Source organism: Notamacropus eugenii, chromosome 4 (assembly GCF_028372415.1).
Source record: "Notamacropus eugenii isolate mMacEug1 chromosome 4, mMacEug1.pri_v2, whole genome shotgun sequence".
Classification (NCBI taxonomy): domain Eukaryota; kingdom Metazoa; phylum Chordata; class Mammalia; order Diprotodontia; family Macropodidae; genus Notamacropus; species Notamacropus eugenii.
The window spans coordinates 252,420,987-252,493,075 of NC_092875.1; the positions used below are offsets into that span (position 1 = coordinate 252,420,987).

The 72,089-nt window shown below is 37.6% G+C and overlaps 1 long non-coding RNA gene and 1 pseudogene across 1 annotated transcript; both read left to right on the forward strand.

Moving 5' to 3' along the window:
* The first annotated feature begins 19,668 nt into the window (after positions 1–19,668).
* Positions 19,669–30,319, forward strand: LOC140501164 (uncharacterized). The gene is made up of 3 exons (XR_011966081.1): positions 19,669–19,808; positions 24,306–24,367; positions 28,264–30,319. It is a non-coding gene; the product is annotated as an uncharacterized lncRNA (long non-coding RNA).
* Positions 30,320–38,071: 7,752 nt separating this feature from the next.
* Positions 38,072–39,931, forward strand: LOC140502470 (MTRF1L release factor glutamine methyltransferase pseudogene; annotated as a pseudogene).
* Positions 39,932–72,089: the final 32,158 nt, after the last annotated feature.

Here is a 72,089-nt window from a genome sequence, read left to right on the forward strand (position 1 = left end):
ATATTTTTCAGTAATCAGAAAGCATTATTTTGATAAGTGATATACAATGAATGATAATAGAGTAACATAAATTAATTGGCCACTTTTTTTTCATAATTTCTTAACTGTGCTCATACTGAGTGACTGATTAAATAAGTCCCTCTAGTGCTCACTGATGCTTCTTGGGAGGTGCCCTACTCAAATTCACAGGGCCCTGCAACACAAAACACGCCTCCAGACTGTGAGGAACACTTGTCATGGAGTGAAGCATAGCAAGAAAAGCAAGTGAAATATACTGAACTTTAGTCAACATCTTCAAGTTTAAATGAAAGACTCCCTCCCTCCAATCATCTGCAAGGCATTAGCACCTTAACCTTTCAGACTAGCTAATTCCTGCAAGAGAGTACTTTTCCTTTTTAGAATTCAAGGTAGTTAGAAAGAAATTTAAAGGCCTCCTCTTGATATTGACTTATCCTTGCAAACCTTTTAGAAGCATTTTTTTTCTTTTTTCAAGAAGCTGCTTGCAGATAGGCATTATTACATAATAAGCATTTTCTTTGGGAAAACTAGTAATAAACTAAAGCAACAGTAATGAATTAGAACTGGCTTCCTTGAGATATGCTCGGTAATTGTGCTCCAAAGTAGATTTATTGCTATTTACCTCATTGATGTAGTAAATAGGAGTCTTGCACTCAAATGGGGAAAGGAAAAAAAAAACTCATTTAATATCTGCCACTTGTAATTCAGAGGATATTGATTTTCAGTTTTAAAAGCATTTCGCCAAACCAGGAAGTTGTAATAATATTTAAATCAATGTCGTTCAGATGTCTTTGCAAGGCAAACAAAGCCCTGTCAATTGAACAACCAAACCGCTGTTCAAATTAATCAGTGGGAACTTGATAAATTCCACTGATGTAGAAAATTAGCACTTTGCATGTTTCCCAGATTTTGATTTCATTTGGACGTCTGGTCATGAATTATAACCATTCTTCTCTGGCTCAAGCTATTTCACTTGAAATCCATTACTTCTAGCAGAATTATGAGTCTTGTTAGGGAAATGCTAGCTATTTCCATTTCGAGCATCTGCACTGCAGTTCTATTATTAACATTGAGCTCATTAAAAAAGAGGGAAGAATTAGATTTGTGTCTTGGAGTTGGGCAGGGGGAGGGATTGGAGCCTCAGTGAAACAAATAAGCTCACAATGCTGCTTCCAATTGACACAGCTGTCATGTAAGCATTTGCCGCTGCTGTGTAGCTTAGGGATGCTGGGCTAGGAGACCTTGTAGCCATATGTAAACAATACAGCGCTGATGACAGGTTTACAGCACCGGAGACAACTATGTGCAGCTGTTCACTCCTCAATCCTATATGGGTTACAAATGTTCTGGCTGCATATTTACAGATGCCCTGGACTGAGTCCTTAAAGAGCTCAATGACAGCCAGTGGGTTGAGTTTTATGATCCTCTCTGCACCACTGTCTTGTGAGTCATGGAGTATAGCTATAGGTAGAAAACACTTATCTCTTGATGTTTTTCTTTCTCTATCTCAATCTCTGTCACTGTGTTATGGGTCTCTCTACTCATTCCCTCCCTCTGTTTTTCTCCCTCTTTCCATCTCTCCCTTCCTCTTTTCTCTTCCTTCTTCTTCCAATGATTTCCCACAAATAGCATTTAGGCAAAATATCTCTCTGCCACTGGAGGATTGAATGCAGATGCAATGCTTGATCACCTCCCTCTGCATGCAAGTGATCAGAAGGGCTTCTCTGATCACAAAATCTCAGAATAATGGTGGAACATTGCATTAGATCATTTACTCTGTTCCCAAGTTAATGTCATTCTTCCCTTTACAGGTTTTTTTCCCCCAGTATTTAGTCCAGGATGATTTCAAAAGAATAAAAAGAAAGACCAGTTATAGTATTAGCTGGGCTTATGTTGATAAAAACATTCACAAGCAAAGAATCCACAAATAGGGATTTTTGTACTAGGCTAATACAGGAAACATGCATACATGTATATATGTGTGCATGAGGATATGTAGATAGATAGACAGATTGATTGATTGACAGATTCATTGAGATTCAATGAAAGTTGGAGCTGGGAAACAATGCCAATGTGAGAAGTGGCCAGAATATCTTGACTTAAAGCCAGATATGTGACCTCAAACCTCTTCCTCAAAGTCCTGTCCTTTCAGGAATAATATTGGTATTGTGTGGCAGCAAATCACATGACATTACTGTTTCTGATGAATCTAAAATAAGAGAGGGCAATGGAGAGATGATAGTGTATGTGAGCAGGCTGGGACACAATACCAAAAAAAAAAAAAAATTACAAAGATTCACCAGAATAAAAGAGACCATCAAAGAAATGAAATGGTGAAAAAAAAGAAGATGGGTTGGTTATATAGCAAAAGAAAGGAATAACTAATAGAGAGGTCATGTGCTGTACTCGTCTTTTCATGATATTGAGAGAAACTAAAGAAGACACTTACCATAGTGGATAGATTCCCTGTGGTGACCTGTGGGAGGATATGGAAAAGACTTGCACAGATTGGTGAGAATTCTAACTATATCCTTAGATAGAAAAACTATATTAGTGACATTACAATTCCATTTGAGCATACCTATAAATATACCAGGTAAACAGGAGAACTAAGACAGTGCCAGAATTTGGTTAACTCAGATCTCCAAATCTGTGGTTAATCTGAAAAATCTCAATAAAAATCAAGGCAAAAATGGGTGTAGATATTACTGTCCTGATTAATTTGAATAGTTGTATCAGGTTTTTCATTGTGGAAAACAGACAAGAAAGGCAAAAATTTGTATTTTTTTCATCAGAAGCTGAACCAAACACACTGACTGCTTTAAAGTTTGTCTAGAGAACACATGAATAGGATTAATAGCTTTTACCAGAGCTCTTCACCCCCATCTTTCAACCTGACTCTTACAGAGGACACATTCCTCTGTAGCTGTTACTGCAGCTAAGTAGAACTGGCTTCATTCCAGAGGAATTCACTTCCACCAATCCAGTATCAACCAACAAGCATTTTTACATACCTTCCATATTCAGGTACTATAAATACAAAGATGAGAATTTTTAAGTGGCAGATTTGCCCTCAAAGAACTCACAATTGATTCCCCCAACATGAGAAATCATTAATACCTCACTAGTTGTACTCTTTCCCTGCTACTTCCAAAGGATAGGAGTTTCATGGTTATCCTCCCACTCTACAAGAAACTCCAACAGAAGCAAAAGAGGGAGATGTGTTACTTCTATCTTGGTTTTAAATTTTCAATGCATTTTCCTATAAAAAAATGGCAAAAATGCAAGTGATATACTTAGTCCTATTGGATCTGTAGTTAAGATTTGTTTAGGATTAAATAATCTTACTAGCTTGGGAAACCTAACCACAATTAAAACAGTGTTCCCCTGGGGAAGTGACTTCTAAATTCTGAGAGACTGACTTACAAATGAACTTTCACAACATAAGCTATTTATGAGTTAGGGTTTGCTTGTTGTAATGTGAGTTCTTTAAACTTGGGACTATTTTAGAAAGCATGACCCAGTGCCTCATAAATATTTTGGCTCCATGAAGATGTTTTAAAAATAAAGGCAGGGAGTAAGACCTTGATATCCATACCCTCTAGATTCAGAATGTGCGAATAATGTGTTGAGGTGACTTGTTCCTAAGTTCTGGTGAGTCCAGTGGGCTCTGTGGAACCTTCTTCAAGCCTATAAATCAGGCACAGGCAATCTACACAATAAATACTTCAAGTTGCTTGGGGTAAAATGAGATTTAGTCAAACCAGGTAGCTGCCAATCTCCAGGATTTAGGGCTTGGGGAGAAATTCTAAATGCTTTATAATTTTTCTTAGCTTGCTTCCTATCTTCTTTCTGAAGTCTCCTCTCAAATCAGCAACCTCTCTTTCTTATATACTAGTCAATAAGCATTTATTAAGTACCTACTGCGTGCTTCACACTGTATTAAGCACTGAGCATATAAAGAGAGGCAAAAGATATTGCCTGCCCTCAAGGAGCTCACAATATAATGGGTATGACAATAACACCAACAACAACAAAAAAAGACATATACAAACAAGCTATATGCCAGATAATTTACAGAGGAAAGACATTAAAATTAAGAGTTGTTGGGAAAGGCTTCCTGTAGAAGGTAGGATTTTTGCTGAGACTGAAAAGGAAGCCAGGAAAGCCAGGAGGAAGAAATGAAGAGGAGAGCATTCTAGATATGAGGGACAGTCAAAGAAATGGCCCCAAACTGAGAGGTAGAGTGTCTTGCTCATGGAATATCAAGGACACCAGTGTCATTGGTTGGAAGAGAAGACAATGGGGAGTGAGATATAAGAAGACTGGAAATGTGAGGGTTGGGCCTAGGTTATAAAGGGCTTTGAAGGCCAAACAGGATTTTTTTATTTGATCCTGTAGATGATACAGAACTTATTTAGTGGAGAGACAATGTGGTCAGATCAGTACTTGAAGAACATTATTATGGCTGCTGGATGGAGGATGGATTGAGGTGGGAAGACGTAAGGCAGGGGACTCACTAGCAGGATATTGCAATAGTTCAGGCATGAGGTGAAGAGAGCTTCCATGAGAATGGTGGCATGTCAAAGGAGAGAAGGAGGTGTATTCTCTATCCTTCACCCTTCATACTCCCATGCTCTGTCTGCCTAGAACAAGAAGGTTCACTATTCACTCCACTGAACATCTGCCCTTCCTTATCTGCTTCATGTTCCAGAATTACCTTTTCCTCACCTTCCTCAGTCAAAACTTGATTGCTTAGTAATTGATATCAACTATGTATTAAGAGGAAAGATTTCCATTCATTGAATTCTCAGTAAGCTATTTAAAAAAAAATGAATGTGCAGTTGCATTTTAGAAGAGCTTCTTAATAGAGCACAATCTCCTAAAGTTTGCAAAGTGTTTTAAGAATCTTACCTTATTTGACCCAATCCTCTGAGATTGTTTCAGTTATTCTATTTGACCCATGAGGAATATGAGCCTTACAGAGATTCAATAATTCACGCAACTTTATACATCTTATAAGTTGACTGAGGCAAGATTTGAACACGGGTTTTCTTGTCTTCCAGCCCAAGGTTCCTTCCACTATATCATACCTCAGAGATAGAATATGGAAACATTGGAAGAATTGAGGGCTAAAGAACAATGTACCACCAATGGCAGAGATGGGTTCATAGATCCAGAGCAGAAAAGTTGAGTTAAGCAAAATGGCCCCAGAATGATTAATGCAAAGGGCATTGTCACAGAGTTAGAGAGACAGACTGAGAGACAGAGATGGAGGCAGAGAGAGAGAGAGAGACAGAGAGATGGTGGCAGAGAGAGCGAGAGACAGAGACAGAGAGACAGAGACAGAGAGAGAGAGGGAGAGGGAGATGGAGAGAGAGAGATTGTGCTGATGTGGTAGTGACCACAGGAGAAAGGGGGAAGGTTCAGTAAGGCAGAAGACTCCAATGTAGGTCCTTGGGGAGGGCAGGAGGGTAGTCCAATGGATCGAAATAAGTCTTATGAATACCTAGAACATGCTTAGGTTTTATTTTTTCTCTTGTAGTATTATTCCAGTCCAAGGTCAAACTGTAAGTGTGGAAGAAAACTGTACAGACAGATGCCTATATGAATGCAGAAGAGCAACAAAGTGTAAGGAGCCAGTATGAAAATGAATGAATCTATATCTTGGGTTGCTGAGTTGAGAGAATTTCTTGGTTTCTGGAAAATAGCTCTAACCAAAGGAATGCCTCCCCAAAATGGCATACACCCTTCATGCCCCAGCTACCTCACCGCAAAGATTTCAATTAAACAGTAGAGAAAATGATCAAAAACAAATTTTAGAAAATCCAAAACAATATTCAAGACATAAATGATAATCAGGAAGCTTCACAAACATCTGGACAGACAGGTACATTCAAAAATAAAGAATAAACTTGAGCATCTGGAAAAATGAAGTGACATCTATAAAACTTCAAATTACATCAGGTTGTTAGTGAAAGGAGACATGATTAAGTATTCAGGTGGCAGGATGATAATGTTTCAGAGACATTTACTTTTGCAAGAGTTGTAGATAACATAGAAGAAATGAAAGAAGCTTAAATCTCTCCCACCTTGAGGGCTAAGTGGGAGGAGTATTCACCTTCAGCTCTGGAACTCTGTCAGTGTCAGAACCAATGAACAACTTCAGAGGATTTTAAATCCAAAAGCAAGAGCATCCAAATAATTTTAATTACCTTAATGTCTAGAAAAAGTCATAGGTAATAACATGTACTTCAGAGAAAATTCTTCCTTTGTCTTATATTATGCTTCTCAGGATACATAGTGTTCAGATTTCATATTTGATGGAGTCTTAATAATATTCATTTTGAAAAAAGAGTTATTTACTGTGTCTTATACTCTGAGTTTAATTTGAAGGTTTTCCTATCCTTGTTGATACTGGTAATTTTCAAGATGCTAGAAATAACGACTATGTTTATGGCACATCAGATTTTTTTATATTGTGCTCTCCCTCTAATGGGGTCACAGAGTATTTAAACACAAAAAAACTGGAAACACTTCACTATCCAAAAAACAGAACTAAACATACACCATTTTCAGGAATAAATCCTAATGAATGGATGATTCTCTGTTTTTGATCTTGATCCAGATAGGATTCAAAAGAATAAGCAGCCAAAATGGTTTGAGTCCTTCATAGCAGATTATGGTATGGGATTTTAAAAGGAAACAGACAAACAAACAAACGAAAACTTTCAGGCATATCAACCAGGAAGAAAATACCTCAACTTTTTAGAAAAGATGAGGCTCTAGCCTAGACTTAGAGCAAGAAAGGTAGAAATCCAATGCTGCTCAACTTGGTCACTGGGATAGTCATCACCTTCCCCTAATACACACAGGCACATGTGTGCATGCACACATACATGCACACACACACAAACACACACATATACTTTTATAGACTACATTTACTCTTTTCTGAAATATTTCTGCTCGTGAACATTATTTTATGAATTGCTATTTCTCCCTAATAATCAATAGTTGTAGTGATAACATGCAAAGGGCATTAGAGTTCCAAGACCTTCGATTTCCAGTGCCATGATAATAGTAACAAAATTCTGCATTTACATGGTGTTTTAGGATTTCTGAAGTGGTGTTTTTTTTTTTTTTGTCTTTCCACAGATAAGTCAAGTCATGTTTAAGAAAGGGCCACAAATATAGGAATAATTTTATGATCATGGAATAAGTCTAACTAGAAGTAAATAATTTCTGATTCCTTCATTACGAGTAACAGAAAATTAGGCACCCTCTTAATTGAATTGAGTTTTTAATTGGACAGATGGTGAGGGTTGTGAACTGGTAAACTGATTCACAGAAAAGAGACCAGCTTTGTTTTTTGTAAATTCTTTCATTTATATAGCCTAACGTCCCCATCCTCACCATATGACTATTCATTTTTGATGCCCACTTTGAGGCTCAAAACCCTTTGATTCAGGCCCTTCTTTTTTAATTTTGGTTTCTTTTTTTTCACATGAGCATGTGCTGATTGTCAGAAAGTCACATTTATCACCACAGGCATGGCAGTGACTTATTGGGTAGAAGGATCTTTATGATTTTAACAGGTGTATTACTTTACATTATCTCATTTGCTAGAACAGCCTGTAAGGAAGATCTATCAGACAAGGTATAAAAGAAGCTTGCTTATGTCTAAGCATAATTCCCAGATTCCATATTTGGGAGCCATGATATGAAAAAGGATATTCCTTTGACAACATTTCATTAAAAGAAGTTTATTTTCTTGACTTCAGGATTGTTCTGAAAAATCTGGCTCATAAGACTGCTAAACAGAAGAAGCGATGTAGAATAAAGAATGACTGTGGAAGAATGGATGACTGGGAGTGTGTTTTCTTCTCCAGCCTCAGTTTAAAGTATGAGAAGTTACTTCAGATCATGATTCAATGCCCTTATTTTACAGATGATGAAGCCCAGGACGGTTAAATGCCTTGTCCAATGTGACACTGGTGATAAACATACATTTCTGGTAGATTAGAGTTCAAGTATTGGATGATGGGGGTGGAAAAGGTTCTATAAACACCAAATTTCAAAGTAGAATAGAGGTTAAAAAACTTTCCATGACAGAACAGGAGAATGTGAACCTTTGAATAATAATATTGGGGATGTCACTGAAATTCCCTGTTTTCCAGAATTTTCTTCATTTGGTCATTCATTTTGTACCTACCACATGCAAAGCTCTATGAAGAGTACAGAAGAAATATTTTTTTTTTTTGTAGTCTGAGGCATAGAAATCTCTATGGGGAAATTCTAGTGAATTACTACTTCATTGCCTTAACTATCAGTCCCCATTAAAACTAGGCAAAATGACATGTTTCTTAATGTAATATATTATCTCTAATGTAATATCTTGATGAAAATACTTTTTCTTCACTTTAATTTTCAAGTATTGTATAAATTATTGAAGTTAGTGGCATATTTTAAATATATTTCAATGAGAACAGTATAAAGAAAATTGAAATCTATTTATAAGTATGTACATATTTCCATAGTAACAATAACCTTTAATCATTCCATCTATTGTATATTTTCTGTTTTGTCTCATGGACCGTAGCATCTATTTTCAGTTTTCTTTTCAGAAAACTAAGACTAGAATCTTAGAATTATAGTCCTATAAAGAATCATAAAGCAAAACCTCATTTTATATTAAATAGTCTGTAAAGCACTTCCACATATATTATTTCCTCTGATCCTCACAGCTATCATGTAGACCATGTTATTGATTATGAATCTGACTTGCCCATGGTCAAAAAACTCATGAGTGGAACAGTTGGTGCTTGATCCCTGGTCTTCTCATAAATCCAATTCTCTTCCTACTATACCATGCTGCCTGTCAATTACAGATAAATAATTTTGCTTAATTAAGCCTTATTGAGGTTAACAGGAACAGAAGTGCTTTATACTTAAATGTCAGTTCTCAAATGTTATGGTCAATACAAATTCACAAGCATAGAATTTATGAGTATGTACATTCAATTTGACTAAATTCTGGCAGGAAGATGAGGTTATTTTCAGAGATGCCCAAGGACATCCTTAAATGTCCTTAGGTGTTCTTAAAAATTTAATATTAGAATAGTAAGAAAAATCTCCCTTTCCCTAGTGCACGTGTATGATAGGGTCAAAATTGTCCTTGCAAGAAGTTGATCTGAGAAAGATTCAGTCACAGCAAGTTAACTGTACTCTAGACAGTACTCATTAGTTGTCTTGCAAATATAGCTACTAATCACAAGGTAGGGGTGGAGGTGGTACTGGAGTCTGAAGACAAGAATATACAGATCATAGTGCAATCCATCATTTGCTGCTTCATCTGTGACTTCTTCAGTGAGGACATTCCCTCCACTAGTGCAAATGGCCACCCCATCTGTTATTTATCATACTGTGTTATTCTAATCTATATTTCTATAAATCCTCCATAGAGGATCAAGCTAATGCCAGTAAAGGCCTTCCTTTGGATCTAAGAGTTGTTCATACTAAAATGTATATTTTGCTTTTGAGGGGATTTGTTTTTCTTTTTGATAGAAGCAATGTTGTGTCGTAGACAGAGGGTCAGCCAGGGAGACCTGAGTTCAAGTCCTTACTTAGTCATATTGGTTCTGTGACCTGGGAAAATCATAACCTTTCAGGGCAACTCTAAGGTGACAGGTTGCAGAGAAGGTGACAACCTGCATTGGTAGAAAGAGTTTCTCACTTAGGAGTTCCCTGTTCCAGTGGAATCATAAGTATAGTCTTCATCTCTTTTAATAAACATTATCCCTGTATTATGTACTCATAAGTTGGGAGGCAGTCTCAGTATACCCTTAGTACTGTGCATACATTCCCCCAGATTTCCCAAGTTGAGAGTATAATCTAAGAGAGGGACAGAATATCCCAGAAGCCATCTAAGCCTTCTGAGCCAGGGAAGAACCTCTTACATAAGGGTTATAAGAGTTTGTGCTCTAAACTAGTAGCTCCCATGGCTGCCATGTCTCTCGATTCAGTAAAACAAATGTCTGCTTCCTGTGGCACTTTCTGGGCCCTTGTGGTCTGCTGGTTTGGGCATCTGTTTTGCCTAAGCTGAACTCTTCTAAGCATGGTACTATGCAATGTCAATGCCTTCACTAACCACAGAAAATATCTAAAAGTCTCCATCTTGCCAAGTGCTGGCTGTGCATTGTATAATTCTGACTAAAGGTCTTGAGACTCTGCAAGATGACTCAAGGATATCAGCTCATAATTTTGAAGCAAGGGTAGGCTAGCCCTGTCACAGGTTAGGCAAATAAACAAACCAAAACTATTGTTTCTGTCCTAGAATTCTTCCTAATAATCAAGCATAGATGAGGTATAAGAAAAGAGTGAAGGAGGAATTATAATAGAACTTTAGAGCAAAAAGGGACCTTACAGATAACTATTTGATTTCCTCATTTCACAAATGAGGAAACTGAGACCCAGTGAAACTACTATTTTTCTCATAGTCATATGATTAATTATGTCATACCTGAGCTGAGAAATTAGGTCCCTGGAGTCCTTCCTATGTTCTCTTTTCCCTATAGAACACCACAAGGTAGAGAGTGCCGTCAAGAAGGTAATCCACCTGTCTTCTGCCCCCTGCATTCTGTCCAACACAGTTAGTGCTCTTTTGGGCATGACGGGCAGAATAGAATTGATTAATTTCCCAAAGAGGAAAAAATTAGCCATGAGTGAAGAAAGATTTATTAACACTGTTAGATTTGTTCCCCGTTTAGAGATTAAGAAAAGCTTGGTGAGAATTATCACATGGTCAGTTTCACTTCATAGGAGATGAAAAGTGTCTGTTCTATTCAGTCCCAACTAATGTGAGTAATGGTGCAAGAGATGTGTCATTTCCATGGAATTAATCAAGCACTCTTGGTCAGGTTTGGATGCCGCTTCTGGAGCTAGCCTAGCCTATAAGCTTTCACTAAATCCCTGTGTAAAGTGTCAGTACCTCTTTACTGAACTGTAGATTGTAAAAGACCCTGCCAAGTCTCTTGGATATCAAGACCACAAGCTTTTGATTTAAAATAAACGTATCTGACCTAGTTTATAGGGATGCTAAAGCATTCTGTTTAAGGAATCTCATTTTAGATATAATATGCCTAGTTGATAAACCTGGTTGCAGATGAATAGATAGATCTAATATTGGAAATATAAAATCATACGGGAAATTAAGTTTTTGGTAGCCTTCTCTTTTAATAGGATGTTAAAAAATAACAATGTTAAATTCAGCAATCTGATTTTTACTAATACTAGATTTCAGATTGATTACTGATATCATATAATGAGTTATTACTTTAAAGTACAGTTTCTAATACCATATGACATATCTGTTGTCGCTGTAGTGATGTCCTGATTTGGTGAGAATGTGTAGTATTTAGCTTGTCCCAGATACTCCACCCTGACTTCCTTCTGACATGCTGTTAAGGTTGCTACTGCTCTACCTTCTGCCTCCCATTTAGTTTTCTGGCTCCTGCCTGGGATAAGGTTCTCTTAATTACTGGGAATTTAAAATGTCTAATCCTCCCCAGACCCAGCATCCTCTGTTCCTGTCAGGTCACAATGGGCTTCTATCCCCTATTTGCTCAATCTTCTCCATCACCCTTTTCTACCTTTTTTCTTTAGGAAGGATAATCAGATCAGTATTATTATTCTACCATTTCTGGAAAGGTTGTGTCAATCAATTACCCAATGATGCCATTCACTACCCTGTGATTTTCCAGACTAAATTGTTCCTCCCTGGAAACATTTGTATATGTACTATCTTCTCCTATTAGAAAACAAGCTCCTAGATGTTAGGATGTCTTACTTTTAATATTTCTATCTGTAGCGCTTAGCACAGTTTTTCATTCATTCATATATTCATACATGCATTTCTCAATACACTGACCCTACACGGGTAAAGATGCCTTAGTTATAGCTTCAGAATCCCGCCCAAATTGGGTTTCCCAAGAGAGATTAATACACTTTTCCATTCAATTGCACAGAAACACTTAATAGATCTGTCATCTCTTTGGCATGGGAATGGTCTCCATAATAGAATATATCTGGAAAGGAAGGCTGTATCCAGATTGTTCCAGGCTTTAAATGCCAGGGAGGGGCTATTGTATTTTATCCTAAAGGCAATATATAGGCACTGAATATTTTTGAGCAGGTAAGATATGATCATATCTGTGCTGAAGATTATTTTGGCACCTGAGTAGAGGATGATTTGAAAAAAAAGAGAGGAGTAGGAAGGTTGTCCTTGTTCACATCTGTTATGTCTGTCCTCATACACAGTCATGACATAAGCTACAACATGCTTGTGCACCCAATTTGTATATCTGAAGCAGATATAAAATCTCAGCTTATGGCAGAAACTGTGCTATAAAAGGACTGGTATTTTTTCAAAAACAGAAATTTTATTCAACATAAACAAAATCCAGCAGATTTTAAGCCATAGATTTGCAGTGACTTCTTTGCAACACTTAAATGAAGATGATTTATTATAGGTATCATATATGCTCTTGATTTAAAAAAAACTCTGAAAGGCATCAGAAAAAGAAAAGTTAAATAAAATAGCAAATAAATAATCTGAGGAAAGAGTTACAGCTTTTTCCTGCACAATCCAGAGAGGAGAGTCATGTGTACTATGAGGTCAAAAGACAGTAAGAGCTAAAACCTCTGTTTTATTAAGATAGCTTCAAAGAAGATTCCATTTGTCTGAACTAAATATATTAATATGTACAACTACTCAGTTAAGAGATTAGCATACTGATGAGGTTTGTCTTTACAATCTCTGTCTCACTGAAAATGTCATAGGCAGATGGAAATAACCTTTTGGAAGCCCTTCCCATTGTCATTCATCTGCCCGTACAAAGAACAGCTTCATTTTATTCGGAAGCCATCTCATCTCTCAAAACTCCTGTCTGTGGGCATTTTTTCTCCTTTGTTTTTTCATTCCCCCACATCTCCCTGGTGATATCAGGCCACTTGCCCTCAGTGGGTCTTCATTTGCAGTTTTCCTTGCCTTCATTTGGGTGCTCAGAAGTCACAGAGATCAGCATACACATTTTTTTTAAGTATATGAGAAACTGGGCATGAGAGAAAGTAGGACGCTTTAAACAAAGTAAGGCCAGAATAATTAAATATTGGATAATTTAATATTTGCACATATTTAGTATCTGGAAGTATTTATGAAATTCTAGCTAAGTATACTAGAGGATGTGAAAAGAGTAATGCAATACCCAATGTTACGTATAATAACAGCTATCATGTATGTAGCATGTTGTGTATGGTTTGTAAAGGACTTAATATACATAATTTAATTTGGTCCTCGCAGAAATCCTGTGAGGCAGGTCTTATTATTATCCCATTTTATAGAAAAGGAAACTGAGGTTAAAAGACACTGAGCGACTTGCCCAAGGTCCCAAAACTAGTGAGTTTCTCCAAATATAATATTAATAATAACAGCTCCTATTCTGCAGTATTATAGAGGACAATCTGCTTTCCTTAATATAAGCCAGTGACCTAAGTGTAAAGGTACATTTGACTCCAACTTCAAAGTGAGAACAGAAAATTTAAAATTCTTTAGATCAATACAAAATCCATTTAAAATATATGTATTTGAAATTTTGACAGCAATCTAACAATATTATTTTAAACGAATTAGAGATCTACTAGATGCCCTCTATATAGGTCTATTGAATCCTAAATAGATTCCAAAATTCATTTTTTTTAAAGGGTAGGGATTTAAAACTCCATTTAAATTAAACATGCATATGAACTACGAACTGTAATTCTGCTCCTGACAATCTCAGTCAAAAATGACTACCCAGAGTGCTCTGAGTTCCACCTAGCTCCCCTATGATTTACAGGGTACTCATCTATATATGGGGACAGCTAGGTGGTGGAATATAGAGAGTGCCAGGTCTGGAGTCAGGAAGATCTGAGTTTAAGTCTGGCTTCAGTCACTTACTTACTATGTAACCCTGGACAAGTTACTTAATCTGTTTGCTTCCGTTTCCTCATCTGTAAAATGCACTATGAAAACCTCAAATGAGGTCACAAAGAGTCAGACATGACAAAAATGACTGAATAACTGCCACATATATGTGCTGTGCTGAGATCATAAACATGAAACCGAGGGCTGACATCAAGACATTTGCAATTTAGTAGTCTCTGCCTTCCAGGAACATTTAAGGAGGAGATACAAGACAGGCACAGAAACAACTCTTCTACACATTAAAAGTGAAATGTATGGCAGAAGTCCATAACAGTGCTAGGAGGAAGGGAGGAAAAGAAAGGGGGAATCACTGGAATTGCAGCTGGGGGTAGGTGGAGGTTGAATGAAGGAGGCAGCACAGCAAATCTGCACTGACAAGCAAATGTCACCTAGTATTATCATCTTTGAAATTTTGCCCAAATGAACTGCCTCCTTCATTCAGGAGAAAAATTTAAAGAAAATAATAACAGGTGACATTTGCATGTCAATTTCCATGCCAGACACACATTCAGAGGTTAGGGAAAGTTTTTCAATCAATTGTTTCATTTAATCTTGACAATGGCTTTGTGCGATAGGTGTTCATCATCACCATCATCATCATCATCACTGTTGTCGTAGTTCTTTCCTTTTTGTAGATGAGGAAATAGAAATGTAAGAGAGTAAGCACATTTAAAAATTTAACACATTTCCTAAACATCCCTGAGAACAGATAGCAGCTGCCAGGTCAACCATAAATAGACACACATACACACACACATGTACGTGGAGAGGCAATAATTACTAATGAAATTAGTTGCCAGGGACAAGTTTCCCAAGACCTGTTTTAATAAAAATATAAGTGTCATTTGTCAAGTTAGGACTATGTGAAAATAGTTAATAACTAAAACAACTTTTCCCCCAAATTAAGTTAAACAGGCTTCCCTGGTAATCTTGGCTTTGTGTCCAGAAGTCAATACAATAAACTATGACTTACCCTCTCTGAGTCTCATCTGTAAAATGGGAATAATAGCTTTCTGTCTTTCTCAGAAGCTATCACATCAAATGAGATAAAATATATAAAGTCTTCAGTATTAACACCTCCACCACCTTGCTTATCTCAAGGCCTTTGATCGAATCTAAAGGTGGGAATTTCAGGGATCCACCACTACCAAATAATATGGGAGATGATTTACCTGGATGGCATCTTGTAGGACCTCTTTAGGACACACCATGGAGGCAGGTCCAGCATTGCCTCTAGGTCATATACTACCAACAATATATCATCTTTCAAATCCAAGAAGCATGCCTGTGTGCACTCACCCATCTTATTTGCCTATAAGCAAGACAGAGATTCAATTTTTTCCAAGGTCACTAAGGATCTATTATAATATTATTTATTCCATGAGCCCAAGTAATAGGGTTAGGACCAAGACTTAGAATTTTAACAGTATAGGGAACTCATAAATGAGGAAACTCTCTTGATTAGGGAATGTTTGCCCCTTCTCTGCAAACTGATCTCAGAAGGTAAAAGACTTGCCCTAGAGGACAGGGCTGGTATGTCAGGGGCATGATTTGTGTCTTGACCTTAAATAAACTTGATGATTACTAAATCTTCAGTAGGTAATCAGGCTGCCTCGTCTTTGGGTAATAATTGCCTTCATCCTCACTGAAAGGAGAAGTGGGCTCAACACATTTCCTAAACGTCACTGAGAACAAACTGCCAGGTAAAAAATAAATAAGCACTTTATGCATATAGCATTTTTAGTATCCCTAAAAATTAATATGCTCTTTCCTGGAAGGGAATGAGAAACTAGAGCTCAAAGAAGCCACCAAGGAAATTCAGCAACAAATATCTCTGGGTCTCAAACAGCAGGGATTCTTCCTCTGGGAGCAGGGCCTAGGCAGCTTATTGTAAAACGGTGGAGGCTGACAGTCTGTCACCAGGGTCTGCTTTGCAATTTGCACCTTTGGGGTAAGGGTTGGGGGTGGAAGGGAGAGAATAATATTCCTGTACTGGCTCCCTTTTTTTATAAATAATTCTCATTCTGGTTTTACAGAAATTTAGATTTGAGTTTGCTGGTACTAAAAGTAGTGTAGCTCGATAATGAATCACTAAAAAGAAAGCTGCTCTAATTATATCCAAACTGTGCAAAACAATTTTACTTATGATTGTCCCTGATTAGGTGTGGGCTGCTGAGCTCCCTGCAGGGGATGGCAGATTACCACTGAATAGCAAGGTGCCCATTGACTGCCCACCAGGTTGGAAGTGGGCTTAAAATAAAATAAAACCTTGGGAGCTGTTTTTTTTTTTAGTGGTTATTGTTTTGTTATGTTTTAAAGTTTTATCTCAAAGCTGCTGTCGTCAACAAAATGAAATGGTCATTGTTTAATTAACCGTGTAAGTGAACTCACATCACACTCAAGTTTCCTTTTTTACCAAGGAGACTGAAGAAGTAAATGTAACAGGCACTTGGCAAATATTTGATTGAATGAATATATCAATGAATGAATGAATGTGATTCTTTTATCTCTTAATCTTGAACATTTGACTCATCAGAGAACTAGCTGTAGGAAACTAAACCTACATAGATCGTTGGTTCAACCCATGAGTGAAAACTAAGGACCTTGATAAATAAGGTCAATATTTTCACCTCAAACCCATTGGGATAAATCTAATTGCACTGATACCTGTTAGCTTAATTCAGTGACAGTCGCATTCCTGCCAACTGCAAGTGGTAGAAGAGTTTGAGAGGTCAAAGTGAGAAGACATTGGTACAGGCTGGCTGGAGTAACAGAAATCTGGCCTGCTATGCTATCTCCCTGCACTTTCTAGCATGGAAATCATCTCACCAATCTGAAAGGAAGAAAATAATCTTGTGGATTCTTTCTCTAAATTCTTGTTCAACTGCAAATTTCAATTCAGGGGATTATAGATTTAGAGAGGCAAGAGACCCTAGAAGCCATGTGGTTTTCCAATTCTCATTTTACTGATGAGTAAATTGAGATGAAGTAATGTCCAAGGTCACACAGGTATAAAGTGCCAGATGTGGAATTTGAAACTATATCCTCTGCCTCAGTGAAGATCTCTTTCTACTGTGTCAGTTCTGCCCATGAAATTTTCTGTTAGTCATACATGCCAGACCTGTCACCCTCCCCTTTCTTACCATCCTTAAAACTTTTTGTTGTATTTCCAGCAATAACAGAAGAGAACATATATGCCTGCCTTTAGTAGATTTGTTAAAAGTTTTGAGTTCAGATCCTTAAAAACACTCAAAGTAATAGAGCTTCAAGGCATAGAAACTTCATTTTCTCATTAGCCTCTTTCCTCACTGGGTTTCTTTTTCAATTCAACTCAACAAACATTTATTAAGCAACACATGTTCAGATCACTTAGTTTCTTGGGGTAACTTTCCATGTACATGAATGCTTAAAGTCAGGGTTGAGGGAAAGATAATAACTTGTGTTTTTTCTAGGTTTGATTATTACTGAATTACTGTTGGAGGCTGATGTAAGGCACTAGAAAGCAAAGAATGATAGCAATCTGGAATTGGAAGGGACCTCAGAAGTCCTGTAGCTCCATCCTTGCTGTAAGCTTGAAGTCCCTCTAAAATATCCCAATAAAGTAGGTTTTTTCCAGTGATAGGAAATATACTTCCCCAAAAGGTCTCTATTTCATTTCTAGACAATTCTCCTCATCAGTCATTCCTTTTGTTGACATGTCAATGTACTGTCACATTAACTAAATGAAAGCCACAAAGGCAGAATTCTGGAACATAACTTTTGTTAACTAGGCATTCTAGCTCTTAATTATTTTTGTTATCTAGTATTGTTCATGCATTCAAGACTCCTAATCCAATCTAAGGAGAAAGGGAGGAGTGAGCCTAGGGAAAAGAGACAAAGAGAAGACCCTGGGGTTGACTCTTTCTTTTGTCACTCCAAATTGAGCAGTAAACACCCTGGCCTTTGCAAATGACATTCACTTTTACTTTTCTTTAGAGTTCTTATGGTCCTTATGGTTTATTTCAGCCAGTAATAATGGGATCATTGGAGAGTAGTAGATTACTTTTCAGGACCTTGACACCCCAATATATTTATCATCTAAAGCATACTATCATATCACCAGTAACAAATCCTCAGAACCTGCCCACTATGTGGCCCCTAGTGACTGAATGCACCTTTCTTATTAAACATCCATGAACCAGCATCCTCGCAAAGCTCTCTATGCTAACTACTTCTACTTCCTTTCCTCTCATTCCCTACTTGATCCTTTTTCATTTGGTTTACGACTTTATCACACAACTTAAACAGCACTTTCCTAAGTCACCAAGGATCTTTGCATTTCCAGAGCTTCATTCTTTTTGATCTCTCTGCTGCATTCAACACTCATTCTGGATACTCTCCTTTTTCTTCATGTTCATGAGAAAACTCTCTGGGTTGTCCTTTTCACCTGTCTGACATTTCTTTCTCATTTGCCAGCTCATCATCTACAGCACTCTCTTAAACAGCAGGGCTGGTCAAGCTTCTAAGCCCTCTTCTCATTTTTCTCTACATTCCTGTCTTGGTAATTTTGCCATTTCCCCATGGTTTTAATTATCATTTTTATGCAAATGACATAAATATGTATATGCATATTTTTATGTTCACATAATATATATTATTTACTTTTAACATAATATATATTGTGTATGTACACTGTGACATAAGCACAACATATATGAATGAATACATGTGGGATATGAGTGTGAGCACACATATGCATGTATGTATAAGTATGTGTACATGCGTGTGTATATGCATATATTACTCTGTGTGTACCTACTCACATATACTTTTAAAATCCTTCACAACCTGACTATAATCTATCTTCTCAGGTTCATTGGATATTTGTCCTCCTCCCACAATCTCCAATCCAGCCAAACTGGCTTTCCCTCTTTTCATTGCACACAACAACACTCCATCTCCCATCTCCATGCCTTTGAACTAGCTGTCACAAAGTACTGGAATCCACTCCCTGTGTATATCTATGAGTCTCTCTGTTTCTTTAAGAATGGATCTCAAGCTTCTCTCCACTCCAGTCTATCCTCCACATTAGTTTCCGAAGTGATTTTCCTAAACTGTGAGTCTGTGACTGTGATCACTCACCCCTACTCAATAAACTCCAGTCATTCCCAATTAACTCCAGAAACAAATATAAAATCCTTTACTTGATGTTTTAAAGTGTCTACAGTATGATCCCTTCCTTATTTTCCAGTATTTTCGCACTTTAGCTCTCCCTCCACACCCTCTATGATATTGCCATAGTGACCCATTCATTACACCTCAAACACTAGGCTCCATCTTCTAGCTCACTAACCTTGCACTGACTCCCACATTTGGAATGCTCCTGCATCTCTAATGCACAGGATCTGTCTTCCTTCAAGGTGCAGCTTAAAGACTATTCCCTACAGAAGCCTTTCCTGATCCCTTTCCCCTGCTCCCTCCTACCCCCATTGCCTCTAAGGTTACCTTCCATCTCCTCCGTAGCTATCTTATATGTGCTAAATTACTTACATACAAAGAATTCCTTGTATGTAAGTCATTCCTTGTTTCTTTCTTCATATCTTCACATTCTGTGTACTTAGCACAGTGCTTGGGATATAGTAAGAATTTCACCAATGTTTTCTAATGATCAGGTGTGACATGCTCAGACTCCTGTTTTAGGAGTATGACTTTGGCAGCTGTGTGAAGGATGGATTGAAGTAAAAGGAAAGCAGAGGCAGGGAAACCGACGAGCACAGCAACAGTTCAGGTAAAAAGTGATAAGGATTGAACAAAAAGGTTACCTTGTAAGTAGAGAGGAGATCAAACTCACGAGATGTTATATATGCAGAATTGAAAAATCGGCCAATTGATTTGATATGAATGTGAGGAAAAGTAGAAAGTCCAGAATGAAACTGAGCTTAGGAACCTGGGCATTAGGAAATTTAGTAGTACCCTCAACAGACGTAAGGAAATTGGGCAGAAGAGTGGGTTGGGGCTGGGGAGAGAGAAGACTAGAGATTAAAACAAACATATTGTCCCAGGTGTCAGCCATGAAAACCTATGTGTTCTGTTTTGTTTTGCATGGGGTTGGGGTTGCTATTTCAACAGCAGGAGCAAGACTTATTCAGTCTTAGATTTAAATTTTAATCAAAATTTTTAACCAACAGCAACCTACATTCTATATAATTTCTTTTGTTCTTCAAAGTTTCCTGTTGGCACTTTGGTCGAATTCATTTGGTGGAAGAGGCAGAATTAATTTTATTTTTGAAAGGCATTGATCATTATGAGACAAGTCCAGAACTACTGAACACCAGGACTGACTCTCTAACATTTCTATGCTAGTGTGCTTGTGTGAATTTGTTCTTCTCGTTACGTGTTGCTCATTCAGTCAGTGAGTTGAACAATCCATTTCATCTCCATCATCCTTCCTATATGTAATCCAGCCATCATTCCCGGCACCCCCCCCCCCCCCAAATAGAAAGGCTGGGACACTCATTGCTTCAGGTCTTCTGCCTTAAGTATCTCCCACTCAGGTCTTACTGACTCCAAGCCTAGTCGTCTATCCACTGTTATCTCATTGGAATCAATTTTCAACAGTGACAATTATGCAATGAGATAATGCATAAAAAGCACTTTGCAAATATTTAAGCACTATATAAGTGCTAGCTATTATCATTATCCCCCCTTTACCCACTCTAAGGGCTGACCACATGAGCATTCTACTTTTCCTCATATGAGACAAACTTTACCTCCTGTGTCCTTATTCCTGTCAGTTCTCCATACCTTGAATATAATTATTCCTCACACCTGCTTCTGCAATCCCCCAACTTCCTTTACTGCTCAGTTCAGAGACCAACTTCTACACGAAGCCTTCCTACCTTCCCCCAAAAGCTTTAGCTTGCATCTGTCTTGTGCATATTTTACATGTATAAATATACATATATGTGCATTATATATGTAATATACAAAGATATGTGAGTTCTGTAAGAGGAGAGATTGTTTTATTTTTATCTGTATCTTCAACACCTAGAACAGTCCTTGGCACCTAAGACACATTTAACATACGCTGGTGGATGGTTTGGCATATAGTCATCTAGACAGCTTTCACACATAGAATCATAGATCTCAATCTGGGAATGACTTGAGAGGTCATGGAATCCAATCTCCTTATTTTACAGATGTGTAAATCAAGTTCCAAGGAAGGAAAGTGATTTGCCCAAGGTTACACAGGTGGTAAGGGTTAGAGATGGGATCTGAATCTATCTGAGTTGCCATTGCATGATGGGAGACTTTGCAAACTCCTGGGCTTGGACCGTTGCTACTATTCTTGCCATTTTGATTTAAATGCCAGGGAGACGATATTGTATTTTATCCTAAAGGCAATACATAGGCACTGGATACTTTTAGCAGGTCAGATATGATCACATCTGTGCTGAAGTTTATTTTGGCACCTGAGTAGAGGATGGTTTGAAAGCAAAGAGTGGAGTAGGACAGTTGCCTTTGCTCACATCTGTTATGTGTTTTCTCATACACAGTCATGACATAAGCTACAGCCTGCTTGTGCACCCAATTTGTGTATCTGAAACATGAAAGTATGGCAGAAACTGCGCTATAAAAGGGTCAGTAATTCTTCTAAAACAAAAATTTTATTGATATGACTGGGCTTGGAATCAGAAAGGCTCATCTTCATGAGTTCAAATTTGGCCTCAGATACATACTAGCTATATGACCCTGGGCAAGTCACTTAATCCTATTTGGCTCAGTTCCTTATCTATAATGAACTGGAGAAGGAAATAGTAAATCACTCCAGTATCTTTGCCGAGAAAACACCAAAATGGGGTGATGAAGAGTCAGACATGACTGAAATAATGACTAGCTCAGAATATTGACAGGAATTTAATAAGCATATTTTCCTAATGGTGAACTATTTATAGGTTTATAGAAAGTAAAACAGTAGCAATAAGTCTTCAAGTAGAATAGATATGTTGGTGGTAAACAAGGATATCCTTCTAATAGATGCCCAAAAGAGGAAAAGAAATTAGAAATTTTCATCTTTCTTTCAGATTTGAGGCACTCCTTCAGGAAAAGTAGTAACCCTTTCCCTCAGACTAGTATTCCTCTGTAGGGAAAATGTATCTTCTCTGAGTGATCACACAGGACTGGGAGAAATAAACATGGAAGTCATAAGAAGTGAAGAGGTGGACAGAGTCTAAGAGCTAATCAGATGAGCCACTTACACTCTGACAATCACAGGAAAGACAGGTCAATCCACAATTGGTTATCATATTTAAATCAAATCTATCTTTGTGTTTGTTTCCTTCAGCAGCACATAGTTATTTACCTTGCTTCTTCCTCCAATTTTACCCCCTGTTCAAAATCTTAATTAAAATGTTTTCATAGCAATTCAGTTTCCTCAGAGAAAAGTAGAGTAGAAATGTGTGATAACTGCAGCAGAAGGGATAGCTAGGTTGTTTTCTGGCTGAGTACTAAGTGTTGTATAAATCCCATGCCGATTGAAACTGAAGTTGACAATGGTAACAAACGAACTCAAGAGACGCTGAAATGTTACACCTATTTCCATTGGGTATTCATGTAAGATGACTTGAGGAGACAGCTTACATGAGGTCTTAGAGACTGGCTTGTGTTTTAAGATTCCTTATGTGCTCTCTCTAATTTCTTTTGCTAATTATGTACAGCCAAATGTGTAGACTGATTTTTGTTCCACATAGATGTAGAGCAAAGAAGTTTTAGATTGAATCCAGTGGAAAGTCAATCCAAGATTAGCATGTGAAAAAAACAAAACAAAGACAGTATTGGAAAAAAACAAAAGAAACACATCTATTCTCAAGACCCTGTGGGCTCCTGAACATGTTTATTTTATCATTTTTATATCTTAATATAATTGGTTCTCTTTGTATTATGTATGTATATATTCCTTATATGTTTATGTACACATGCTTGCAATCTAACTGTGATTTATCAATTTTACTTTATGCATTTAAAAACTTTATTCTGAGAAAGGTCCATAGACTTCACCAAACCGACAACAAGGTCCTACACATACCTTTTGATTTTACTATGGCACCACTTGTGTGTCTTTTATTCTATGACACCTTATCAGTGAGAAGGTGCAGTGAGATTGGGTCAGGGAGCAGTGGGAGACAAGTTTGAACCTGCTCAGAATCCTCTGGCCAGGTTGGGAGTTGCTTATTTGCATAGAACAGCCTTGCGGTATTCTGTGGCCAGTGTGACAGTTGATAGCCTGTGTTGAGCAAAGGGGATTCTGGGAGTGATGTTAGAACATCTTAGCCTTAGAGTCACTCAGTTCTCTTTCCATTTGAAGAAGAAGCTGATAGTCCTGAGGAGATTTACTTTGAGGGGTGGTGGGTTTGAAAAAAATCTTCAAAATAGGTTTCTGAACGGAAATTAGGTGAGGGATAAAGTGAGAGTCCAAGGGATAAAGACAGCAAAGCTTTGGTCAAGTGAAAAAGCTGGAGGTGGTTAAGATCAGTCAAGCAAAAGCCAAGCAGAATTTTAGAGTGAGAGAAGCAGTTAACTGAAAATTTCTGAGAAGATGTTAACGGTCAGAACTCTTCTCAGTTTAGGCTTTGAGATAGCCAGGGTGAGAACTGAACTTTATAAAAAGTCAGTAATGGAAAGAAATCTAACACTAAAAGAGAACAAAAAGCTTCCTAGCTGTTGACTGAGAATGATGCCTGAGGAGATCCATGCTCATTTCTGCCAAGGAAAACATTATCAACCCAAGCCTCTCTAGTAGATAAGGACTGAGGGGTTGACAGCTCTCAAGACAGCACCTCTGGCCCTAGCCAAAAGCACAGGAGATTGGATGAGAAATCAGACAGCTGAGATCTGTGCCCTTCAAGGAAAAGGCTTATTGACCTCAATACCCCAGTACCCACCACCATCAACAATGCAAGGTGGATTTAGCTAAAAGAATTGGTAAAAGTTAAAACTGAGGTATCCAAAATGAATGTTGGGCAATATATTAGGGAATGCTGAAAATATCTGGAGATGACCACCAGCTGGAGCAGAAGAGAACAATTCCCAACGAAATACAACAGAGAATAACACCTGGCTGAGAACCACAGAAAACAGCATCTGTATAGATCTAGGTCTAACAGAGGGTGGTGCAATGACATTAGTAGAAGACATCAGTAAATTTGCAACAAAAAAGGTATGAGTTATCTTTCAATCTGCCCATCTTGGTCACAAGTATTCCCCGCATGTGTATCTCTTCACACAGGTTCTTTGGCCACAGATGGTCTCCATCTTTATGAAAGTCCATTCTTCTCAAGGAGTATACAGGTATGTTTGATTGGGCTTAAGATTATATCATATTATTTTTTACATTGTTATTTAATTAAAATTTCTTTGTTATGAGCTGTATGTCATATGACTAGATGGTTAAAACAAAATATATTAGTGAGAACTCATGAGATTAAAGTTTGAGAAGATTCTGACCAGAGGTATGTTGGTAAATGTTGAATAACCAGCTATCTGGGAGGAAGAAGAAAGAAATGTACTTATGACACACTTTTAAAATTAATCTGCATTTTAACATTTTCTCCATCATTTTCTTAAATCTTAGACAATCAATGCAATGTTAAATCAAGCCCTGGTTTGTTCAGAAACTGGTTTGAGCTGACTCGAGCACCCCTTGATTATGCCATACAAAATAATTTAAACCTGGTAATAAGAGGGTCCCATCTACCAGTTAGCTACCCTAGCTTCTAGAAACTTTGTTGGTCATGTCCTATCCTAATCATAACTCATAGCTCCCACCAAAGCATTTTTTCAGTTACGGATATGGTTCTCTCCCTTCTACATTTCTTCCCAAAATTGCTTTCTGGAAATAGCTAATCTTCCTGGACCTCTCTGCATCAATTAACAATATGGACAACTTCTCTTTCTTAACATTTTGGGCCAGGATAGAATGGATTGGGATTGTCATATCCGTATTCCTGGATACCATACTTCCCTTAATGTAGCCTCAAATCACATCAGCTTTTTGGTTACCATAAAAGATGGATCCAAAGAGGCTTCTCCCACTGAATCGTGTATCAGTCTTCTTGTTGCCCTCTCCCAGTATCTTTGCCAGCCAGAATACCAGAGCAATACTGGCAGCCAACACACTCTGCCAACTCATTCCCTTAATAGGGTCAGCTAGGGAACCAAAAGCACAGCAATATACCAATAGACATGTATAGAGGATGGCTTCTGTGTGTTTTAAGTCTTTCAGGTGCAGGTTGTCTTACAGAACCTCTTTTACTCCTCATATTATAATGAGGCTGCTTAGCCCAACACTTCCTGCTTTTTCCTGGAGTCTACAGTCACAATCTCCCTAACTTTTTTTTGATCATACACTCCTATCAGTAAAAAAAAAAGAAAAAAAAATTGCCCATCCCCAGCATATTATATATTTACTTGGAAATTATATTCATATGCCACTGTACTAATAATATTGATGCAAAATAAAAATTTAAAAGGACAAGATAAATATGAAATAATATTTGATGCTACAGTCAATAGGGAAGCCCTGGAGTCTATTAAATGGACAATTAAGTGGACAGACTGGCACTTTGGGAATATCAATTGGCAGTTATGTGGAAGATAAATAACATTTATAGAGCACCTGTTCTGTGCCAGTCACTGTGCTCAGGGCTTTACAAATATTATTTCAAGTGACCCTCACAACTACCTATGGAGGTAGAGACTATTACTATCCTTATTGTACAGGTGAGGAAGCTGAGGCAAACAAGGTTAAGTGACTTGACCAGGTCACACAGCCAGTAAGTATCTGAGGCTAGCTTCAAACTCAGGGCTTTCCTGATTCCAGACCCAGATGCTACCTAAGTGCCCCCATAGATGAGTTAGAATGGAGAGAAACTTGAGATGGAAATACCAGGCACAAGGCCTAGTACCTGGTATAATGAAAGGAAGACATGGATTTTTGAGGGATTTTGTGGAGGTAGAAGCAATAAGATTTGGCAATTGCTTGGCTATGTGGGGTGGAGAATTGAAAATAATATAACAGTTTTAAGCCAGCGTTAGAAAGATGGTAGAGGCCTTGACAAAAATAGCAAAGTTTAGAAGAGGAATTAGGAGGGATGTTGTAATGAGATCTGCATGCAAGTTACAACCCATCCACACTTGCTCACCCACTGCATCTTACTCTGTTCCAGAACCCCAGAAACAAATCCTGAAAAAGATGCAGCAAGACTCTTACTGGCTTGGGAGAGGGGCAGCTATGAAGTGTCTGAGGGCTTGCACAGCTGTGTCTAATCACCCTCCAATATTGCAGTTCTCCTTAAGGCCACACCATTGGCTTTTGTGTGCCCTGGGGTCTGTGAGGGGGAGAGAATCACACTTTGGAGATGACATAGCTTAGAGATCCCTAAAAATCCATTGTAAAGTCCAATAGCCCAATGTAGGTTGAAGTACGCATGGCTTCATCAAGAAGTTATATTTATATAGCTAGCTCTATAGGATTTGCAAGGTACTTTGCCTACAATGCCTCATGTTTCCTACAATGCCACATGTGAAAGAGTTAATGAAAGCATATTATTCCCATTTCAAAGATGAAGAAACAATCTCAGAAAGTTTAACTGAGTAAGCTAGCGTCAAAGCTGGGGCTCAAAGGCAGGTCTCCAGATCCCAAAAAGGTCTGACCTGAAGTAAAAGAGTTCTACCTTCCAGGTAGATCAACCAGGATGACAGATACACAGGAAAAAAAATGTATCCCAGGGCCAAGACCAGTCTCATAGGTCCCAGGGAAATAGAGAAAATTTACACAAAAGTACAGCACGGAAAGCCACATCTCAGACCCCTGAATAACTCTTAATTCTCAGCTGTATTGCTGAGATATAACACCTTTACTAGGTTGGCAAGCATAGCATAACACATTGATTCTACAAAAACCATGCTTGAGTTCCCCAGCCTTTGTAGTCAGTCTCTCTCTCTCTCTGTCTTTGTCTCTCTCTATTTCGCCATCTCTGTTTCTCTGTGTTTCTCTGTCTCTGTCTTTGTCTGTGTCTCTCTCTCTGTTTCTCTCCCTCTCCCTCTCTCCCCTTTGCACCCTAGATAGGGGTGGTGAGACAAAGTGCTTAAGACTTCATTGAATGGCACTGCCAGCCACAGACCTACCCCATCTGTTCTCTCTATGTTCAGTAGTTACTTAGAGAGCTGAGGAGTTAGGGCTCTTTGGTCTTTCCATCTTTCCTTGCTTGCCTGGTGGCAGGGTTTCTACAACTTCCTCCTCTAAAAGTTCTGCCCTAACTCAGTAATTACATAGTGGGTAGGGCTCTCCTAGAGGTCGCCTCTTCCACCCCTCCCTGTCCAGCCTACATAGAACTGGAAATTCCATAAACATTTTTAATTTTTAACATTCTTCAGTGTGGTTATTTCCTGAGAGTGAACAAATAGACCGCAGAAATAACAGGAAATTCAGGTCACCCAAATATTGTTTGAACTTTTAAACATTTTTTACAAATTATTTTTAGGGCAGAGTTTAGTCTGGGTCTCCTCTTGCCCTTCAGGATACCAGAAACATTCTGAGGCTGCATGGTATTTAGAAATGGTTTCAGCAAATTGTTCTAGCCTACCACCTTCTGGTAATTGCTCCGTAGCTACACTTTGAAGCACTTTTGACTTTTTAGAGCAAGCTTGGAAGATTAAGGGCACTGGGGCAAAATAACATTAGGGTCGAGAAAATATAAGCTATTGCTAGCTAGGGAGTAAACAGAACGGGTTTTCCCAATATAGTTTCTGTGAAGGTGACTTTGTGACAATATTTTTTTAAGAAAAGCCTAATAAGCCAAGTCAATCTTGAGTGGACTACTTTTTTTTCCCCCATGGATAATGGGTACACACAATTCAGACCCTTATGCAGTGGTTCAAAAGCACTCTGGTTCATTAGAGGATGATTTTCAACTCTACATTGCTGATTATTTCTGAAACAAAAATATTAGAGTAAATAGACCTTAAGGAGGGAAGGAATATATTTTCAACTACTCACTAACAAGTCCTGATTTACATGGGGTAGAGTGTTCTGATCCATTTTTCACATGTTCACTTTTAGCACATGGAGGAGAATAAAACAATGCTGTGTATCCCTGGAGTGAAAAGGAGTTAGGCAGCCCTAGAATGGAGCTATGTAAAGTTTCCGATTAATCTAATAGGCTCTTGCCTCTCCTTTAATGCAGGAAGAAGTGGACCACAAGACATAGAGCTGGACAAAAGCCTTAAAAACACCTGGACACACAGAATCGCTACATCAGCATAGCCAAGGGCAAAATGGAGGAGAACAGGCAGTGTCCAGATGCTTCCCTGATGCTATGTCCACTGATCTTGAAAGCAAATCTTCAAGTAACAGTGCAGGCCTGCTCCAGGGTACAATTAAGTTATCCCTAGACTAGAGATCTTCCAACAATATTGGAGAAGATGCAGGATTTCTTCAAGCAGTCCTAGCATGGCCAGGAAGGAATTCCAGACATGTCTTAGAGTGGGCCCAAATCCCAAAGTTTTTCTCTGAAACTCATCCAGCTTCTCAGGGATAGAAGTGACTTGGTGACAAATAAAAACCCTTCAGGTCCAGCCCAGTTCTGCATTTCATCTTCCTCTCTCTTCCCTCTATACCATAGTCTTTCAATCCCTTTCCTGCTTTATTGCCTCTGTTCCTTTCCTCCTTACCTTTCTTCATCCTTTCCTACCTTCAGTTCTTTTTTTCTGCCTTCTTTTGCATCCCTTACTCCCTACACATCTAACTCATACTCATAATCTCCTCCCTCCTTAGACTTCTAGAGATGAAGGCCCCCAGTCTTCTCATCCTGCCTCCTCATCTGCCTCCCCTGCTCCACCTCTCCTCCCACCCAATGCAGTCTTCCCTCAGAGTGTCTCATGCTTACCAGCAAACTTTGGTTCCTGTCTTTGATACTCCCTCCCCACTGCCCACAAAAATGTCCATTCCCCCAATGACTTCTGCTGTGTTAGGAAAATCCCTAACTGACCGTGGGCACCACACTGTGCACATAGTAGGCACTTACTGTTTGTTGAATTGAATTCAACTAATTCACATGATTTCTATTCTACAAACATTTATCAAGCACATACTATGTGCAAAACACTGTGCTGGGGACACAAAGAAAAATAGAAAACAAGCCCTGCCCTCGAAGAGTTTATTGTCTCTATTTGAAGAGAACATGGACTTTGGTATGAAAGTCACCATGCCAGCAAAAACCACTGGACGTTACGGCGCTCCTTCCCACCTTTCTAGGACCCTCTTATCACAGCCACAAAGCAATTTTCAAGGCCCAGTGCTACTTATTGGGATGGGAGAAACGTTTTGAGGGACATGACAGGAGATGGAAAGGAAGGTATAGGCCTCAAAAAGACTCGGAAGGAGGTGCTGCCTAGATGGAAGGCACCAGATCTGTACTCTGAAGCGGGGAAGAGGTGAATGGAATTCAGTAACCCTAACCAAACTAGGAACAAGAACTGGGGGACCTTCTGTTGGGTCTTCAAGTCTTACAGCTGGTAAAGTATCCCTTTTGTACATCAGCCAGAGAAAAGCTATAAACTGTGAGAATGATGAGCAGCAGAGCTGAAAATGTGTTGACGCCCTGATGCATTTTAGCCCCGGTGGTTTAAAAGAGAGATGACATTTACCTGGGTGGTGCTTCAGTGGATGACATCTATGGAGTCAAGAGTATAGGGCAGCAAAGCAGTGAGCTTCCAAACCTCGGCAGGAGCAGATATGGGGCAGAACAGCGAGGCTGTCCCTCGACCATGCCAAGGAGCTTGAAGGGTGCAGTTGAGAAGCACCCAAGAATTTCACTGCAGAGGGATAGAGATCAGGTGAGGACATAGATGGACTCTTTCAGCCACAGAAAGCACTGACCTCTTCCTTACCCCAAAGCATGTTTTCCAATGAGTGACTTGAAAAGAAAGGCTTCAACCTTTCCCCACCAATATATGAACTTTGGGGGGATATCATAATTTCTGTATGTGGGGCTGAGAATGATCCTATTGCTTCCAAACAACGTTATTCACAAGGGGAGTGACCTTTGTCCAGAGGAAGCAGATAACCCTCCATGGAGATCAGAAAAGTCAGGTATGTTGTAGAAGGAATTCTTGTTCAGGCATGGGCTGGATTAGATGGCCTCTGAGGTCCCTTCTGCCTCTGAGATTCTGCAATTCTGTTTGACTTTGCCCTATTATCTACCTTTCTACTCTATCCCAATTAAATTCTCTGCTACTCAAGGTATGGTTCCTGTCCAATTTGTTCATACATTGGGCCTTGCTTGGGGACTTGAGCCATATGTTTACCTATACTTTTATACCTAAATACAGTACCCAGGAGATTTACAGAATGGGTCAAATATGGATTTGTACCAATTCTAAGTGTTAGAATTTCACTGGGAAGTGATCATTTGGAAAGTCACTTATCTTCCACCGGAAATGAGCTAGGAGTGGGGAAAAGCCAGCCCTTAGAAGTGCTTCTCCCCTACATGCTCTCCTACCTCTCCTCTTATCTTCACCTTTTTGCTAGAGAGCAGAGTTGATCATTGCTTCCCTCCTACCAAAGTTCTATTAGCAGTCTTGGTCTATCTTCTTAGACTTTCCTCCTTAGGGAGGGAATCCTCAACTCCCACAATAAAGAAAATGGAGCTGCTCCCCCAGTGGTATGCTGGTAAACACCAGCTGACTTAACAATCAGTTCTCTGGGCAGACAGGACTGGGGCTGGGGGTAGGGGAGATGTATGCATATGATAACCTATTTAAGCTTTGCCCATCATTTGTCTAGACAATCAACAAAACAACAAACCAATCCTGATTTGTAGTATTTGCCAATTTCTGAGTTACAAATGCTCACACTATAATTGAGCAGACTCTCATGGCCCACCCAAAGACATGAGAATTGTCATACATTTAAGTTGTTTTCCAACAGCTAAAGGAAAATGCAATTGCCACTTGATGAAATTCCAGACTGTGGAGCCCTTCTGTCAGAGAAGGGTGGGCATGGACGTCCCCAGGATTCTGAATCCCAGGGCATTGAGAGGGATTTAAGCAGCTTTTTGCTCTTCCGAGTTACTCTCCACCACCCAAACACTTGGTTTGGTGCAGTGGACAGAGTACTGGGCCTGGAGTCAGGAAGACCTTAATTCAAATCTGGTCTCAGACCCTAACTGTGTGACCCTGGGCAAATCACTTAACCCCATTCACCTCAGCTCTTCGCTATAGAATGAACTGAAGAAGAAAATGGCAAACCAGTATCTTTGCCAAGAGAACCTCAAGTGGGATCATGAAGAGTTATACAGGACTGAAACAACTGACCAAAAAGTCACGCTAAGTAACGTATATCTTTTATGCAAACTATTTACTATCTTTGTTAAATTCCATACAGCAAGCTGTCAATTATGCCTATAAGGCTTTTTTATTTTGTTTTGTTTTGTTTATTACAGCACTGAGGCTTATTTATGTAGAACTTGTGGTTCATGTTGCATAGTCATTCCCTGAAAGCAATAAATTGGGGAAACCCTGGTCAGAACTACAAGGGATCTCTTTTCAAGGTTTAAGGATGAAGCTCTCTCTACCTAGGTTTTTGTTACTTTGTCACTTGACAATAAATAGGCAATTCTCTACGTATGTAAAAGAATATCATATACTATAATTTATTAAGACTTTTATCATCTGATGCTGAGTGAAAGGAGCAGAACCAGGAGGACTTTATACACAGAAACAACCACAGTGTGCAAAGAATTTTTCTGATAAACTTAGAACTTCATTGTAATGCAAGGACTTAAATAATTCCCAATGGTCTCTTAAGGCAAAATGCCTTGCACATCCAGGGAAAGAACTATGGAACTAGATCGCAAAATGAAGCATATTATTTTCTTTTGTATTATGTTTTGGCTTGTTTTATGATTTCTCCCATTCATTTTAATTCTTCTATGCAATATGACTAAGGTGAAAATGTATTTAATAAGAATGTGCAGGTAGAATCTATATAAAATTGTATGCTGTCTCTGGGAGAGACTGGGGGGGTAGGAAGGAGTAGGGGGAGGGAGGGGAAAAATCTAAGATATATGGAAGTGATTGTAGAACACAGAAAACAAAATAATAATAAAGAAATCAGCAGCAGCACAATGTTAAGTTTTTGTTTTTTTTATTTTTGACTACTTTGGTTGGATGAGAAAATGGAATTGAACATTACATTTTTAAATGTCTGAAAATATTCCTTTTAAAGCTGCTGGGAAGATTAAAAAAAAAGCTGGATGAATATTACAAAAAGAAAAAAGAATAGCAGAATTTTCCTCTGCAAAGAACTTCAAGATCATATGTTCCAGAACAGTCTAGTCTATAACGATTCAAAATATTGTGTGTTTTCGTATTAGCAGGTTTGGCCACAGGCAAAATTAAGAATTAAGTGTAAAGTTGGCCATGTTTCTGGAAAAAGATGAAGACAAAAACTTTGAGAAGTAGAAGAGATCCAAGAAATCACCTAACAGCCTCATTTTCTAATGTGGAAAAAAGATTTGGAGAAATTAACTCTCTTTTTAATCCCTGACCAACTTCTTAGTGCTCTGTATCTGCCTCCTAAATGTTCAGTTTTCAACACTGCAATCTTCTGCTTAGATTTCTACCTCAGTCAGTGGCCCATGATCTAGAACTTTGTTTTCCTCTTCATCAAGTTCTAATTGTCTCTGAGTAGCATTCCTTTAGGGCCTTGCTAGATGACTTCCTTATATCTTATAAAAAAATCAATCTATGTTAAGGTGCTAATGACTGATAATTAACTAATATGTTATCCCAGTTAGGAAGAGATAAATCTAGCAGTGACAATTAGGATGAATCTAATGAGGAAAGTGGGTATTTCAGGCATAGGTACAGGAAAGATCTGGGGACAACAAGGCCTTTCTGAGGCACCATTCAAAATTAAACCTAAAAGCACTTTTTCACCTCTGAAACAATAGTATCAGTAGGACAGGGAACATCACAGCACCCAAGGAGAAGCACTAGGACCAAAAGAGATCCCAGAGGATCCATGCGCTATCACTGAGAGCAAAAACTTGTACTGTCTGGCAATTTTATTACCTATTAGCAGTTCTGGATCAAAGATCCAGGGTGAAGAAAAGTAACCCTGACCTAGTTTACTCTGAACTTGCAGGACCACATAGTAGGCCAGCAGTGATTTCAGCAAAAGTCTACTTAAATTCAACTGTGCGAAAGCCAATAGAGCCAAACCTGGTCAGGAACTTGTAGAGCATAGTGAATCGACCTCTGCTCATATCACACCACTTTGAAAGCACCAAAAACTTATAGGTTCCAGATCAAACTGTGTAAACAGCAGGTCATTTCTCTCATTCACTTCCCCCTCAAACCTGTCAGAGGTGAGCAGAACTCAACACTTAAGAAAGTCCAAAGTCAAGAAGCAGACCGAAATAATGAATAAACAAAAGAACCTTACCTTTCATAAAGAGCTACTATGGTGACAGGGAAGCTAAAGACATAAATTGAAGAAAATAATTTTAAAACATTTGCAAGCAAAGCCTCTAAGGAAAAAATGCAGATAGGACACAAGACCAAGATTTCCTAGAAGAATAAAGCAAAAGATAAAGAACTTAGAAAAAAGGGGGGGGGGAATACATTTTAATATTGGCAGAGAGGAAAAATGGAAAAAAACAAATGAGAGCTATCCAAGAAAATTAAGAGGGGAAAATAACAGCTTTGTAAAGGAGATACAAAAACTTACTGAAGAAAATAACTCCTTAAAAATTAGAATTAATAGAAGCTACTACCTTAAGAAACATTAACAAATAATAAAATGAGTCAAAAAAATTAGAAGGAAATATATCTGATAGAAAAAAAAACTTGACATTTAAAATAGGATTTTAAGAAGAGATTATTTAAGAATGATGGATCCTTCTGAAATCATGAACAAAAATAAAACATAGACGTCATATTTTAAGAAATTGTAAGGGAACACTGCCCAAATATCTTAAAATAGAGTAAAGTAAAACTTTGAAGACTCGACCAAATACTTCCCAAAACAAATTCTAAAATAAAAACTCTGAGAAATAATGTAACTAATATCCGAAACTTAATTAAGGACCAAAAGAAAGTATTACAAGTAGCCAAAAATGAACAATTCAAATAGCAAGGAGTCACAGTCAGGATCACACAAGATTTAGCAGCTGCCACTATAATGGAATGGAGGTCTTTGAATATGATATTCCAGAAGGCAAAGAATTTAGGATTACAACTAAAAATAACCTATACTAAGGAGCTGGAAGGGAGAAATGGATTTGAAATGAAATAGCAAACTTTAAAGCATTCCTGATGAAAATAACAGAGCTGAATAGGTTATTTGACATTCAAACACAGGACTCAAGCATAAAAATGTAAATAGAGAGAAATCATAAGGGACTTGATAAGATTAAACTATTTATGGTTTGTACTATATGGAAGGATGATATATGCAACCCCTCAGAACTTTGTCATCACCAAGGGTCTTAGAAGTAGTCTAATTAGGGAGCTTAGGTGTGATTCTATTGGGTTTAGATGATCTCAAAGGAAGAATGCAAGAATGAGGAAGATGAATGCACTAAAAGAGGGGAAGGGAGAGAAAGAATGGGAAAAGCTATCTTACATACATGGAATATACAAGGAAGGGCTTAAACAATGGAGGGGGGAGTGGGGAAAGGGAGAGGAATTGGCAACCCCAAATCTTCACACTCATCTGAACTGGTTCAAGGAAGGAAGAATATATATAGACACAAGTTGGTTACATAAATTCATCTTAACAAATAAGGAAAAAGGGAAAGGGGTTAAGAGAAAGGGTGGACAAGAGGGAGGGTAGAGTAAGGGAGGCAGTAGTCAAGAGCTAAAGAGATGCATAAAGGAGAAAAAGTTTAAAAAAAGAGAAGGATCAGTGGAATAGGATGAAAGGAAATATATAATAATTATAACTGTGAATGTGAATGAGATGAAGTCACCCATAAGATAGAAAAGGATAACAGAATGGATTAGATTCAGCAATATGTTTTTACAAGAAGCATACTTGAAACAAAAAGATGCATGTAGAATGAAAATAAGAGGCTAGAGCAAAATATGTTCTGCTTCAAAAAAAACCAAATGGGTACCAATCATGATCTCAAAGAAAATGCACAAATAGATCTAATTAAAAGAGATAAACCAAGAAACTATATTTTTCTGAAAGGTACCGGAAATAATGAATTAATATCAGTACTGAACATACATGTACCAAATGGCAAAGCATCTAAGTCCTTAAATGGAAAGTCAAATGAGTTACAGGAAGAAATAGTAAAACTATAATAGTAGGGGACTTCAATTTACTCCTTTCAAATGTAAATAAATGTAAACATAAAATAAAAAAGGAAGAAGTTAAGGAGATGAATAATATTTTAGAAAAGTTAGTTATGATGAACCTCTGGAGAACATGTATTAAGTGTCTTATTGTGGAAAGAATAAAATTCTGAGTAAGGAAATTATGGGTAAGGAAAATACAAAATTTAGATAAATTAGGGTACTCACCCTCTCTCAAGGAGCAAATACTCTAGGGATAGCATATAGTCCTAAAACCAGGGATTGAACTTCATAATCTATGTACGATTGAAGGATGCTTATTTTTTAAGCCTTTGCATTTTTATTGGAGAAGTAGCTTTGAATAGTGGTAAAATACTGATTAACTATATAAGAATAGGCAAGGCACTTCATCTCTATCAGATCCACTTTTTTCATCTATAAAATGGGAATTATAATGCTTATGTCACAGGGTTGTTAATTCAAATGATAACTACGTAAAGGATAGAAATTTGTTGCTATGGGGAGCTTTTTTCTAACAATGCGAGTCAGCACTGTCTCTGAAACATACAGTCTTAGAGCACTGAGAGGTTACAAGATTTGCTCTGGGTCACATAACCAAAATGTGTGAGAAGAAGGGTTTGCACTCAGATCTCTCTTGTCCCAAGCTTGCTATCTCTCCTCTTTGTAAAGTGCTCTATAAATGACAGCTATGATGATAAATCTTTAAAATTTCCTCTGATTTGCTATATATGCCTTGTCTTTCCCCACTATAATTTGTAAAAGAAAAAATCCTTAGAAAATTTGAGAGAGGTTTATGTCTGCTTTAGGAATATCATTCTAAAATGGACTGGAGAAGAACACTTACAAAATCCATGACTACTGGCAGTTGTAAAGAAAGATTGAACTCAACTGATCCTGGAGTCTAAGACTAAGTACCTTAGGCCCATGAGATTTGGCCCCAGACAGAAAGGTCTAGGCATTACATCTGAGGAAGGACATCACATCCAAGGTTGGCCTGACAATGTCAGAGCTTGTCCTCCCCTGGCATGTAATAATGGTCAATGCCCTGACAGAGTCACATGTGCAACTCCTCAATTACAGCAGAAATTTAAATTCTCTTTCCAAATCAGTGCATTCTCCTCTAGGATTCCCAGCCAGAGTCCTATTTTGAAGGAATGCTATTTGCTTCCATGGCAGCAATTTATCTGAATCTTTGCCTTGTGGCCTCAGTGAATGAATTTGGCAAGAGGAGGTCTGATTAGAAAAGGGAGAACTTCTGAAAGCACAAATGTCTTGGGAAATCAGCAGTGGTGTGAAAAGAAATACATAAAAGCTACCCAGTCCAGTGGATCTGGTTTTAATAGAATTTTGTTAAAGTATATTTGAGTGTGTATTTCTTAAAGTTGACCTCTATCTGGCATAGCCTGAAACACAAGCATCTCCTTTTTCAAAACTTAGCAAAAAGGTATTGGCAAAAGTATGATGAGAATGTAGTCATTATGCTAAAATGCTTGCATTTTTTGTTATCCTTGCGATCACCTCAGACCCTCAGACATTATCAAACTGAGACTTAAAGACCAACCTCTTCTAAAGCATGGAAACCAGTATGGTTCAGATCAATGATTCTGTAGCCCTAGCAGACAGCTACAGGCATCATCTGTATCATAGAGAGCAAATAATGGGAAATGCAAAAAGAAACTAGAAAGGTTGAAAAACTGAAGCAGTAAGCTTAGTAACAGTTGTTCCAGCAGTAGCTTCCATTTACAGTATGTGAAACAAGTATTCTTCATGGATTTCCCTTTCCTCCCCCAACTCTACCCTTCACCAAGCACCTTGATGAGTTCATAGGCCAGTGAAAAAAGCACCAACCCACAGAGGACGTGGACAAACCCATTGGTACTTCATTAAAAAGATGGAAGACACTTCTTGGTTGGTTTACAGTGACTAGGTATGCCCTCAAGATGATTTGATTGATTGAAACTCTTAGGATAGTCTCTGTGGATAGCTACCCTTCTGTGCTTCCCATGAAAGAAAGTTGGCCTATAATGTGCTTTGCCATTTGTTCGTTTTTGTGTTTTCCCTTGTGCCTTTCTTCTGGAATGTGTGGAAGGGTGAGGACTTCTCCCACTCAGTCTTCTATTCTCTCTTCTCTAGGAGAATGCAGCAGAAGCACATGTGTTCATGCACCCACAATTGACTTGCTTACCAGCCTGAGTACAGATCCTGATAGTAGATTTAACCTACCCAAGAGATGACTGCAGGTTAGTCAGTGAGGGTGTGTCAAAAGTTCCAACAGAAATATATGACAGGGCTTTGGGGGTAGAGCCATTTATTGAGGCTGTGGCACTTCCCAGAAGACAGGAAGGAGGGACACATGGGCTTGGGGATGGCCATGGCATGGGATGGTGATTGGAGTCAGTGCCTATAGCTCTAGGGACCCCAGAACTGCATCATCCAGTGCCCAGAGCAGCCTGGCCAGCCCCAACTACACGGTCAATTCATCCAGCACGTATTTATGGAGCATCTGTTGCAAGAAAGGTTTGGTGTGCTATAGGCCATGGAAGGAAGATTCTTCTGGCTGTGTGGGACCAGAGACACCTGAAACAATCCAGCCCCAAGTTAACAGAATCACAGGCTCCGAGAGCTCCTTACACATGGCCGCTGCTCCAGATGCCCTTCCCCTAACACCTGTGGCTTTGGTGCATGAAGTCATGGGGCCTCAGACCAAGAGGGTTGAAATGGAAGGGAGGACTCCATTCCCCTCTTATTTTGCTGCCACTGAGGCTGGTCAGTGGCTGCAGGGCCCCACTGATGACAGCAACAGCCTTGGTCAACCACTGGGCACAGTTGTCTGAGGAGAGAGGAGTGCCCAAAGCCCGGGGATCCAGAGAGTACATCATGGCTCATGTGCTTGGAGCCAAAACATTTCAGAGCCTGCTGTCCAGCCAGAGATCCACCTCTGTCACTGGCCTTCAGCAGAAGCAGATTGGAGAGCTACATGCTCAGAGGTATCAGAGGATGCCTGTGCAGTATGTCATTGGTGAATGGGATTTCCAGGGCCTTACCCTCAAGATGGTGCCTCCAGTCTTCTTCCCATGGCCTGAAACTGAGGAACTGGTCAACTTAACACTTCATGAGGAATCCCAGAGGTGCCAAGGATCTAGAGGAAAGGACACTCTAGGTCATCAGCCCACTCTTGCCCACTCACCCTGGATGTTGGCTGTGGCTCAGGGGTGATTGCCCTCAGTCTCCTGAGCATACTGACCCAGAGCCATGTGGTTGTAGTGGACAAAGGGGAAGAGGCTGTACAGCTCACTAGAGAGAATGGTCAGAGGCTCTGCTTCAAAAATAGGATCCAGAAGTGATATCACCTCTGGAGTGAACAGGGAACAACTGCTTCCATGAGGGCCAGTGGACTTCATGGTTAGCAACCCCTTAATATATCTTCCACAGTGACATGGAGCAACTGGCTACAAATATCCTCAGTTATGAAGATGCTGACAGTCTGGATGGAGGAGAGGACAGCATGAGAATGATAAGAGAGAAACTGTCCCAGGCAGTCATGCTGCTGAAAGCATCTTTCTAGAAGTTGACCTTCAGCATCCAGAGCTGATTGGGAATTGGTTACAGTCAGTCTGACCTGGATCTCTCAATTTTGGCCACACATGTGGACTTCTGTGGCAACTCACGGTTCCTACATATTCACAAGTCAAGAGGTGCTGGGAGTAGGTATACCTACCTGAAACATACTAAACCTGCAGCTCCTGGAAGCTTCTAGCACATTCATCTTTTCAGAGCACTGATAACACAGCAAGAGACAAGACTGTCTTCCCAGAATTGGGGGCCCAGACTCCAGGATCATGGGGTCTCGATGGTGGAGGAGTGGGGCTGGGGAGATCCATGGTGATCTTTTTCCATCCAGCCTCTTCCTACCAGACACTTGACATTCACCAGCTGTGTGACCTTGGGCAAGTCACTTAACCCCAATTGCCTCATCCTGGATCATCTCCAGTCATCCTGTTGAATATCTGGTCACTGGATTCAGATGGCTCTGGAGGAGAAGTGAGGCTGGTGACCTGCACAGCCCTCCCTCACTCAAAACAAAGTCAAGTGCAAGTCATGTCATTATTTCTCTGATGGCATGGTCTTCTTCGGCAATGAAGGATGAACACACACACATCCCTATTACCTTATCTTCTCTCCCTCCCTAATCCCTTCACCCACCCCTACAAGAGTCCCCCATTCCCTTTCTCCAACCTCCAATCTCAATTCATATACCTCTTTAAAAGTCCCCCCACTGCCCAGTCCCCCAGTTTTCTCACTGTTGCATGCTCAGAAGACTTCTACACCCTTCCAGATGTACATGTTGTTTCCTTTTCAATCCAGATGAGAATAAAGTTCCCACATTATCAGCCCTCCACTCTCATTACATTAACTCTTCCTTTCATGCCCTGTTTTAATAATATAATTGCTCACTTTTACCTTTTCTTAACAAACTTTATTTAGAATCACCCCATTATATACAACTCAGCCCAAACATTTCTTTCAAACTACATTAATAATGAAGATAGTTTTTAGAATACTAATAAAATTATATGTATATATATAACCATATATTTGTAAACAGTTTTTTTATAATTTTTTTGTTTTAAAAATATTTTCTTTTTCCTCAATTATTCATAAAACTGTCATTCACAGTTCTTCATCATACAATATTTCTGTTACTGAAAACAATGTTCTTCTGGTTCTGCTCACTTCACTTTGTATCAGTTCATGTCTTTCCAGATTTTTCTGAAATCATCTTGCTTGTCACTTCTTAAAGAATAATAATATTCCATTACAATCATATACCACAACTTGTTCAGTCACCCCTCAATTGATGGGTATCCTCTCTATTTCTAATTCTTAGCCATCACACACACAAAAAAGAGCTGCTGTAAAATATTTTGTAAAGATGTTCCTATCCTTTTTTAAAATTTTTTTTTTTATCTCTCTACGATACAGATCTAACAGTGGTACTACTGGATCAAAGGGTATGTAGAGTTTGATTGCCCTTTGGGCACAGTTTCAAATTGCTATCAGAATGGTTAGATCACTTCACAACTCCACTGATAGTGCATTAGTGTCCCACTTTCCCCACATCCCCTCTAACATTTGTCATTTTCCTCTTTTGTCATATTAGACAATCTGATAGGTGTGGGGTGGTAGTCCAGACTTGTTTTAATTTGCATTTTTCTAATTAATATTGATTTAGAATATTTTTATATGACTATAGATAGCTTTGATTTCTTTGTCTGAAAACTTTCTGCTCACATACTTTGACCTTTTATCAATTGGGGAACTACCTACATCCTTATAAATTTGACTCAGTTCTCTATACATTTGAGAAATGTGGCCTTTATCAGAGATACTTGCTAAAATTTTCCCCCGTTTTCTGCTTTCTTTTTAAATTTTGGTTGCATTCATTTTATTTGTGCAAAACCATTTTCTAATTCTATATAATCAAAATTACCCATTTCACATTTTGCAGTACTCTCTATATCTTACTTGTTCCTAAATTCTTCCCTTATCTGCATATCTGATAGGCAAACTATTCCATGCTCTCCTAATTTGCTGATGGCATCAGCCTTTATGTATAAATCATGTACCCATTTTGACCTTATCTTGGTATATAGTGTGAAATGTTGGTCTATATCTGGTTTCTATCAAACTGTTTTCCAGAATTTTTTGTCAAATAATGAGTTTTTGTTCTAAAAGCATGAATCTTTGGGTTTATCAAACACTAGATTACTATCATCATTGACTACAATGTATTGTATACCTAGTCTATTCCATTGATCCACTACTCTATTTCTTAGCCAATAACAATTTATCATGATAATTTTACTTTATAACACAGTTTGAGATCTGGTACAACTAGGCCACCATCTTTGATTTTTTTAAATTGAGTCCCTTGATATCCTTGAACTTTTGCTATTCCAGAGAAATTTTGTTATTATTTTTTCTAGCTTTATAAACTAATTTTTGATAGTTTGATATGACACTGAATAAGTGGATTTAGATAGAATTGTCATTTTCATTATATTCGCTTGGCCTACCCATGAGCAATTAATGTTTTTCCAATTGTTTAAACCTGGTCTTATCTGTGTGAAAAGTGTTTTGTAATCATGTTCATATAGTCTCTGGGTTTGTCTTGGCAGTTAGACTCCTAAGTATTTTAAATTGTCTAGTTATTTTAAATGGAATTTCTTTTTATATTTCTTGCTGCTGGACTTTATGGGTAATATATATAAATACTGATGATTTCTTTGGGTTTATTTTGTATCCTGCAACTTTGCTAAACTTATTAATTATTTTAACTAGTTTTTTTTAGTTGATTCTCTAGAATTCTCTAAGCATATAATTATATCATCTGCAAAGAGGGATAGTTTTGTTTCCTCATTGCCTATTCTAATTTTTTTCCTTCTTATTACTGTAGTTATTGTTTCTAGCACAATATCAAATAATAGTGGTGATAATGCACACCCTCAAGGGGTTCTTGAAGAGATATTAATCTAACTGCTCCTACATAAAGGAATAGGAATAAGTAAATAGAGGTTCAGGAGAAAGGATGATAGAATCTCCAGGAAAAGGAAGGAATTGATAAATAATACAAATGTGATCTCAGTCAACAGAGCAATGAGTTGGGCATCACTGGTTTTCTATAGGATTGTTGGAAGAAAGGAGTTAATGATTATCCTGAAACTGACTTCCCCCAGACTTAACACCCCCAGATTACACTAAACTTTTATCTTCTCACCTCACTGGGCCTACACAGGGTTGAATATTTAGAGCTAGAAGGGACCTAAGAGATTTTCTGATCCAACCCGTCTGACTGGAAAGTAAAATGAATTTCCCAGCTTCATACAATAAAAACTCATGGATTGTAACCCAAGTTGTCAGACTCCAAATCCAGCCCAGACCCTTTCCATGACACCAATTTACACATATTCTCCTTGATAAGGGATATCTCTAAGAGAGCCTTTTCCTAGAACAAGGATCTACTTGTCTGTATTTATTGACAAGCTACTTTAAGCCTCTTCAGTGATGTGGGAAAACTTTTAAAAAAACATTCAAATAACTATTTCACTGACTACACTATTGCTTTGTCTCCCAACCCTGTCACTGATCCACTGGTACTTGTGTTTTGGCATGTACTGTGACTGATTTTGACCATTACTAGCTCTATTTGTCAACATCTACTCAGAAGAGTGCGAATTCCTGATCTGTGATCAAGAGTATTTGTGAGAATTCTTACTATCTTATTGTGCTCTCCCCTCACTTGCATTGCTTTTTTCTAACGTTCTACTCTTTGGTGTCTTCTCTGCTTATTGGCCAAACTACTTCCTTCTGAATTCTGTATTTTTATGGAAATGCCCATGATTAACATAAGTATATCTAATTAGAGAGGTACTGTGGTAGAGGGGAAAGAATGAGAGATTTAGAGGAATTTGTCTAGGTTCCAATCCTGGATTTATCTCTACCTGTGTGACCTTGGGCAAACTGTTTAATCTCCTAGAGTCAATCATCATTTAGCAGTTGCCTACTAGGTGCCTGGCACTGTGTTAAGTGCTAGGAATTAAAAGCAAGACAAAAAGATCCCCCAAAAAACATAATCCCACCCTTCAAGGAACTTACAATCTAATGGGGGAGACAAACAATTGTGTAAAAATAACCAGGATAATATTAGTAATAATTGGAGAGAGAAGGCACTGGCATTAAAGGGGTACAAGGAAATGTTTCTTGCAGAAAGTTGGATTTTAGCTGAGACTTGAAACCAGAGGAGACAGAACAGTGTTATAGGACAAGTGCCTCTCGGAACATCTCCCTCTGACATACAAGATCTACCACTGGTAGATCATATGTAGTTTGGAAATTACAAGTCCTAGACAGATCATGGTCTTATGGTTCTCCAGCATCACATTCTTATACAAATTCTGAAAAGGATGCAGCTACCCTCACTTCTCTTGAAACTCACTGTTACCTGTAAAATGAGTGGGTTGTGCTCGACATCATTTAAGGGCTTCTCTGGCTCAAATCTATGATTCTGTGATCTCCTGGCCTCCTCCGTGCTTTGAATTAATAAGACAAGAAATTTATACAGAAGAATATGATACTTCTAGAACACCATGCAATTCAGAATAAAGTTTTGACCTTCTCCTAAGACTAGTGATGAACTCCTTGGAATCCTGTTTAGTATTCCATAGGTCTTATTTCAGTACTAGCAGGAAAGGTGACCCTAGAAACAAAATGTGAGACAAATCATTCTTTAGAAAAACCCTACTGGCAAAAAAGAGAAGCCTCGAATAGCCACAGAGGTTTACATACACCATTTTTAGCATCTACTTATGGTGATTGAGGTTCAAAGGATTAGAATTGGGTCTCTCTTCATATTAATTATAAACATTCCTCTGACCTCTTTCTGACTTAAAAAGGCTTAATTTCAAACATTCTGGATCTCCAGAGTCTAACTAAGGGGCTTTACATTTCATATTTTCTTTATTAATATTTAAGAGAAGTAGTTTTTTGAAAGGTTTGCTTGTACAAAGTTTAAGACTCGTGTCCAGTTGGCCTTGTTTTGGTTGTAGTAGGATTCAGAATGTTATTTAGTGGAAGAATATGCTCCAAATCACTAAAAATTAGAGAAATAAAAGTGACACTGAGGCTCTGTCTCACATCATCAGCTTGGCAAAAAAGAGAAAAAAAGTGAAAATGACAAGTGTTGGAATAGGTGTGGGAGAACAGGTACATTATTATACTGTTGTTGGAACTGTTAATTTATCCAGCCATTCTTGAAGGCAATTTAGTACTATGTCCCAAAAAATTAACATACTGACCCCACCACTAGACTTGAACCCAAAGATATCAAAGAGACAAGAAAAGGACCTATATGTATAAAAAAATTTTAGCAGATTTTTTTTAATGGAAACTAGGAGAAGGAGTGGATAGCTAAACAAATTATGGTATATAAATATAATGGAATACTATTGTGTCACAAAACATTATATTGGGACAGTTTCAGAGAAATTTGAGAAAACTTGTATGAACTAATGCAAGATGAAGTGAGCTGAACCAAAAGAGTGTTTGTACGGTAACAAAAAATATTGTGAAGACAAACTACTTTAATAACTTAACAAATCTCATCAATGCAATGACCAAGCATGATTCCAACAGACTGGTGATGATGTATACTGCTCACCTCCTGACAGGAAGGTGGTGAACTCAAGATGCAGAATGAAACAATTTTTTTGGACATTGACAAGTGTTGGAATTTGCTTTGCATGCCATTGCATTATTCCAGGGTTTTGTTTTTGTTTTTCATTTTGTTTTTTTGTAATTGTTTTGAGGAGGGAGGAATGAGGTGGGAAGTAGACAAAATAAATGCTTGTTAATTAAACAAAAAAATAAAGTGCAAAATTTAAGTTAGAAATAAAATTCTATTTAAGCACCACAAAGTGCTATCTCAATGTTTCTTGTGAGTGAAATAAGTATTTCCAGTCATGCCAAGATATGACAAATAAAGAGCTTTGCTTAAAAACGATTGCTTTTTATCACAAAGAACTGTCACTGAAATCCCACACTAATCTCCCATTATGACAGGAGGATGACACTGTGTTCTTAAAGGCTACACCAGCAGAGCAGAAGTTCATGCATGTATTAGCAAACTGAAAAGAAAGCTTCACAAAGAAATATGCTGGACCAGTAAAGGACTATTTGTTTCTTGTTTGAAGAACATAGATGGTTATGGGCTGTTACATTCTTTTTTCCTACCACAATAGCTCACAAAACAATCTACTCAGACTACAACATAAGGGTTGTAATCTGCATCAGTAAAGGATGTACTCAGATGTCTTGAATTCAGATCCTTTAGGAACTGAAATATCATAAAGAAATGAGAAAATTTCCACAGATATGATATATTCAGTAATTTAAGAGTTTCACAAATATTTAACTGTAACCTAAACCACAAAATTATGGCGCTTGAATTTAATTACTTATCTATTTGGCATCCAAAGTAGATTGCATCTGAACCACTTCAAAAATATTGTTTTCTATCCTGCTATTTAAAATGCCTAGAAACCAATTCTTCAGTCTCTCTTTGGACTTTTTCTCCTCTCCTTTTCAGCCTTTAGGAAGATTTTCTTGATAATAGCTCTAACCTAAATTTTTCTTGCTAGTATTAAAGAATATTGTCTTTTGACCTGCACTCAATTGCAAGGTTTACAGCTATCTGTATAGAATCACATCTTTGAAAATCATTATCAAATTCTCCATTATTCCTTAGACTTTAGTCTATTCTGAACTTTGTCACTTCAGGCCTTCATTACTTTACAGATTATTGGGAAATGGTGTCTATGAGAGCTTCTGGAGTATAGTCATATGCTTCAGTTCCATTAGGGATTAAAGTGGCTTTTATAGACTCACCTGAACCCAAACCACTGTGTTCCTATGGGAAAATCAATTTTAAGTTCATGGGACATTGCTTTTTCATACAAGAGGTACAAGAAGAACAACTCTTACGCCTGGCTCCCAGAAGGGTATTTTCAGTTTCCTTAGCTATAAAAATAGGAAACTGGCCCAGATATTCTCTAAGATCCTTTCTAGCTTTAAAATTCTATATTTTTTTCTATGATTCTGAGATTTGTGTTCTGCAATAGTAGAACCCTCTGAGAATTCAGCACTTGGAGTATATCTGTCTCATAAAGCTTCAAATCACTTTAAAAAACCAAAATATTTCTTTCCCTTTTTTTTTAATACAATAGATGCGGGCACATGCAAACCATACATCTTTAGGATTAAAGTGCGATGAATACTTTCAATTGAAAAAATCCTCGTATAGACAAATGATTTCTAAGTACTAGTACAAAGTAAATTCAATTCATTCAGCATTTCTTAAGTTTTTCCTATGTGCAAAACGCTAAAGCTAGATGTTGGAATACAAAGAATGCCCCCCCATCCCCCCACCAACCCCAAAAAGCAGTTCCTGCCCTTAAGGAGTTTCATTCTATTGAAATAACAGTGAATCCCATAAAAGCTTCCTCCTCCTTATATTTGAAAAAAAAAAAAAAAACATTACCTGTGTCTTACAATAACCTATTTGAGAGATATTGTAAAAAGAAAAGCAAGAAATTGCTATGTCCCTTTCTCCATCTACTTTTCTTTCATATTTACATAGTTAATAGCTGTTATCCCCCCATTTAAAACTCTTTCTGATGATTCATTATAGTACGCAGGTGCATCTCAGTCGGCTTCCTTTTTAAATTTTTAAAAAAATTTTAATTAAGCATTTATTTTCATTTTCTCTTAATACACTGCCTCCAAAGAATGAATGAAAGAAGAAATTTTGAAGTGCCTCTCATGTTCCAGGCATGGAAAAAAGCATTTGTTTTTATCAAAGATTAAGTACTTCTATCCTCACCACAATTCTGGGAGGTAGGTGCTATTATGATGCCCATTTTATGGATGAAGAAACTAAGGCAGAAAGATGTTAAGGGACTTGTTCAGGGTCATAGCTCATTTTGCAAATGAGGAAACTGAGGCAGACAGGATTAAGTGACTTGCCCAGGGTCAAACAGCTAGTAAGTGTCTGTGGCAGGATTTGAACTCAAGTCTCCGATTGGTGCAATACTGGACCTAGAATCAAAAAAAACCTGAGTTGTTAATTTGGACTCAGACACTTACCAGATGTATGCAGTCTTCATTTTGCTTTGTTTCCTTAGTCCTAGGGGCCTAGCATCTAGCTCTTGAGAGAAATTATTGTCAATAACCAATATCTCAGGGAGATTCAGAGCTCTTCTTCCAAAGTCCTGAAGTTCAGTGTCTAGAAAGATATCAGTGATAATGAGATTGAATTAATTCTCCCCATTTTGGTCAGATCCCACCCAACCTACAAGGAATTTAATCTAAAATGGGGAAGCCCATTGTGTACTACTCAAGCTTGGGTGGAGACAGATCCTTTTGTCCTGATAGCTCAAGGCTAGGAGTGGTCTGAATATAGAGATAATTTCTCTGTCCAAGGGTGATTATTGTCACCCTCAGACCCTCATTGAACATCTACTGTATAAACGTGAGTTCCATTGCCATGACTGTCTGTGGTCTAAGAGAGAGGCCAAATGACCATCCTTTTATTAATAACCTGCTGGCCTTATTAATAAAATGATTAAATTACCAAAAAAAAAAAAAAAAACCTGTCTCTTGGACCTTCTTAATCATCAGACTCCCAAGTTTCATTTAACCACTTAACCTTGGATTAGCTTTTTGCCAAGGGTATTTACCTCAGAGATATAATAAGGTCATATAAACACTTTCTCCAACGCCTCTCAGACACAGTCTTTACCATGTCCCTTCTGAGGAGTTGAGGTAAGAGTAGGATTATAGTCTAGTTTAATCCCTACACACATTTGTCCCACCAAGTTCAAGTATGTAGCCAGCAGAGCTAGCTTTTGCTAGGCTGGCATCCTGGATCTCTGCTCTTCAGAGAGTTAGAGTTGACCAAGCACTATCCAGCCTAAGTTCCTGGACTTTCAGATTCCTAAGGCTCATGGTCCTAGACCACATCAGAGACTTCTCTCCCTGCACTTAGAATATAAAAGAACAAATGAAAAAGCCAAAGAACCAGGACCTTATCTTAGGACCACATGGCAAAGGAGACAGGAGAAGAAGGCAGACCTCCAGGTTGTTCCTTTTTATTGCTGAGATCCACTGAGTGTAGACTAGGGAGTCACTTTCACTATCAGATGAAAGTACATCGAACACCCCAACTCCTGCTGAATCAGACCATTTTAAAGACACTGACCCCACTGATTCTAGAAACATTTGGAAAAGGCTGCTTTCAGTTAAGTAGAAGATGACTACTCTTAGTCAAGTGATAGGTCAACCCAGGTGCCCACCTTTGCTCTAGTTCTCTAGTCTCCCAAAGGGATCCCTTAACCTCTTCCACATGGGTAATGGCATTTTAGCTGATCCAAACATGCACCAAACCTCCATTACACATGTGAGCATTTTCGTGAAATCTAGGTTCATTATAAGTAAATAATATACTGGGCAACTAAGTGGTGCAGCAGACATAGCACTGAACCTAGAAGGTAGGAAGACCTGAGTTCAAATCCAGCCTCAGATACTTGCTGCTGTGTGGCCTTGGGCAATTCACTTAACCTCAGTTTTCTCAACTATAAAAAGAAGATAATTATAGTGTCTACCTCCCAAGGTTGTTGGGATATTTGTAAAGTATTTAGCATAGTGCCTGGCATATAGAAGGCATTATATACATTCTAGCTATTATTATTATTAATATCGTTGGTCAAAAAGCTAACACAGTCTTGCATTGTATTGAGAAAGGCAGACATTTCCAGAATAAGGAGGTGAAAGTACCATTTGGAGTGTTGTGCTCAATTCTGGGTATCTCATTTTGGGGGAAAATGAGCTGGAGAGTATCCAGAGGAGAGAAACTAGTATGGTGAAAGTCTTTTAAGTTCATGCCATATGGGTTGAAGGATATCTAACCTAGAAAAGAGGATTGAAAGCCAAAATAAAGAGACAATAAAAGAATATAATTACCCTCAAGAGTTCACATATTTAGACTGAAATATAGTACTTCCAGGTGCCAGAAGAATTTCCAGGTGTTATTGTTGAACTACTTACTGTCAGTGAGCTTTAAGAAACTAGGTTGAATAGGAAAAATGCTCTTTACAAGTATAAGGAAATGTCCCAGTTCTCAAGTAGAGAGAAGGAGAAATTTGATGCTGATGCCTGGTGAAACTTTAGTACAGATTATTAAAGGGATATTTATGAGCACTTAGGAAGAGGGTGACCATTTAAACCCAGCTTGAATTAATTAAGTATAAGTCATGCAAGACTAACCTTATTTCCTTTTTTGAAAGGGTTACTAGATTAGGGGAATGTCATGGACATCTGTGTTTCAATAAGACATTTGATAAAGTCCTATTAGAGGTAAAATGGTATTGGAAAGGGAAAGGGCATTTGATGTTAAGGATGAGGACCTATATGTGAATCCCAGCTGTGCCTCATGCTACCTTTATGACCCTGGACAAGTCAGTTATATTTTCTAGGCCTCAGTTTCCTAAATTATAAAATGAGGTGCTTGGACTAGATGATGTTTAAGGTCCCCCGTAGCTCTAAATTCTGAGTACCAATGTGTACATGATGGAATGATGTGGTTTGGAAGTTGACTTTGAAATTGGTTCACTTGCTGGACCAAAAGAGTAGCCTTGGATGGGTCAATATCAACCTGGAAAGAAGCTTCTTTTGGAACACCCCAGGGCTTTGACCTTAGCCCTCTATGGCATACAACTTGGATAGCATGCTTATCAAATTTGTGAATGACTTGAACTTGGGAGGCATGACCAACACACTGGATAACATGATCAATTTCAAAAGGGTGGAATGATGAGCTAACATGAATAAAATTCTAACCAGAATGAACGTACTGAAATGACAGAGTGAGGACTGGACCTGTAATAGCCTTGGTATAAGGACATTCCTGGTAGGGAAATTTCCTTTACCAAAGTAGCTTGGCACATTAACTTCAATTTATAGCCAGATAGTTGCCTAGGCTTCCAAAGGAATCAAACTCCCAACCCATGCTGCCAACACAACTCTCTGGTGCATTGGGACTATTATCAAAATGTAATTGAGAAACATTTGAGATAAATAAAAATATCATGCAACACAGATAATGCTAATTTGTGGCTTTCTAAGTCAATATACTGCTTGCAGGTATACTTTTTTATTTTAGTTTGATACCACTTTTGGAGCACCCAGAGTCTCATATCCAGTATGTGTCAGAGTGAAGACGTGAACTCAGGTCAATCTGGCATTGAGACATGATCTATCCATTATGTCTTATTGCCTCTCAGAGTAATGATAAACTACTCATATCTGAAACTGGGAAGACATGATAATAATATCTAACATTTACATAGTACTTACTATGTGCCAGGCCCTGTGCTAAGCACTTTGCAATTATTATGTCATTTCATCCTCACAACAACTTGGGGAGGTAAGTGCTCTTATTCCCATTTTACAGATGAGGAAACTGAGGTAAAGAGGGATTAAGTGACCTGCCCAAAATCACACATCCAGTAAGTATCTGAGGCTGGATTTGAACTCAGGTCTTCCTGCCTCCAGAACAAGAACTGCCACCACCCACCTAACTGCTCCCATAGAAATAGTTAGAAAGCAGCTAAGTATAAATTTCTTGTGAACTGCAAGTCTGAAGTGTGATATGGCAACCCTAAAAATTATTAGACTACATTCAGAGGAATAATAATGATTGGAGTGAGAGGGGGGACAGCACCATTGCCTTCTTCCCTGGTTAGGCCATATCTGTAGTATCATGTGTAGTTCTCTTTTAGGAGTGACACTAACAAGCTTGGGGGGGAGGGCATCCAAACCTGGAAAAGAGATGCTTATGTGGTAATAGTAATAATAACTCACTTTTACATATGCTTGAAGGTTTATAGAGTGCCTGGCCCATAACAACTCAGTGAGGTAGGTAGGTCACATTGATATCATTTTTTCCACTTTACCAATGAGAGAACCGAGGTTCAGTGGGGCTAATGGATATGCAAATAGTCAGATAGCCAATAAGTTCTCAAACATTACTACTATCCTCCGATGTTTAAAGAGCTCTCATGTGAAAGAGGGCCAATACTTGTTCAATTTATTCCCTAAGGGCAGAACTAAGACCAATTCAAGGAAGTTATTGAGAGGTAGAACCGCTCAATATAAAGGAAGCTTCCTCACAATTAGAACTGTCAAAAACTATAATGAACTTCATCAGTATATGGTGTTTGCTAATACTAGAGGTCTCCAAATAAAGGCTGGATAACAACGTGGGGGCATCTTATAGCGAAGATCAATGATTTATATGAGGTTAGATTAGATGGCCCCAGAGGGCCATGGCCAATTCAAGATTCTGTGATTCTGTCACAGCAATAATAATGATAAAGATCCTAATAATAACTTGTAAGTATATACTGCTTTAAAGTTTTCTGACACATTTTCATCAGCATACTCCTGTGAGGTCCATGTATCCCATATTACAGATAAGAAAGCGAATCAATGCTAATGTGGAAATATGTTCAATATGACTGTACATGTATAGCCTATATCAGATTTTATGCCATCTTGGGGAGGGGAGAGGGGAGGAAGGGGAGACATTTAGAACTCAAAATCTTATAAAAGTGAATGCTAAAAACTAAAAATAAATATTTTTTTAAAAAAGAAAACTAGTCAATAAAAGATCAAATCTGAAATTTGTACCCAAGACCCCAGATTCATATTCTAGCATTTCCTTTTTAAAGTTCAGTGGGTTTTCTTTCTTTTTTTTTTTTTTTGCTTTCCTTTAATCCTCTTTGCTTTTTTTTAAATTTATGTAATAAAAAAAGCATTTCCATAACATAGCAGGTTGGGAGAAGAAAGAGGACAGTCCAAGCAAACTAGCAACTTATGAGTTGTGAACAAATGAGATAATATTTGTAAAGCATCTAGCACAGTACTTAACACATAGTAGGCATTTAATAAGTATTTGCTCCCTCCTTCACTCCCTTATATTACCTTGGAAGTTAAAGGTTACATGTGATCTTTCTGATTTGGAGACAAGCTCCCTCATCACTGCTCCACACTGCCTTTCTATGGGCTCCTGCCTTAAAGGAAGAGAAATAAAGAAGCAAGTTTTCTTCAGCTCATGAGGTCTACCTTCCCTACTTTGCTTATAATTCTGCACACAAAACCTGAGGACAGAGTGTTCACATTTATACTCTAGACTTTTTTGTTGTGTTTTTCAAGAACAAAAGTTAGTCTTTTTCCAGTCTTCAGAATTTCTAGTCCTCCACCCATAGCTGACCTTTTAAATAATTAAAATGCTATCAATTAAGACAAGTCATTGATCAGATCCAGTTTTCAAAGCAGCAGTGAGCCGAATCTTAACTAGGTGGCACAAGAGTAGCTTTGACTGCCTCTTTGATCCTCCTCTAAACTATGCCTTCAGAGGAAAATAAGAAGAAAATTAGATCGTTCCCCGTCATTGCTTCTAAGCCACTTTCACTGGTTCTCAAAGACCATCTATACAGCACAGGAACTAAGGTGTGGTAGAAAGAAAAAGTACCCTAAAGCTCACCAGTCCTGACTAGCTTCTAACATGTGATATGATTTCCAGGAAGTCCCCTGCCTTCTCTTCCTTGCTTGCCTCATCTGTAAAAGGCAAATAACTACTGTGACCCTGGGACCTCAAATGCTCCTTCTACTTCTGCTACGATCCTTTGTGGATTCATCACCAAGGCTGCCATGCAAACTGAATATTTTACCCAAACTGAATTTTAGATGCCTAAACTATTGGCACTGGGTCCTTGTACTGAACACATTAGGCAGACACACCCATAGCCCTAGTTTCATAGTATTTGTTTTTGGTCTCCTTCCATAGTGAAATACCCTTTTGTGCTTTCTGTCATATAGCAATCATCCCATTTTACAATCAGTTGACCAATGCCCTTAGCTGTGGAGATATAGATCATTTAGAGAGACTAAAAATGCTATTTCAATACTTCAGGTACTGTTACCAGCAGTTGCAATGCTGGGGTAAGGATGGGGGATAGTGCCATCCTGGCGCAGTAGAAGGGAGAAAGCACCATAAAGTTACATGAAAGATCTTATTTGGCAAGAGCAACTTGAAAGAGGTGGTAATTATATTTAGGGTAAATCATATCAATTATAAATGGGGGAGGCTAATGTTGATGGTGACTTAGACTGGCCAATTAAGAATCTGAAAAGCAAGAATTCAAAGAATAAAGGTTAGATGTTGAATGCTAGTGAAAGGTGGGAGCTTGGTTTGCCAATGAAGATCACAGTGGGGTTGAAAATTACTCAGTCTTGGTTCTATAGTATAGGGCCTAGAAAGTTCTGTCAGTTTGATCTAACATTCAAAGGGTAAGTCTTGTGCTGTGCATCTCAGAGAAAGAGCTCTGGTGAATGACTTTTGGTTGCTCAATAAAGTATTTATTAAATACTTAATACATACCAACCATGATGCTAAACACTGGGAATATAAATACAAAGAAAAAATATGGCCCCTACTCTCAGGGACTTCTTCTTCTGAGAAGAAAAGATCACACACAAAAGGGAAGCTTGAAAGGTGAGAGGAGAGAAATTCATGTGGTGGGAAAATGGAACAGTGTGGAGAGTGGATTGTGTTAGAAGCGAAGTCTTGTCTATTTGAGTTTTGTAGGAATCACTTAACAGAAAATGGGTACAAAGCTCTTCACACTAATACTGGAAGAAACCTTGTTAATAGATTTATTCTCTGAGAGATGGACTTTTAGAGTGGAGACATGGAGTAAGATCATGGATCATAATTCTAGGACTGAAAGGGACAACAGAGGCCATCTAATGCAACACTCTCATTTTATAGATGAAGAAATAAGGCCAGCTTAAATAATATGTCCAATGTCATTCAGGTATGAAGGATCAAAAGGTAGAATTTGAACCTAGTGATTCTGACTCTAAAGCTAATGCTTTCCTACTGTGTTGCATCTTTTATATATCATCACTGTGTGGTGAGAATTCCTCATATTTCTTTCTTACAATATATAGAACTGTTCCATTATATTTCTATACTACAGTTTTTTTAGTCAATCCCCAACTAATGGGCACCCACTTTGTTTCCAGTTCTTTGGTAGTGGTGCATGAAAAGCCCAACTCCAAATCAGAAAGCCAGATATACGTCCTGTCTCCAACACACAGGTGGCAGAGGTAACCACAGGCAAGTCACTTGTGAATGCCTCAAACAACTCCCTAAAGGATATGGACTGCTGAGAAATTACTGATTTGTATTAGTGGAAGGAGGTCCCTACAGCAATTTAAAAAAAAAAAATAAGAGGTATAATAAGAAAGAAAAAAAGGGGACCAAACCAAAGTAGTTAAGACCTCTCTACTAGCTCCATACTATAAAAAATAACTGTTCAATTCTTTCCTCAGATACAAGTCTAAGTTAAATATATAATATTACTCTTGTGGTTAAATCGCCTGAGGCTCCTCTCAAGAAAAAAGCCCAAAGGGAATATTTCCTCTCCTTTTTGAAAAAAAATCCCTTGTGGCTTTCCCTGATTCTATGCCTCCTCAGTAGGGAGATCTGGGGGATAAAATGTACAGTTTCATTGTATACATCTTTAGCTTTTCTCACCCCTGGTAAGAAGACATACCACACACACACACACACACACACACACACACACATACACCTCTATGGACACAGAGCAATGGCTCTCCTGGGTAAAAAAGGAGGGACTGAACCTACTGAATTTTGGAAGATTAGTTTAATCATACAAAAACCAAAAAACAGTGGAACATGAGAACAAAACACAAGAAGCTAGCATTAAATTCTTTACATAATTTGAATCTTACTGAGAATCCAACACTGTAGACCATTTTCAACTGGGATAAATTTTATCATTAACAAGATAAAGTATTTTTTTCCCTTCTGATTGGAAAGGATTTATCAAAGGTTAGATACCTTTTAATGACACGAGATTATGATTCATTTTTTTAAGTTACTATTCAAAAAAGATAAGTCAGTGATGTAACTAGCCTAGGGTAAGTGGGGCAATGTCCCAAGTGGAACAAAATTTAGAGAGGGTCATATTGTCACTCCAGGAGTGGGACTCTCCCTAAGGAAAAGTTACAGGTAGGGACAAGACTCTCCTTCTAATCACTCATATTTCAAACCTTGGAATCATCCTCAATTCGTTTTTCTTTCTCACTCACTTTATACAATCAGCTTCAAATCTTTGAGATTCTGTTTTCACACTTTTGATTCTTGTGCCCTTCTCTGTACTCACTCAGACATCATTGGTAGATGGGTGATGCAGTAGAGGAAGTGATTTACTTAGAGTTAGGAAGACCTGAGTTTAAATCCTACCTCAGACACTATCTATATGACCCTTGGCTTGTCACTTAACCTTTCTGAGTCTGAGCTTCCCCATCTATAAAATGGGGATGATAATAGCTGTGAAGATAAAATGAGATAATTTATGTAAAACAATTTGCAGACCTTAAAGCACTCTACAGATATTAGCTATGATTATTATTCCAGTTGAGACTTTAATCTCCTCTTGCCTGGATTTCTGCAACAAATTTCTAACTGAATTCCAGGTTTCCTTTCTCTCCTCTCTGAAATCTACTACCCACATAGCTGCCAAAATTAGTTTCCCAAAGTATAATCTGATTATGTTACTCTCTGCTCAAGAACTTTCACTGGTTTTCTTGTCTCAAGGACAAAATACAAATTCCTCATCTTGGTCCTTAACACCTTTTACATTCAGGCTCCAGCATACCTCTCCAGACATTTCAAATTACTTCCTTCCAGGCCTCAAGGTTCCATCCAAACTGCCCCATTTTCTATACCCTGAATTTATAATCCCATATTCCACCTCTCTAGCTCTGCATGGGCAGTCTCCAATGCCTGGAATGAGTTTCTTTCTCACCTCCATTTCTTAGAATCCCTAGATGTTCATCTAGGTATTACCTCCTATGAGAAACCTTTCCTGATTGCCTGTCACCTGTGTAACTTACCTAATTATATGTTGTAACTCTCTTCCCCTCTTAAAATGTTAACTTCTTGTGGGCAAGAGCTGGGTTTTTTTTTGGTTTTTTTACACATCCACTGCCTATCACGTATCTCACATGCAGTAGGTATCTAATAAATGTTGAATTAGATTGAACTGGATTGTTCATAGAATCACAGAACTAGATATAGAAAGAACCTCTAAAGTCATCAGATATAACTACCTCATTTTAAAGATAAGGAAACTGAGAATCTGAGAAGTTAGAACTTCCTCAAACTCACACAGCTGAGAAAAGGTAAAGACAAGATTTGTATTTGGAGATCATCAGCCTTTCTACTATACCACTTTGCCTTCCAGTGTACTTACCTGAATTGGAAACTCTCATATGGTCTAAAGTAGTATCCCAATCATATTTTCTAGGGTCTCCATCAGTGTCCAGAGTGCTTTTTCTTGTCTCAGGTGAAAGACAATCTATTTTGAGTGTGAAAGATGTAGAATGGCAATGAGAGCTCTCAAAAGCAACATGAGAATAGTGAAACGTAGCCAAAATGCAGGGAACATTTAACAATTAATCCCTGATAAACTATTTTGCCCTTTCAGAAACCCAGGCCTCCCTAAAGAAGTTCGGATGACATTTGAGACATTCTAGAAAACACTGATATTACCTAGACCTAGTCATATCCCATCAGGAGATGCTACTGGTGATTCCAATTAACTAAGGGTAGGGATTCAGTTTATTTTAGACTTGGGCTGAAAGTAATCACCTCAAAGTCTGAGGATGAACTAAAACTCTGAATACAGACCAAATTTAACACTGTAACTATTGGTATGTATGTATCCTATCCTCCTAAGGACCTCCAAAACTATTCTAAAGATTTAGAGAGTAGAGAAAGGAACAAAGTATCTTGGAATTGCTTTCTTAATGCCTGGCTAGTTCACAGCTTCCTGGCATGTTCATGATGAGCCTGCGGGGTGAAGAGTCCGGATTTGACTGAATGGATACAATGTGAGAATGTGATCACCATATCATATAGATGGCTAATTCCATCCTGTGGCATACTCACTGCTGCCAGGGCAAGTCCAATGGAAGATCAAAGAGATGCCTGGCTAGCTCTGAAATGGCCATACTCCCCCTACAGACAGCAGGGGAAGAAAGCCAAGTAATCTAATGGAGCATCTGCTGTGTGATTGATAGCGATGTCTGGACTTTCAGCAGATGGACTTGGTACATCATGTCGTGTGGTAATGTGTGCATGTGACCGTGTACAAATTGGAAAGAGTTTACAAATTATTTTCCTGAGACACACATGACCTGAAGTTCACAGAGAAAAACAAGCTAATCATTTTTTTAACCCACAATATGAACTCTCTAAACTATCTTGTCAGAAAGAAAAGCAAGGGTCAAAAATTCCTCACTTTGTTTATGTTTGTAAGTAATAGAAAGCATGTCAGCCCACTAGAAATTGAGCACATGAAAGGTTCTTTTGGTTTAAATGAAAGAATTATCTTAACTTATATGGATCCATTTGACATTTAATCTTAAAATAAATCATAAAGCCTAATATCAGTGAGATGAAGGAAGTAGTTTGGTTCATATAAGACCCTAATTGTTATAATGAAATATCCAGTGATTCATTGTAAGAATGAAAAACACAGCAATGCAAAATTACATGGTACAGGTGCCTGATCTGTTTTAGGTTCTGAATGTTAAGAGTACATATAGACAGTCATATATATTGGTATTCTCTAGGATATTATCGCATAACTTGTTTAGGAATCCTAGAATGTTAGTGGAAGCAACCGCGAAGATCAATTTGTCTAACCCTTAGTTTCACAGGTGAGGAAAATGACAACTTCAGTTAAATGGAAATTTATACCTTCAGTATCTAACATGTGCAAGGATCTGTGCTAAATGATAAGCAAAGATGAGAGTGGGGATAGAATAACATTTTTGGAAAGAAATGAGATGAAAAGAAGGACCTATCCATTGAGAAGCTTATAGTCAGTAGAGTGAAGATGGCAGAGTGAGAATAGCATCCTTGTCAAGCTCTCTGAAAATACCCCACTATAACAACTTTTTTAAATGAGCCTAACTAAATTCTGAACAGAAAAGCCAACAAAATTTCACAGGGTATCATTTTTTTCAGCCCAGGGCAGCTTAGAAAGACAGAAAGAAAGGCCTGTAGACACTGGGGAAGGGCTGTCTAGAAGCACATCACAGCTGATTTGGAGACTGCAACAATAATGATGGAAGCACTGGGAGTTCCCAGTGCCCAGGAATGATAAGGGGACTGAACAATGACCCAGAAAGAGATTCCAGGGGACCCCTGTACTAGCACTGGATATAGGATCACGTACCATCTAGCAGCTCCATTGCCCATTGCCTCGTTTCAGACAGCAGTGACAGGGCAGAGAGGAGCAGCTGTGGTCATGAAGGATCAGGATACTACCTGGATAAAAACTAGAGTGCAGATCAGGAGGGCATTGAACAGATCTCAACATTAGGGCAGTCAGAAAGAGTCTACTTAGAGGGCATGAGTTTTACTCTATTATGTTGGGATGATCTCAAAATAAAAATGGAAAGATGAGAAAGAGTGATATACTGAGAGGAGAAAGAGACAGGAAAAATGGAGGGAAAATGATCTCATACAAAATATACACAAAAGGAAGAATTTTGACATTGAAAAGAAAACAGAAATGATGGGATATGGTGGACGATGCTTGCCCGTCACTCTCATCGGTCAAGAAGGGAATAATATATACATTTACAAATACATATACATATATATGCACATATTTTAATCTATTTATTTGTATGTAGCTATAAATATACTATCATACACATGTAAATACACATACACACATATGCATGTGTGTGTATGAAAATACACAGTTGGGTATAAAATTTATCTTACTTGGCTGGTAAGAAGGAGAAGGGGCTAAGAAAAAGAAGGAGTGAAAAAAAGGGAGCTTAGATTAAGATAGGCAGTGATATGAAGCAAAGTAGATTTTTGAGGAGGGGACAAGAGTCAAAAAGAGAAGGCTAAATAGGAGAAAATAAGATGGAGAGAAACAGTTACCAATCACGACTATGAATGTGAATGGGATGTATTCACCCAAAAAAGAGAAAAGAAAAAAATGGATTAGAAACCAAAGCCCAACAGTACATCATTTACAAGAGACACACATGAAACAAAAAGATATTTAAAATGTTAAAAGGGGGTGGGGGGGGATCTATTATGAATCAGTTGAAGTTAAAAAAAGAGGTAAGAATGGCAATAATGACATCAAAGTAAAACTAAAAATAGCTCTAATTAAGAAATAATTAGAAAAACTACATTTTGCTTAAAGATACCATAGATAATGAATTAACATAAGTACTAAATATATATGCATCAAATGACATAGAATCCACCTTCTTAAGGGAAAAGTTAAATGAGTTATAGGAGGGATGTATACAGTAAAACTATACCAGTAGGAGGAACTTGACTTACCTCTCTCAGGCCTAAACAAATATAGCCATAAAATAAACAAGAAAGAAGATAAGGGAATGAATAAAATTTTAGAAAAGTTAAATATACTAGGTTTCTGGGGAACATAAAGAAGAATACTTATTTCTCACCTATACATGGCACTTTCACAAAAATTGACCATGTTCTAAAACATAAAAACCTCACAAGGGTGGAAAAGTAGAAATGTTAAATGAAACTCTTTAGAATCATAATGCAATAAAATTATATTTAAGGAAGGACCTTTGAAAACTAGATGAAATTAATGGGAAACCAAATAGCTTAATCCTAAAGAATGAGTGGGTCAAAAAACAAATCACAGAAATAATTCGTGATTTCATTAAATATAATAAAAATGAGACAACAGACCAAAATTTGAGGGATGCAGACAAAGCAGCACTTAGGAGAAAATGTATATTTCTAAATGCTTACATCAATAAACAAAAGAAAAAAACATATCAATGAAGGGAGCATGCAACCAAAAAAAAAAAAAAAACCTAGAAAAAGAACAAATTAGAAACCCTCAAACATTAAAAATCAAAATCCTGAGAAGCAAAGGAGAAATTAATAAACTTGAAAAGTAAAAACAAAATGAAAACAAATCCCAACAACCATTTAACTAATAAATAAGAATACAAGCTTGTTTAATGAAAATAAAATCTGAGGGTTGGAGCCAAGATGGTGGAGTGAAAGCAGAGACTCACCTGAGCTCTTCCAGAAATTCCTTCAGATACCTCTAAAAGGGGAATCTGAACAAATTTTAGAGTGTCAGAATTCACTAGGAGAGAGAGTGTGGTAGATTTCCAGCCCAGGACAGCCAGAAAGTCTAAGGGAAGGATCTGTTACACCAGGCTGGGGGAGTACAGAGTACACAGGCTACACCAGCACAGACTCAGCTACAGCAGAGTGTGAATGGCCTCAGGCAGTCTGAGTCACTAACAGCAGTACCCATTCCCAAACCTCTTAACACAGGATGGCAGTCAGGCAGAGCTGGGAGAGAGAGAAGTCTAGGGTCCACGACAGTAACAGCAACTGCTCCTGGGGCTATCAACCCACAGATTGAATGTTTGAAAGTTACCTACTTGAACTTTCAGCAGCCAAGATGATGGAATAAACTATAAGTACTCTCACCCTCCCCTTGTTGACCCTGAAAAACCCAGAGAATATTGCCCCAGGAAAAATCCAGGAATAATGGAGTCAGCTGAAGGGGTATAGTAGTAGTCTTTTAGTTTGGGAGACTAAGGAGATTGACAGGAAGTTTCCCTCTTGCTGTGGCTGAAGGGGACCAGTGTAGGACAAGAGGAATTCCACCAAGCCCCACCTCAGCAGACCAACAGGAGATCCTGAGTCCCAGAAGGGTGGAGCCTGTAAGTGCCAACCCTTCTGCTTTAGCAGAACCAGGGAAATTGGGCAGTGCAGATGGGGTTCATCAGTAACTGAACCTGCCTGTGCTCTAGCACAGCCCTAGAGGAGGAGGATACCTCCAGCAGCCAGACCACTTCTCCCCCACACCTCCATGAGCTTATGTGTAAGCCTGGCGAAACTCAGAAAGACTACACCTGGCCTCAGCCTTGGCACACATCAGCCAGCTCAACACCAGGTAAGCTGCAGCATTATATAGCTTCCAGATGAAAGAATCAGAGGCCACAGCATACAAAACCAGTAACCAGGCCCCTGGCCCTCAGCACAGAAAACATAGAACAGAGCCACCTGTGCCCCAGAAGCAGAGATCCACTTTAAAAGCCAGGAAAATGGCAATCACCATGAGCAAGAGGCAAATTAGAAAAGCAAAGACCATAGAATCTTATTAAAGGGACAAGGAAAATAAAAATTCTGAAGAGGATAACCTTGACACTTTACCCACATCTGAAACCTCAAAAGGAAATATGAACTGCTTTCAAGCCCCAAAAGCATTCTTGGAAAAGCTGAAGAAGAATTTTAAAAACCAAATTAGAGAGTTAGAAAAAAATTGACCAATGGTTTTAAAAATACAATGAGCTCCATAAAAATTAAAATTGGTCAAATGGATAAGGAGGTATAAAATGTAACTGGAGAAAATAACTCCTTAAAAGAAAAAATTAGAAAAATGGAAAAGGAGGCACAAAAGCTAACTGAAGAAAACAATTCATTAAAAATTAGAGTTGGGCAAGTAGAAGCTACTGATGCTATGAGACACTGAGAATTAGTCAAACAAAATAAGGAATTTCCAGACCTTTTTGATGAAAAGACCAGAGCTCAATAAAAAAATCTGATCTTCAAATACGAGACTCAAGAGAGGCATAAAAAGGTAAACAGGAACAAAAAAGAAAAAAAATGTGATATTTAATATGAGAAAACTATTTATATCCCTATATGGGAGGATGATACTTGTTAATCTTGAGAATTGCATATTTATTATGATATTTTAAAGGGAAATACATAGATAGAAGTTGTGGGCATAAATTAACTGATATGATGATAAAAATCCTAAGTAATGGGTGTGAAGGAAGAAGAAGAAAGGAGAAGGCATAAAAGGCAAATTATATCACATGACGAGGCACAAAAATATATAATAGAGGGAAATAAGGGAGGGACATGAGCATTGTTTGAGCTTTACTTTCATTGGATTTGACTAAAAGAGGGGATAACCTACTCAGAGGTATAGAATTCTAACTTGCCTTACAGTAACTAGGAGGGGAAAGGGGAAAGAAATGGAACAGGAGATTAAAAGGGAGAGAAGAAGTAGTAAGGCAAAAGGGGAAAAAAAGGAATGGGGGCTGATAGAAGGGAGAGAAGATTGAGGGAGGCAGTGGCCAAAAGTAAAACTCTTTTGAGGAGGGGAAGGGAGAAATTAAAGCATAAACAAGGGGCAGAATAGGATAGAGAGAAAGACATAGATAGAAACCATATCTGTGAATGTGAATGGGATGAACTCTCCCATAAAACAGAGGCAGATAGCAGAATGAAATAAAAACCATAATTCTACAATATATTGTTCACAAGAAACACATTTGACACAAGGGGATATACACAGGGTAAAGGTAAAAGACTGAAGTAATTTAATTACTAAACATATATGCACCAAGTAATATAGCATCCAAATTCTTAATGAACTTAAGGGACTTACAGGAAAAAATAGACAGCAAAACTATAGTAGTGGGGGACTCCCTCTCTGAACATGATAAATCTAACCTCAAAATGAACAAGAAAGAAGTTAAGGAGGTGAACAGAATTCTGGAAAAGGTAGATATAATAGACTTCAGGAGAAAACTGAATGGGGATAGAAAGAAATGTACCTTGTTCTCAGTAGTACATGGCACATACACAAAACCTGACCATGTACTAGGCCATAAAAACCTCACAATCTAGTGCAGAAAAGCAGAAATAGTCAATGCATCCTTTTTTGATCATGATACAAAAAAAATTATATATAATAAGGGGCCATGAAAAGATAGACCAAAAATTAGTTGGAAAGTAAATGATCTAATCCTAAAGAATGAGTGGAACAAAAAACAAATCATACAATCAAAAACTTCATTCAAAAGAATGACAATAATAAGACAACATACCAAAACTTATGGGATGCAGAGAAAGCTGTTCTTAGGGGAAGTTTTATATCTCTGAATGCTTACATGAATAAAATAGAGAAAGAGGAGATCAATCAACTGGGCATGCAACTGAAAAAATTAGAACAAGAATAAATTTACAATCCCCAATTAAATACCAAGTTAGAAATACTGAAAACCAAAGGAGAGGTTAATGAAATTGAAATTAAGAAAACTACTGAACTAATAAATAAAACTAAGAGCTTGTTTATGAAAAAAAGCAATAAAGTTGATAAATTTTTGGTCAATTTGATTTAAAAAAGGAAAGAGGAAAACAAAATTACCAGTATCAAAAATGAAAAGAGTGAATTCACCTCCAATGGAGAGGAAAATAAAACAATAATTAGAAATTATTTTGCCTAACTCTATGCCCATAAATTTGACAATCTTAGTGAAATGGATGAATATTTACAAAAATATAAATTGACCAGATTAACAGAAGAGGAAGTAAAACACTTAAATAGCCCCATGTCAGAAAAAGAAATTGAACAAGCCGTCAATGAAATCCCTGGGAAAAAAATCTCCAGGGCCAGATGGATTTACAAGTGAATTTCATCAAACATTTAAAGAACAGTTAATTAATTAAAGAACAGTTAATAGACTATTTGGGAAAAAAAAAAGGAGTCCTACTAAATTCTTTTTTATGATACAAATATGGTGCTGATACCTAACCTGGGAAGAGTCAAAATAGAGAAAGAAATTTATGGATGAATTTCCATAATGAATATAGATGCAAAAAAAAAATTAAATAAGATATTTGCAAAAAGATTACAGCAACTTTTCATGAGAATGGTTCACTTTGCTGAGGTTCAATTTATATCAGGAATGCAGGGCTAGTTGAACATTAGGAAAATTATCAGCATAATTGATCATATCAACAACAAACCTAACAGAAACCATATGACTGTCTCAATAGATACAGAAAAAAGCTTTTGACAAAATACAACACCCATTCCTATTGAAAACATTGGAGAGCAAAGGAACAAATGGAGCCTTACTTAAAATAATATGTAGTATCTACCTAAAACCATCAGCAAACATTATATGTAATGATAATAAGCTAGATGTCTTTCAATAAGATCAGGGGTGAAATAAAGATGTCCATTATCACCATTGTTATTCAGTATGGTACCAGAAATGTTAACTTTAGCAATAAGAGAAGAAAAAGAAATTAAAGGAATTGGAAGAGATGAAGAAGAAACTAAGTTATTACTCTTTGCAGACAATATGATGATATACTTAGAGAATCAAGTAAAAAAACTACTTGAAATAATAAATAATTTTAGCAAAGTTGCAGGACACAAAATAAACCCACATAAATCATCCACATTTGTATATATTACTAACAAAGGCCAATAGCAAGAGACAGAGAAATTCCATTTAAAGTTAATGTAGAAACCATAAAATATTTGGGAATCTACCTGCCAAAATAAATCCATGCACTGTATGAACACAAATACAAAACACATTTTTTTCTCAAATAAAGTCAGATCTAAATAACTGATAAAACATCAGTTGCCTCTGGGTAGGCCAAACTAATGTAATAAAATTAAAAATTCCACCTAAATTAACTTGTGTGTTCAGTGCTATACCAAACTATGAAAAAAATTATTTTATAGAGCTAGAAAAACAAATATCAAAATTCAACTGGAAGAACAAAAGATCCAAAATGTCAAGGTAATTAATGAAAAGGAATGCTAGGGAAGGTGACGTTGCCATACCAGATTTTAAATTGTACTATACAGCAGCAATCATCAAAACCACTTACTTAGTATTGGCTAAGAAATAAAGAGGTAGATCAATGCAATAGGTTAGGCACACAAAATACAGTAACAACTAGAGCAGTCTTCTGTTTGATAAACCCAAGAAACCCAGATTGTGGGATAAGAACTCACTGTTTGACAAAAACTGTTGAGAAAATTGGGCATAGATCAACACCTGACACCATATACCAGAATAAAATTCAAATGGGTCCATAATCTAGGTCTAAAAGCTGATACTATAAAACTAGGGGAACAAGGAATAGTTATTTGTCAGCTTTATGGAATATGGAGGAATTTATGACCAAACAAGAGATAAAGAACATTATGAAGTACAAAATGGATAGCTTTGATCACATTAAATTAAAAAAATTTTTGCACCAACGAAGTCAAAGCAACCAAGATTAGAAGGCGAGGAGAAAACTGGGAAATAATGCTTACAACTAGAGTCTGTGATAAAGGCCTCATTTCTAAAATATATAGAGAACTGATTGTAATGGTAATTTAAAATGAGAAGATCTTTCAAATTCATTAAAAGGCTCATGTGGCCTGCCTGGGTCACATGGAAGCCTGAGTCACATGGAGCCTACGGTGGGAGGCGTTTGTCGAATGGGTGGTACAGGAAGGGTGGAAGTTAGTCTTGAGAGCAATCAGAGCTAGGAAGGATGCAGACTGCTGGCTAGTGTGAGTGAAAAAGCTTGTTTGTGATTTTGTTTGAGAGGGTCTGCTTGTAATTTATCTAATGGACCAGGTTTGTGGGAAGCCTTAGCAGGGTAAAGGCTTGGGAATGGTATTGTTCACTGCATTGTTATTGTGTATGGATTTTTGTTACTGTGATGGATTTGGCTTTCTGGTGTCTGAATAAATGTTTTGATTCTACCTTCCATGTGGAGAGTCTGTAATATTTCATGGTTCAGAATTGTGCCAGGATATTCATGACCACAGTAGGCACTGTGAATATCGCATTGGTGCTACAATGATTCAAATTAACAAGAACACAAGCCAATCCCCAATTGACAAATGGTCAAAGGATATGAACAAGCAGTTTTTAGAAGAATAAATTAAAGCTACCTATAATCATATGGAAAAAAAATGTTCTAAATCACTATTTATTAGGAGATACAAATCAAAACAATTCTGAGGTACCACATCACACCTATCAGATTGGCTAACATGACAAAACAGGAAGATGATAACTGTTGGAGAAGTTGTGGGAGAGTTGGAACACTAATTCATTGTTGGTGGAGCTGTGAGCTGATCCAACCACTCTGGAGAGCTATTTGGAGCTATACCCAAAGGGCTATAAAAATGTGAATTCCCTTTGACCCAGCAATACCACTTCTAGGGCTGTATTCCAAAGAGATCATAAAAATGGAAAAAGGACTCATATATACAAAAATATTTATAGCAGCTCTTTTTGTGGTGGCCAAGAACTGGAAATCAAGAGGATGCCCATCAACTGGGGAATGGCTGAACAAGTTGTGGTATGTGAATATAATGAAATACTATTGTGCAGTAAGAAATGATGAATGGGCAGACTTCAGAAAAACCTGGAAAGACTTATGTGAACTGATGCTGAGTGAAGTGAGTAGAATCAGGAGAACATTATACACAGTAGCAGCCACAGTGTGTGAGAACTGTTTTTTATTGACTTAATGCTTCACAAGAATGCAAGGAGCTAAAATATTTCCAAAGGACTCATGATACAAAATGCCATCCAAATCTAGAGAAAGAACTATGAAGTCAGAATGCAGAATGAAGATAACTTTTCTCCTTTGTTATCTTTTGTTTTGCTTTTCTCATGGTTTCTCCCATTCCTTTTAATACTTCTATGCAACATGACTAATATGTAAATGTTGTTTAACAAAAATATATTTGTAAATCCCATATAAGATTGCGTGCTGCCTTGGGAATGGAGGAGAGAGAGAAGGGGAAAAATATTTGGAACTTATGGAAGTGTTTGTTGAAAACTGAAAACAAATAAATTAATAAATTGGGGAAGGGAATAAAACCAACAAAATAGATTATCCATCAGCTGGTTTGATTTTTTTTTTAAGTAAGAAAGAAGTCAAATCACCAATGTCAAAAATGCAACCAATGAAGATGAAAGAAAAGTAATTATTAGGAGACATTTTTTCCAACTATACACCAATAAAACTGACATTTTAAATAAAATTAACATTTACAAAAATATAAATTGTTCAAAATAACAGAAAAGGAAATAGAGTACCTAAATAACTCTATACTGGAGAAATAATTTGAACAAGCTATAAATGGGCTCCCCCTCCAAAACAAAACAGAACCAGATAGATTTGGAAGTGATTTCTATCAAACACTTAAAGAACAATTAATTCAAATACTATATGAACTATTTGAAAAAATAGATAAATTAGGAATCTCACCAAATACCTTCTATGAAATGAAAAAGTATTGATACCTACACCATGGAGAGCCAGACATAAAGAAAATATGGACTAGTTCCCCTGATGAATATTGAAGCAAAAATTTAACGAAAAAAACTAGCAAGGAGACTACAGCAATATATCATCTAGATGATATACTTTGACCAGAATGTTATAACAGGAATGCTAGGCTAGTTCACTATTAAAAAAATTGTAAGCATAATTAACCATGTTGATAGAAAAAATAAAAATCATATGATTATATCAACAGATACCGGAAAAAACAACACATTCTGATTTTAAAAAATTAGAAAAAATAAAGTAATTAATGGAGCTTTTCTTAAAATGAGAAGTACTATTTATCTAAAACCAAGAGCCACCATTATCACTGAAGAGAATAAACTAGAAACCTTTGCAATAAAATCAGGAGTAAAGCAAGGACATTTGTTATCATGACTATTATTTTATATTGTACCAGAAATGCTAACTATAGGAATAAAACAAAAAAGAACAAAAGAAACTGAAGGAATAAGCATGGGCAATGAGGAAACAGAACTATTAGTTTTTTTCACAGATGGTGATTTATTTAGAGAACTCTGGAGGGTCAACTAATAAGACTAGTCAAAGCAATTAAGCTAGTAAAGTTGCAAGATAAAAAATAAACACATCTTATTTACATTTGTAAACATTCCCAGTAAAACCAAGAAGGAAAAGAAATAGAAATTCCATTTTAAGGACTTGCAGACAGTATAAAATTACAATTATAGAACACTCTTCATACAAATAAATACAATAAATAATTGGAGAAATAGTTATTACTAACGTGTGGGCAAAGCTAATATAATAAGGATGGCAATGATACCTAAATTGATGTACTTGTTCAGTGCCATACCAATCAAGCTAGTAAAGAATTATTTTATAGATCTAGAAGGATAATAAAAATTCATCTGGAGGAAAAAAAGGTCAGGAATATGAAGGGAATCAATGAAAAAAATGTGAAGGAATGAGTCCTAGTAGTATCAGATTTTATTTAAACAATTTATTGCTGGGTAAGAGACAGTGGTTGATCAACGGAATAGATTAGGTACACATTACATAGAAGCAAATGAGCATAATACCCTAGTGCTTAATAAACACAAAGATTGCAGTTGTTTGGGCAAGGACTCACTACTTCACAAGAAACTGAAAAGTAATCTGGCAGAAACGGGGCATAGATCAATATCACCTGTCATATCAACATGAGCTCAAAATTGACATATGATTTAGATATAAAGGGTAATATCATAAGCAAATTACAGGAACACGTCAGAAATTATCTGTCTGATCTATGGAGAGCAGACAAGTTCAGGATTAAACAAGAGATAGAAAGGTTCACAGGAGGTAAAATGGATAATTTTCATCGTATTACATTAAAAATTTTTGCATAAATGAAACCAATGCACCTAAAGTAGAAGAAAATCAGGAAAACTGGGAAAAATTACAGTGTTTGTCTGAAAAATATAAATAAAATATATAAACATACAATATATAACTAACATGAAAATTTTCAAATGCATAGAGACCTAAGCCAAATTCATTAAAAAAATAAATAAATAAAAGCCATTCTCCAGTCTCTTAATGATCAAACGATATGAACAGGCAGTTTTCAGAGGAAGAAATCAAAGCTATCAATAGTCATATGAAAAAGTTCTCTAAGTCAGTAATAATTGGAGAAAAACAAATTAAAACAACTCTAAGGTGCTACCTCACATTCATCAGATTGTTTAAAATGATGGAAAAAGAAAATGGCAAATGCTGGAGGGGATGTAGTAAACTAGTAGTGTAGTACACTAATGCACAGTTATGAATTAGTTAAATCTCTCTGGGAAATGATTTGGAAATATACCCAAAGGGCTATAAAACTGTGCATACCTTTTGACACAGAAATACCACTACTAAATCTATACCCCAAGGAGATCAAAGGAAAAGGACTCATACATACAAAAAACATTTGTAGCAGTTCTGTAATAGCAAAAAAAAAAAAAAAATGGGGAAATGAAGGGATGCTCATCAATTGGGAAATGGCTGAACAAGTTGTGTTACATGAATGTGATGACATATTATTAAGTTGTAAGAAATGATGAAGGGAATGGTTTCAGGAAAAACCTGGGAAGATTTATATGAAATGATGCAAAATAAAGTGAATAAAACTGGGAGAACAATGACACAGCAATAAGCCATATTGTAAAGATAAACAACTGTGAAAGACTTAGTAACTCTGATCAATATGATAATGTACTACAATTCCCACTGACTCATGGGGAAAAATGCTATTCACCTACAGTTAGAAAACTGAAGGACTCAGAATGCAAAATGAAAGCACATATTTTTCCTCTCTCTCTCTTTTTTTTCTGAACCATAGCCAATGAAGAAATATGTTTCATAGAACTTCATATGCTTTCTTTGTTACTGAATCATTTCAGTCATGTCTAACTCTCCATGATCCCATTTGGGGCTTTTTTAGCAAAGATACTGGAGTGGTCTGCTGTTTCCTTCTCCAGTTCATTTTGCAGATAAGGAACTGAGGCAAACAGGGTTAAGTGACTTGTCCAGGACCCCAACAGCTAGTAAGTATCTGAGGCTAGATTTGAACTCAGATCCTCCTGACTCTACACTCAGTATTCTATCCTAGATAGATAGCACTGTACCACCTAGCTGCTCTTATATATGTTCAACAGGTATCACGATTATTAGCGTCTCAATGGATAGGGGAGGTGGTGGAGGAAAGGAGAGAATTTGTCATTGAAAATAAAATTTTAAAAAGGAAAGAGAAGTTTACAGTCCAGTAAGAAATATAAAATATGGAAAGAAATACATTTAATACAAGGCCTTATATGATAAAATATTATGCATTACAAAGTACTAGAAGCATTCAAAGGAGAGCATAATTCCTTATGATTCTGGGGACTAGGGAAGGCTTTAAGGAGAAGATGGAGGCATTTGAACCAGGCCCAGAGTAGTTAAACAACTCATCACAATGAAGAGCTGGTTCTACAACCCAGATCTCATGAGTTCCATTACAGTGTCCATTCAAACTTCTCACAAATTCATGAATATGCATGTGACTTTTATGTCCCTAACAGACTTCGGTTCATATTGCAGGGGTGTTTCCTGATAAATCACTGGTCTCAGCTCACCTTTCCTTGACCCAATCAAATGCTGATATCTAAAGTTATCTTAGATATTCGTTTATTATTGTGCCTCTAGAAATCCAGCAAACAATAACATGGCATTAGCAAAAGCCCTTGGAACATAAATGAAAGTTTATAAAAAATGGAGCCCAAAATCTCAAGTTTGTACTCTACCCCTCGCCTCTGCCCAGCACAGTTCAGGAAGTGCTCAAACCCCCAAACCCACATTCCATTCCACAAAGTGGGGAGGCCTTACAGACTAGATCTAGCCAATTCCATGCTTTCACTTCTCTTGGTAACCTGGACATTTATAGTCCATGCTTATTTTATAAGACAATTCAGAAATTCATTATATCAGTGATACTATGTGCTTTGAGTCCCTTGGAAATATACAATTTAGGAAATACAACCATATCATATATTCCACTCTAATAATTAGGTCACTATTTCTGCTACTATCTCCCTCTCTTCTTCCCATGGATCCTATCATAGTTCACCTATTTCAATTTTGCCACAGAAACAAAGATTGTGAAATCCCTTTAAAAAAATAGGCTTGTGACAATGCAAAGTATCATCAGCATTGTATTTGGATCACTAGAGTTCATTGATTCCAATTCAAGAGGCATGAATTAAATGCCCACTATAAGTATCCATGACCCTTCATTCTCAACCCAGTGCCAATCGCCTTACCTCTGCTCTTTGCTCCAGTCCTAATATTTCAGTTTACATTACAAAGAAGACAATTAGGAGATACTGGAGATCACTATGGAGAGAAAGGCAGGAAGGAAGGGGAGAAAGAGACAGAGAAACAGACAGAAAGGAAGCAACACATACACAGAGACAGACACAGAGACACAGAAAGAGACAGAGACAGAGAGATAAAACAACAGAGACAGAGATGGAGAGACAGAGAAACAGAGAGAGATAGGAAGACATACGGAGCTAAGGAGAGAGATGGACAGACAGAGAGAGACAGGAAAACAGAGAAGCAGACAGAGAGACAAGGAGACACATGCACATACATACAGAGACAGAGAGAGACCCAGAGAGAGAGAGGGAGAAAGAGAGAGAGAGAGAACCAGAGACAAACACAGAGAGACAGACAGACAGAAACAGAAAGACAGAGAAAAAGAGAACAACAGAGAGAGATGGAGAGACAAAGAAGCAAAGAGAGACAGAGAGAGAGAGAAACAGAGACAGAGACAAAGAAAGGGACAGAGAGAAAGGTAGAGGGAAAGGAACAGATAGACAGGTAGACACAGAACCAGAGACAGTAAGGTGAGTGAGCACTTGTTAAACACTTGTTATATGCCAAGCAATGTGCTAAGATCTGAAAACACAAATAAAAGCTTAAAACTAAAAGTCTTTACCCTCAAGGAGCTCACATGCTTCTGCAGGAAGATAACATATAAAAGAGACCTAGAAAGAGCCCCCAAATTAAGTGACTGTTGCCTGTATACCTCACAAAATAGTGGTCTGGGCCAAGGATTCACTAAGTGGAAGCCAAAGTCAAAGAGCAGAAGCATCTCCAGCAGCAGGGAGAAAAGTATGGAAAGTGAGAAATGAAACCAGAAAACAGATAAAATTCTGTTAGACTAAAGATAAATAATGGAGAATTATCATTTTGTGGATATTACTATATTATTAATACCTTTATCAT